This window comes from Corylus avellana, chromosome 4 (genome assembly GCF_965113065.1).
Source record: "Corylus avellana chromosome 4, dhCorAvel1.hap1.2, whole genome shotgun sequence".
Lineage (NCBI taxonomy): Eukaryota > Viridiplantae > Streptophyta > Magnoliopsida > Fagales > Betulaceae > Corylus > Corylus avellana.
In genome coordinates this window covers 6,995,730-7,067,818 of record NC_142493.1, presented here as the reverse complement: position 1 = coordinate 7,067,818, position 72,089 = coordinate 6,995,730, and the positions used below count along the sequence as shown (strand labels likewise).

The 72,089-nt window shown below is 37.2% G+C and overlaps 3 protein-coding genes, 2 long non-coding RNA genes and 4 pseudogenes across 6 annotated transcripts; 2 read left to right on the top strand and 7 right to left on the bottom strand.

The window, feature by feature from the left end:
* The first annotated feature begins 1,677 nt into the window (after window positions 1-1,677).
* On the top strand, window positions 1,678-5,435 carry LOC132179763 (uncharacterized). Its single transcript, XR_009439964.2, has 3 exons — window positions 1,678-1,807; window positions 2,028-2,167; window positions 4,655-5,435. It is a non-coding gene; the product is annotated as an uncharacterized LOC132179763 (long non-coding RNA).
* A 3,400-nt stretch (window positions 5,436-8,835) lies between these two features.
* LOC132179793 (uncharacterized) lies at window positions 8,836-10,613 on the bottom strand. The gene is made up of 4 exons (XR_009439972.2): window positions 10,502-10,613; window positions 9,863-10,071; window positions 9,279-9,383; window positions 8,836-9,182 (listed from the first exon to the last, which is right to left on the bottom strand). It is a non-coding gene; the product is annotated as an uncharacterized LOC132179793 (long non-coding RNA).
* A 2,117-nt stretch (window positions 10,614-12,730) lies between these two features.
* LOC132179485 (protein FLOURY 1-like) lies at window positions 12,731-14,079 on the bottom strand. The gene has a single exon (XM_059592218.2). It carries the CDS (start codon window positions 13,782-13,784, stop codon window positions 12,843-12,845), a length of 942 nt encoding a protein of 313 aa, XP_059448201.2. The 5' UTR covers window positions 13,785-14,079; the 3' UTR covers window positions 12,731-12,842.
* Window positions 14,080-23,597: 9,518 nt separating this feature from the next.
* LOC132176967 (L-type lectin-domain containing receptor kinase IX.1 pseudogene) lies at window positions 23,598-26,117 on the bottom strand (annotated as a pseudogene).
* A 2,571-nt stretch (window positions 26,118-28,688) lies between these two features.
* On the top strand, window positions 28,689-34,543 carry LOC132178231 (uncharacterized). Its single transcript, XM_088515508.1, has 2 exons — window positions 28,689-29,389; window positions 30,433-34,543. The coding sequence occupies exons 1-2, from the start codon at window positions 28,689-28,691 to the stop codon at window positions 34,541-34,543; spliced, it is 4,812 nt and encodes a 1,603-aa protein (XP_088371634.1).
* Window positions 34,544-40,307: 5,764 nt separating this feature from the next.
* LOC148586223 (phosphomannomutase-like) lies at window positions 40,308-45,576 on the bottom strand (annotated as a pseudogene). The gene is made up of 11 exons (XR_015911860.1): window positions 45,361-45,576; window positions 44,394-44,480; window positions 44,158-44,202; window positions 43,990-44,056; window positions 43,572-43,648; window positions 43,059-43,094; window positions 42,648-42,703; window positions 42,469-42,568; window positions 42,222-42,317; window positions 42,007-42,096; window positions 40,308-40,725 (listed from the first exon to the last, which is right to left on the bottom strand). The product of XR_015911860.1 is annotated as a phosphomannomutase-like (transcript).
* A 2,808-nt stretch (window positions 45,577-48,384) lies between these two features.
* Window positions 48,385-48,879, bottom strand: LOC148586222 (L-type lectin-domain containing receptor kinase IX.1 pseudogene; annotated as a pseudogene).
* A 3-nt stretch (window positions 48,880-48,882) lies between these two features.
* LOC148586221 (2-acetamido-2-deoxy-D-galactose-binding seed lectin 2-like) lies at window positions 48,883-50,067 on the bottom strand. Its single transcript, XM_088515507.1, has one exon. The coding sequence runs from the start codon at window positions 50,065-50,067 to the stop codon at window positions 48,883-48,885; it is 1,185 nt and encodes a 394-aa protein (XP_088371633.1).
* A 3,051-nt stretch (window positions 50,068-53,118) lies between these two features.
* On the bottom strand, window positions 53,119-64,516 carry LOC148586220 (L-type lectin-domain containing receptor kinase IX.1 pseudogene; annotated as a pseudogene).
* Between the last annotated feature and the right edge of the window lie 7,573 nt (window positions 64,517-72,089).

Here is a 72,089-nt window from a genome sequence, read left to right as displayed (position 1 = left end):
AACTTTTTATCGCCTTAGTGGCAAGTTTTTTGGCATCGTTAGAGCGAATCACCGAGGATTCGGTTTGCCGATGAGGTCACTATATGCTTCTGACGGAGGCAAGACTTATACTGCCTTCAGGTGTTGTAGGTGCCTAACCGACAAGGTGTTAAGATACTTCCAAGGGAGAGGATTTTCACTGCCTCAGCGGCAATGATTATGACTGCTGTTGAGGTTTTAAGATTCCTCCGAGGGAGGTGTAGCTAATAATGCCTCGAGGGAAATAGGTGCCTATTTGACAAGGTCTTACAATGCCTTTGTGCTTGAGGATCTGAACTATCAATGAGTTATGAAGGATTTAGACAACTGATAAGGTCTTAAGATGCCTTCAAGGGAGGGTGTGCATATACCGCTTATAGGGGCAGTAGTTGCCTAACTTGCGATATGTTACCTTTTCTCTGAGGGAGAGGACTTACATCGCCTCGACGGCTAGATTCCTTCGCAAGAGATGACTTACTCCCCCCAGCAATAAGGTCTTGGGCATCGTCAAAGTGAACCACTGATGATTTGGTCTCCTAATGAGCTCACAAGATGCCTCCAAGGAAGGGAGGGCTTATACTGCCTCGAGAAGTAGTAGGGGCCTAACCGATGAGGTTTTAGGATGCCTTTGAAGGAGAGTACTTACACTGACTTGGCGCAAGGTCTTTGGGGTCTTATGGAAGGCTTATACCATCTTGAGGGGTAGTGGGTGCCTAACTGAATAGGTCTTACGATGCCTTCAAGGGACGAGCAAAGACCGTATTGGTTGGCACGATCAGGGCTCGAGACAGAAGGACTTCAATCGCCTTGGGGGCGATGTCTTCAGGACTTTTGAGCTAATTTTAGAGTGAAACAGATAGACGATGGGGGTCTTAAGGTGCCTTTGAGGGTGGGAAGGCATATACTGCTTAGAGGGGCAGTAGGTGCCTATTCGATGAGGTGTTAAGATGCCTTCAAGAGAAAGGACTTACACTGCCTTGGTGGCAAGGTCTTCGGGACCTTTGCACCGAATTACAGAGAATCCCGACTACTGATGGCGTCTTAAGATGTCTTTGAGGGATGGAGGGCTTATATTGCCTCGAGGGGCAATGGGTTAACTAACGAGTTCTTAAGATGCCTCCGCGAGAGAGGACTTACACTGCCTCAGTGGCAAGGTCTTTGGGAATGTTGGGGTGAATTACTGATGATCCAAACTGCCGAAGAGGTCTTTAGATGCCTTTGAGGGTGGGAGGGCTTATTCCATGTAGATGGGGTATGGTTGCATGTCCGAAGAAGGTTACATTTTACTTATATAGGAATCCAATATGTTATGCTAACCTTCATTGTACGAAGGTTAAAGTGTAGGTATGATGGCATCGTCAGTATGTTATGGTGCTTTGTGTACCGGTATGTTATGGTCCATTGTGCACTAGTACATTACATATCACTTGTAAAAAGGGCTTTTGTTATGGTAAGATAACCTCCACCGTATCATATCATATCATATGTTCATATGTATATATAAAAGCCGAATTCTGCATTAGAGAGAGCTTAAAATTTTGACACGTGGAATAAACCCATGTTTTATAAGAAGTGAGCCGGTTACTAAACCGGTTAGACCGTGATTTTGGTTTTTAACGCAACTGTCCTGTTTTTCTTTTAGCTGGCCATGAGTTTAGGTTCTTGTAACGTGCGTTTAATCCCTGTCCAAAGCAAACGTCCGTTTGGTTTTTTAAGGGAGACTAAACGCGCTCTCACTTTCAATAGGTTTTCTTCCTCCACCAAAGCAAAACCACCATTTAGACTTTCAGTGAGTTTTCATAGAAATCGTTGATTTTGTTAGATTCTTTTCGTTTTGATTGTAATTTAAACTTTCCAAAACGATTTCTCTGCTTATGATTTTGTTCAATTCTTTTTATTTTTGCTAAGAAATGTTTAAACTTTCCGATAATTGCAGCTTCTTGAAGGTGCTTCTCTGTCCTTCTCTCTTATCTAATTCTCTCTTTGTGATTTTGTTCGATTCTATGCAGAAATCCTTATGAGCCCTCTCTCTGACAAGGAATATATGGAGTTTATTCGGTCTGTGGTTTCTGTTTAATCAAGAAGGTTATGTTATACGCAGTTGCTGCAATCCACAAGACCCAGTCCAACGTCGCCTTCATCAACAAAGGTTTCAACTTTCGCTCTTCCTTTATATTATAATCTTAACTATTATTATCCATGTTCTACTTAATACATGTTTCCTAGTTGTCAATTGAATGTGTCAAAACGTTTTTTATTCTTTTATTTGGTTCGTCTGATCTATAATTTTTTTGGTGGGTTTTCTTTATTTTTTATTGTATTTGGTTTTAGGAATTGTACTGTAGTTTTGTTTAATGTGTGAATCTCCTACAGATTGAGAATGTTGTATTGTATATGGACTTCGTTATTGGTGGGCTGTGATGGCTTGGTATAATGGTTGTGGTTGCTGTTAATTCATCACAAAATAAAAAAGAAATCATTTTTTGATGAGTAAGAGTGTTTGATTTATGCGGTTCTGGGTAGTGTTTATTTCTGTGCTTTATTGTTTTTGATTAAATTTTAATGGTTTGGGGGGAGATATGGAATAATGGTCTGTTTTGTTATGTGGTCTTAAGTACATATCACAAAAAAGTTATATGTTCCCATGTCTTTTATGGGTTCTGTTTTGTTTTGATAGGTTCTGGTTTGTTTCTATCGTTGATAATGCATGTAAAACCTTCGTCTCCATCTTCTTCCTCATGAGATTGATGATTGATAATGAATTTTTATTTTTGGGCCTATGGTATTTGTTGATTATTTGATTATTAGTTCCCTCCCCCCCACCCCCCCACCCCCCCCCCCCCCCCCCCCCCCCCCTTTTTCTTTTCAAGATAACCATCCTAAGAAAAGTTTTTTTTTCTTTTTTTTGGTTAAGCTTCTAAGATCAGTTTCCATGTTTTTTATAATGAATTTTTATTTTTGGGCCTACGGTGTTGAATATTTGATTCTTGGTTTCCTTTTTTTTTTTTTTTTTTTTTTTAGGAATATTTTTTTACCCATGTGGTTTAATAACTTATTATTTGATCTCTCGGTTTAATTTTGTGTCACAGATAGTACCTCGATAATAGCTAAAAACGAAGATAGTACCTTCATCTAACTTTTGTCTAAAATTTGACGGAAATCCACGTCAACAACTCTGAAAAATCGACATCTGTCCATATACCTAATTAAAATTAGAAAAATAAAAATTTTAAAACTATAATAACTAAAAAAATTAAAAAATTATTATTATTATTTTTTTAAAAAAATGGTGTTTGAACAGATATAAATGAATGGTACATTAGGCATTGTCTACTTTTGGGACTACGAGTGTTTTGGTACATTAGGGTGTGTCTTCTTGAAGCTTCGGACAGGAAATGATGTTCTGTTTTTGTTGAGTCTATTTATAGGCATGTTTGTAAATAGGAATTATTGTATGCAGAATCAATTGATCTGTTACACTTTCAAGAAACTAAAGCGTCATAACACGTTAGTCAACAACTTTTTTTTTTTTCTTGGCAGCCAAACAAGGGCTTTTGTTTTGCTTTATCTCATGGTGTTTTAATTCCTTTTCTGATAAGCGAATGCTAGAAACGAGAAAAGAGGTGTATGTTAGCAGATTCTTTGGCATTTGGGGGCTTTTTTTTTTTTTTTCTTTGGTTTGTATCGGTGATCCAATGGTTTTTTTTTAAAAAAAAAAAAATTAATTCAATGTTTGATTGCTCAGAATATTTGATTTTTAGGAAGCAAAAGTGTCATGACACGTCAATCTACAACATTTTCTTTTCTTGGCAGCCAATCAAGGGTTTGTGTTTTGCTCAATCCCTACATTTGATAATGAAAAGTTTCTTTTTTCTTTTTATAAGTAATAATCAGTCTTATTAAAAGTATAAAGGCGCCCCAAAGTACACTGAGAGTATACAAAATGATCACCTAACTAGAAAGGGAAAAGCGATTTGATAATGCAAAGTTTCTATCTATATTTTGAATACTATACATGGAAAAAAAATTATGTTATTAAATATTCTGAAATTCCAATAACAAAATTGGTTGAACAACTTTAAATTGAAAAGATTTGATTGTTTCTCTTTGGTTTGGCCTTATATATTTAAAAAGTAATTCAACATTCAGATTAAGTTTTTTTTTATTTTTTTGGTAAGTTCGATTATGATTTTTTGGAATGTGAAATCATTGGTGAGAATATTTTGAACTTTTATTTTGCAATCAAATTATTAAAAAAAGGCCCACGAGAGCGTGGGTTATAAGCTAATGAGGGTTAATATATGAGTATGATGGTATCATAGAATGAGAATATGATGTAATGAGATGTGGTTATGGTTGAATAGAGTATGCAAAGACATTATGATTTGTATTTAAATGTTTTTTTGCCTCAAAAAGAAATTATCATGAGTTATTTTTACAAAATTGCCACTTGGCATTCATAATCAAACATTGTTAAAATATTTGTGAAAACCCTCTAAAGGGCATGGAATAATGAAATGTCATGTTGAGTATTTTTTAGGGCTTATCTCATAGTTTACTTCTAGGTGATGTTTACTTATTAAGTTGTGTACGTAGATGCTATCCTTTGCACTATAAATGTTTCACAATTTAGCAGGTAATAGATCGAGTTGGAGCTTAGAGTTTTTCAACAAGCTTGAGATTTGAAGTGAGAATCGTATGCTGTTTTATTGTATTTTAGTATTTATGAAATTTCAGTGATGTATTTTGAGATGGTTGTTACCTTTTATGAATTTTGGGTTGTAATTTATTTAAGAGATGTTTTCGGGCTTTAATTATAGCTTAGATAATATTTTTCCGCATTTCACTATTTATTTCACTTTAATAGGTATTATAGGGTGGTTTTTTGAGTTAATTACGAGATAATTAATTTTAGAAGCACTGCCAATAACTTTGAAGGTTAATTATCCTTGTTAATTAAATATATGGACGTTACATGGTGTCCCCTTGACATCAACACAGTTAGCCTAGTGTGTCACCCATGGTGTCAATACAGTCAAATTAGTTTTAAAAGTTTTAAGAAGGAAAAGAAGGTTTTAAATCGGTTTTAAGGGTAAGTTCAAGTATTGTCTGAGCATGATTTATCTGTGGTATTGATCCAAAAGTTTTGAATATATGTTTGTGATATGAAACTTTATTGACATGATGTGATTTACATGTTTTTAAAGGCAAGGAGTTTGAAATAAAATGGTTTATGAAAAACTCTTTAAAAAATGTTGTTAAATTGGGTACCTGGTAGTTAAGTGAGGTTATACACTTAACAATCCAAAGTTAGGACGGGAAAATAAAAGCCCCAATCAACCTAGTGGTTATGTGGGCTTATACGCTTAGCATATTGAAGTTGGTAGAAAGATAAAACACCACCAACCGTGCGATTAAGTAGCGGTATACACTTAGTACACTCTAGCAGTTAAGTGGAAGTATACACTTAGCTTATGCAAGAATGTGAAAATGTCATGAATAAACATGTTAGTATATGTATTTATGTGATGTATGCGAGAGCTAGATATGATATTTACTGATTGGCGTTTAAAATGATGCTTCATATCATGGGATGTGGAGTTATATACCTAGTAAAATAAATGCAAAGAAAAATAAGTTTAATTTTATAATTATGTACATGTCTCTCTCTATTTCATGTGCCTTGCAGAAGCGTTACGTGACAAATAATATATTTTCCACTATATGGCTTATTTTTAAAGTCGGAGCATTACATGGCACTTAAGAGTTGAAATTGATTAGCCCTCCAGAAGGTCATTTATAAAGTTGTTCGCAATAGGTCATGGTGACTCACATAAAAGAGGAGATTGGGAAACCTAGCTCGCTATCTTGTTCGATAGGGGTCCAAACGAGCCATATTACTAGTGGTTTTGATGATCAAGTTTTTCTGAAGCTACTAAAAACATTCATATTGAGCTCTTCAAATAAAAGTTAAATTTGAAGAGAAGAACCCACTTTTTTAAATTTGAATAATCACTTTTAAAATGAACTAAATATCAAACTCATCATATCTTCCTCTACTTTGGTTAAATATTATTATTTTCTTATTTTTAATTCCTTTTTTTTTTGGTTCTCAGTAGATAAGAGAGAAGAAAAATGAATATATATGATTAAAAATGCGTTCCGATGTGACCAGGTTATATGTTACAAAATCCTAGCTTGGTTCGGACAAGCCTACCTATCCATTCGGGTGCCGTCATTGGAGTTACGCAATTCAAATATTTAATGAGGTTTGATAAAGGCACAACACAAATCCAACTTAAGACCAACTTCTCTCCTACATGGCATTATTTTTTAAAAAAATAAAAGTTTGAATTTTAAACCATTCAGATCGTCTTTTCCCCTTTCAGATCCAAAAATTCCCTCTCAGTCTCTCGCTCCCCCTCCTACGCTCATCCTCTTTCTCCTCCGGCAAGTTGTTCGGCCACCGGCGAAGCTGTCCGTACGTCGCTACTGTCTTTCTCCTCCGGAAAGAAGCACGTCGAGGCCCCCAAAGCAGTCGCCGCATCCTCCTCCGACGACCTCAAGGCCTGGGACGCCGAGTTCGTCAAGGTCGACCAGGCCACCCTCTTCGATCTCATTCTGGTGTGTCTTCTTCCTTATAAACTCAAATCCCCCTGTTAGATCTTTTTATTATTGATTTTTTTTCTTCTGATTAGGGTTTTGGTTTTGTTTTCTCGGCTTCCCTGTCTTTGATGTGTTTTTGTTTGGTTGGTGAGAAATATTCAGGGGGAATAGTAAATAGATTTGAGTGCTTCCGTTGTTTATTGACCAAACAACCTTTAAATATGTTATGGCGTTGAAGTGGCATGAGAAGAAGTAATTAATCAAATAAGAACAAAGAGAAAGCATGAGAAGAAGTAATCAAACAAGAACAGAGATTGCTGAAGATGTCAAATGAGACGGTTTTGTTTATGATCGAAATCTTATTTCTCTTTGATTTATTCATCATACTATTATAATATATGATGACCCAAGAAGGCATGCACATGTATGTATCGGTTGTCCAAGTTTGTTCTTTTTTAATAATTTTTTTTTTCTTTCAATTTTCTCGTTTATTTGGTCTCTAACAAAGTGAGATTTTCCCGAAAGTACTTATATTTGCAAAGACTATGTATAGAACTTGGTTTGAATTGGTGAGCGGAGAAAATGATAATGAAATATTCCAGATAATGACCTCTTCATATCTCAATCTTTTAGCATTGTTGGGTTAATATATATATATATATATATATATATATGTTAGATTGGTGGCTGAAGCAAGGCATGAAGTAATTGCCAATGGCTTCATAAAAGTGTTTGAAGTGTACGGTATAAGTGTGCTTGCAAAAGTGAAGCATCCAATATCAAGGAATTGTCTCGGAATAGTTGCTAGTGTTTAAAGTGTTTGGAAATGGCTACAATGCACTGGCAAGTGGCAAGTGCTATTATTAAGTAATGGATCGGAACATGGACTTATGGGTCTTTGAAGTTTTAGGGTCATCATCTAGGTGAATTTTTGGCTAAGTGAATATTGCTTTTATCAGGCTTGTTACTTTTTTCCAGTCTTTTATATAAGGAATTCGTTTGGTAGCTCTATCTGTTTTCTGTTGTGAAGTATTGCTTCTGTAAGCGTAGGCTCTCGTTTGTTTTTTACTTTTTTTTCAATTTTGAATGCTCTTTCCTTCTTCTCCATAAGTGGGTGTGTATCTCATTTACTCTATTTCTATTTAGGTTGTGCCCCTCTACGCCTTACCTTCTATGTCTGAATAAGATTGAACTACTTGTATGCTTTTTATAGTTCACACTGCTTATACAATAATATTTTGAATTATACATTAGGTAAGTGGAAAAGTTACTCATTATAGCTGCCTAAATGGACAAGGAGGGTGAAGCTGAATCTTTGTATACACGTATTCCAAATGATGAAGATTTTTTGGAGCAAGATTGCCCTCAATAGGTTTGACTTTTCATCTTTTGTTTGAGTTATAATTTTGCTTTGACACACCAAGATGGCTTTTAACTTTGTATCCCTTTTTGATAGATGTGGATGAAGTTGAAGAACCAAATGTCTTAAGGATCACTTGTTCGGATGAAGAGTTGGATGGGGATGAAAGTTCGAATGGAGAGTTGGATGGAGATGAAAAATTTGAAGAAACAGAAATGATCGGTGGGAATGAAAAAGTTGAAGCTAGATTTAGTTATTCAAGTATTGGTTTTTGGTCCGATTGATCTTTTGTCACTATACGTTTGTGATGTATGGTTCTTTGAGGATTTGTTTCTTTATATTTGGAAACTGAATGTAGCTTTAAGAAAAATAGTGAATTTGGGGCAGTGAGTTTTAGTAGGGTTATTGTTGTTTTAGTGTCTATATTTTTTTCCTCTTAACAATTATTGTGTATCTTAATGTGGCATCTAATGTATCTATTATTTCTAGTTCTCCTTTTATGTTTGTTTTGCATATGCAGGAAAGGTTAGAGTTGTCTCAAGTATTAAGTTAAAATTTTATCTTGCTGAAAAACAGCGTGTATGTCCTTGAGAATTAGGTTGTAACAAAATAGCGTATTTTATAAGAAAATGTAGATGGACGCATTTGCAACCTAAGAAAATGGTGTATTTTATAAGATGTAGATGGACGCATTTGCAGGTCCTAGGCGATTGCCTCTATATGCTTTTCCAAAAATTCACCAAGTTGATGCTACTTATAGTCTTCGGTACCACAAATCATCAAATGATTACTTTGTCGTGAAACGGAAGGAGGGGTAAAGCTGTTTTCTTGATTGGTACAAGGGAAAAAAATTGAGTATAGAAAGAGAAGATACAAACACGCATTCAATTTCCACGAATGTGATTAATTCCCACGAATTCAATAGAACAAATAAGCACCATGAAAACATCATGTGCAACAAAATATCAAGTCATGTTTCCTACAACAACAGTTTCTTTATGTTATTTGCACCAGCAACAGTTCATGGATGAGTGCTCTTAGAGTAATCATCAAACTTCTGTTTACCATGAAGATGTTGATCTCTCACTTCCCCATTAACTTTGAACAAGGTTGTTCTCTTCAGCAGTTTCCTTCCTAAAAGCTTGTAGTCTTTCCTTCAATTTCTTACTCTGCTCAAAGTTTGCTTTCCGCTTCAGAGCTTTTTGTCAAAAAAAAGTTGAAGATCTTGTTATGGGAATAATAAAATAAAGATCCCAACCAGAGAAAAACCAAGACCCATATAATGAAAACTAACCTCCTCCCTGAAACAACGATCAAGCTTTATTTTGAGATCTGTTCGTTCACCAAAGAATTTCCCAATGGGATGGTCTATATGACACTTCTGAAACTCCTCAATAATCTGCACAAAATCAGATAGAATAATCATACCAACATCTATCCACTTATTCGCCATCTTCCAACATTTGATTTGAAGAAAAAAAAAAGAATGAAATGCTTCCACTGAACTGGACATAAGAATCAAAATTATGACATGGACATTTATAGTTTGTGAAGCAAAACACAGTTCACTTTACATTGATTGCCATAAAACTATTCCAACTTCTCTTGCTCATAGATGATCGGAGGGTTACCATGCCAAAATCACCTTTCCTCTTACTTATTGCTACTCTATCTAGACATATCCCAACTACTCGGATTTGGCTCAAAACCCTAGGACCATGTATCTCATAATAAGAACAAAGAAAATTAATAAATATATCCGGTCAAAGCTATCCATTTAAAGTCAGCCTCCACAAAATAAAAAGAAGATATTTATAAGCCTAAAGAAATTGTGGATAGTAAATCATGAATAAAGCTAGAAGATGAAGATGGACTCACTTCGGCGCACATCGGGTGCTTGTGTAGTGTTAAAGGAGGATGCATTTTCCTTTCTTTCTTATTTCTTTTCTATTTTTTCTAACAAAATCGCTTCAAGCTGTAGCAATCTGCAACAACCACCACCAGTAAAGTTTTATCCTAAAAATGCAATTTTCCCCAAATGAAAGACAAAGCATGAATCTGACTGAGATTGTGCCTCCAATTGGTTCCTAAGCAAATTAAAGCAAAAGGGACCAAAAAATTAAAAACTAAAGATCTTTAATTTTTTCACATAACAATATTTGACAATAGAAAGAACCAATTTTACCCCTAAAAGCAACAATCAAAAATCTGGAAGTACACGAATCAAGAAACGGAAATCTCCATCACTGATCAAAACCCAGCAAGAACACACAAATATATGCAAATTAACAATACAAAGAAACAAATATACGCATTAGCAACAATAGAAAATCTAGAAATACATGAATCAAGAAATGTAAAGCTCCATCATTCATCAAAACCCAATAAGAACAAACACGCACAAATATAAGCAAAACCCAAATTTAAAAAAAAAAAAATGAAAGCAAAAAATCAAATTGACAAAAAAATGGAGGAAAGCAAAATCAAATAACAAAAAAATGGAGACAAAGACGGAACCTTGCGCCGGAGTGAGAGAGACAGGAGCGACGTACGGACAGCTTCGCCGGTGGCCGAAGAACTCGCCGGCAGAGAAAGAGGATGAGCGCGGGAATGGGAGCGAGAGACTGAGAGGATTTTTTTGGATCTGAAAGGGAAAAAGACGGTCTGAATGGTTTAAAAATTCAAATTTTTATTTTTTAAAAAAAATAATGCCACGTAAGAAAGAAGTTGGTCCTAAGTTGGGTTTGTGTTGTGCCTTTAACATTTTCCATATTTAATAGGACTAAAGCATTGTATAATTGGCTTGGGGTATTTAAGGATCATTATACACGACTTTCAAGGCTACTAAAGCTGTTTGTGTGAGCTAAGAGAGAACACAATGTTCTAAGCCTCTTCTTCCAAAGCTCTCCTAGAGTATTGTTTAAACCACATGCCAAAACTATTAACCTTTAGCACCGGAGGTCCGAAGCGTAAGAGGAGGTTATATAGAAGATTGGTTAGAGTTTTGGAGCTACTGCGAGGGACAAATGGCTTGTTTCTTTCATATAAGTAAGGTGTTATTTGCAAAGGTTTCGTAAATTGTATTGCCTGTAAACTTAATTTTTTTTAGTGTATTGGTTTCTTTGAGTTTGGCTATCCTCATGTATTTTATCTTTAAAGAATTCTTCAAAGAGTTTCACTTTGACACCAAAATCTCGTTCGTTGGTTTGTGATTTATTTGATTTTGATAATTATATATGTGATTGCCTAATTGGCTGTGTTTAATTTTCAAATTTGGTATGCAATTGGTTGAGGAACCATTGGTTTATTTGTCCAGAAGTACACTTTGAACCTGAACTCTTTGGATAAAGAAAGATGGTCAATCCAAATGATGTAATATTCCACAATGAGGTAACTCAATCGGCTGGGATCACGCTTAAATAAAGCGGAAGTCACTAGTTCGAATCCCCCTTCTCCCTCTTGTACGGACATGTAAAAAAAAAAAAAAAAATTCCATAATGAGGTAGACATAAGTAAACTTGGTATAGTATTCCTCTAAGATTACATACGTACAGTTTTCAGAGAATGGGGTGAAGGAAAATGATATATATATATATATATTTTTTTGTCAGACATTATTATATATTTGAATATACACGTGTAAAGAATAATTAACTACTCCCACATTGAAAAGATATTACCAGTGTAAATGTCTAATATAACATAATTGGAGTTAAACTCATTAACTTAAATTTTTGGGTTAACTAGTGTTTTAATATATTATATTATGGTCTCGCTACAAAAACTCTCGAGGATTAAATCTCCCAAATAGTGGTACATATATGATAGTTCGACAAGACAAGTGTTGAGTACATCGTTTATACACAAGTATGAGTGGTTAATATAAAATAATGGGATAGAGTTTTTTTCCAAACTTAATTGAAAAAATTTCTTTTAATCTAGTCTATAAAAGTGACATGTGTCTATTTTTTTAATAACATGTGGGGTGCACATGAGTTGTAATAAAATTTATTTCAACTTTGTCTTTACTATTAAAAAAACATGTGATTTTCACATGTTCAAAGGACATATGTCACTTTTATAGACTAAGTTGAAGGAAATTTTTTCAATCCGGTTTAGAGGAAAACTCTGTCCAAATAATTGGGTCCACACTCATTTGCTTACTTTTAGGTTGATTAGTATCTTAATATATTATATTAGAGACTCACTATAGTACTCTCCAAGGAGTAAATCTCCACAATAGAAAGATAAATTACCCACATGAAGTGAGTGAATTATAAGGGATTAAGTTACTTACTAGGTAAAACTAGACTCTATAAGAGATTTAAGTTACTTCATTGTAAATTGATTAGTCCTTTTGATGTAATAGTGAAATGTGACTAGCGTTTTTTCTAGATTATTACTTTATTCAGTCTACAACAATAAGAGCTTCTTTAAGGTAAATAAGAACTATGGCTAAAAAGGAAAAAAATTATAGAAAAAGAGCAAGGTGCCTAACACAAGAAGGGCAACGTACCAATGGAATGGGAAGGATCAGGTAAGGAGTTTAGGGGAGGTAGAATTTACATTTTGGAGAAGCTATAAATAGCCCAATTTCATACGTTGAAAGAGACACCTTTGTAGAAAATCAGTCCTATCTTAAAAGAATTAAGATGAAGAAGAAAGAAAGCATTCTGATTGCTATTTTAAATATAAATCAAATACTCTAGATTTTATATTCTTATCGAGCAACTTCATGCAGAAAACTATGAAAGATAGAACCCTAAACAAAGTGGAGCCAACATTAGAAAACCTTCCTATATAAATTGGAATTAAAGGATTGTTACATCAATGTATTGTTCAAGATATGCTCGGTAAATTACAACATCAAGGAATCCATATCAAGAGAGCTAATAAACACATCATCAAGACAATCTTTTGTAGAGGAATTTAGAAGATTCATACTTGCATCAATCCCTTCACGTTCATCCACTTCATCTCCCTTCATATATAGCTTCAACTTTTGCCTACAAAGCCTCAATTGATCTTCCAACAAACTCCTATTGGACTCGTGTTTCATGACAATCCATTGCAGAGATCGTATCACTTCTTGGTCATATTGCTGCTTCTGCTCGGCCATCCTGCGGTATTGATTGGCTTGCATATCTGTTGAGCTTTTCTCACTTTGAAGGCGCAAAATCATGGCCATCGCCTCCTCAGCTGCCGATGCGGATGCCATCCTTTCCTTCTCAAGCTCTGCATTGGCAGCATTTGCTCTCTGTCTTTCTATCTTCACCAGTTTTCTCAGTGCCATTACATCAAACTCTTCATCTTCATCATAACATTCTTCTTCTTCGTCTTCTTCATTATCCTCTTCCAAAACCTCCTCTGCTTTAACATCACCATTTGAATTCGCAACCTCTTTGCTTACCAGTAAATCGTCTTTAGTTGATGAATTTGAACTCATCAAGAATGTCAAAGAGCCAAACTCACCATTTTTCAGACAAAACCTTTTTCTTAGAATACTTGATTTGCCTCTAAAGTCACACAAAAATTGCATCAAACCCTTACCGTACCAACCAAGTTGCAAAGCTTTTATCCCCAAACCAAACATCAAAAACAACTCCAAAAAACCAAAAACCTGTGAGGAACACCCAAACACCAAGAACCCACATCCAAACCCACTGCTCTGACTCAGAAACTTTAAACATGAAGCACAATCCATGGCCAAAAACCCAAGAAAGCTCTTGAAAAACATCTTGTACAACTCAAGAACTGCGCAAATAAAAACCAACAAACAAAAACGACCCGGAATCTGCATGTGGGTCTAGTAGATTTACAAAGCAAGAAACTTCAATCCGATCTTGGGATGCTCAAACTTGTTGTATAAGCAAGAAAGGAAGGAACTTTCCGACAAAAAAACAAAACAATCGATTTGTGAACAAGGAATGACAGAGGACAAAAGTATATACTTCCTTCGGAACTGTAAAGAAGGAAATCACATAGAGGCGTAAAAGTTTAGGTTTTTACAATAGTATTCACAGAAAGAACACTGTACAATGGAGCAATCACTTGAGAAACAAAGACAGAGAGAGAAAGACAATATCCTTCAGCGTTTATGTTAGAAGGGGAGCGTGGGAGAGGAGATATTATGGAGGGTTAGAGGCGAATAAATCGAGATGCTGAGTCGGTTATTCAGACTGGCTAATTTAAGATGAGTATGGCAGTCTCGTTATTTAGAGGAAGATCGAGGGTACTTTTACTGGATGTTTGATGCACTTAAGGCTATGGGGTGCTGACAAGTGTCGCTTATTGGCAGCCAACAACGCCGACGTTGCCTTTCGTTTGAGAAACTAAAATGTTACGGCGCTGTCTTTGACTCAGAGTCACAGGCACGATCTCAACCCTTAATTGGAGTAAAACCTTGATTTAAAATCTAGATCGCGAGCAGAAGACAGTTTCCAGTGTAACGGCATTCGTAATTTTAGTATTCCTTTTTGTTCGTCTTAATTGTTTCCTGTGACCGTTAGATTTCCGTTATGTTCAACGGGATAAAAAGTAATAATATCAGATGATTGTGTGGATTATGCCGATTGATAGCATTATGCATTAATTAAAATTGTCTTTTCAATTTATTTTGGTAATAGAATTTTTTAGATTATCGTCATTATTGTTTTTTTTTTTTTAATTAAACCTTTTATATCTGTATGTATGTTTAAATGTTTTAGCACCTGCATTATATTGGATTGAGGTCTTTACATTATATATATTTAATTAAAATAAATGAATTAGATTGAACCATGTGCGAATTAAAAATGAAAATTAAGGAATAGTCAAACAAAGTCAAAACAAGAATCGAAAAATAGGAAAGAGGTCTCAAAGAAATCCCCATGAAGTTGAGCATGTATTAAGGTGTGAGTTCAACTCTCCACAGTAGAAAGTTACTCATACAAGCATGATTAGTATTATCAGTTTTGGATTTATGAAGTTGGGTCAGACTATAATTCAATTAGTCTTGAAGGAGTGTGCATGCGGTTTTCATCGTTTAAGCATTTCCTAATTAATTCCCGGTAGGTAAATGCTACCATGATCACACTCAAGTAGAGTAGTCAAAGTTAATCACCCTCTCCTACTTTTTTTTTTGAATAAAAAAAAAAGAAAAAAGAAAAAAGAAAAAAAAAGTAGAGGAAGTCTATATCATTTTTCATCTATACTCTTGTGATTAAGTTACCTCAATATCATTTTTCACCAAAATTCTTCATAACTTTGTGCAATAATAAAATAAAGAGAAAACTACAGATACTCCTTCAAACTATCAATTCTGTGAATGTTTCTCCTAAACTACCAAAAAAAAAAAAAAAATGTTAATGTCCATTTCAAGGTCAGCAAAAAGACAAAAATGACCATAAAATCTTTTAATACGACAAAAATATCATTATAAATTTGAAAAAAATAAAATAAAATAAAAATAATAAAAAACAAAAAAATTTAAAACCAAGGGGTGGCTGGTTTTTATTTTTTTATTTTTTCCCTTTTTAAGAAATCCTAACAAATAATGAAGGAGTTCTTCGGTTGTTTCGTAGATGAGTTGGTAAACGGGTTAGATGGCAAGAAATTCAGTGCCAAATAAAGCACGAGAAAAGGAATTCTTTTTAGGGTGAATCCTAAACACCACACCAAAGAGGAAAAGGTTCCCTTATTTATTGCAAGTAGAATCCTCATTTTGTGTTGGAAATTGCTGCTGCCATCAATATAAATGACAAGCTCAACTTTACCTGGAAAAGATTGTGCTTCTTTTTAACTTAAACATCATCTCTTGCTCTGCTCAAGAGGATTGTCTCTCCCACAATGTCAAGTCACTTAATTCATTCTACCAGCTATGCTCTAAATTAATATGTTTGCGACACAAGTATCACCATCATAATTAACATTTTGCTTTTGTTACTGCTATAAAATAGGAGAGAGAAATAGGATTCTCTCCTGTTCATTATGGACTGAAAAATATCTAATTCATGGTTAGGATTTCTTCTCATAAATTATATGGCTATAAATGGGACACATATCCCACTAATAGAAATAATAATAAAATATCATTTTAAATTAAAAAAATAAATTAATAAAAAAAAAAAAAAAAAAAAGGAAGGAGGTGGCTGGCCACCCCCTATGGTGGCCGGCCACCCCCATTTTGGTAGGGAGCCACCCCCTGGCCGGCCATTGGGGGTGGCTTGAGCCCCCCTCTACCAAAATGGGGGTGGCCGGCCACCATAGGGGGTGGCCAGCCACCCTTTCTTTTTTTCTTATTTTTTTATTAATTTGTTTTTTAATTTGTTTTTAATTTAAAAATAATATTTTATTATTATTTTTATTAGTGGAATATGTGTCTCATTTATAGCCATAGGATTTTTAAGAAGAAATCTTAGCCATGAACTGGATATTCTTCAGTCCATAATAGACTGGAGAGGATTTTGTTCTGCACCGCTATATGCAGCTCTATTGAGAGGATCGAAACACTTATTTGTCTAATTTTTTAGAGTTTGTTTGTAATTTCGCGTTATTCGGTTTGAATCTATTGTTGGAGAGTCCACCCCTTTTTCTTTTTGTTGTTGTTTAGAATATCCTCCTCTCTCTTCCTTTCGAATTAAGAATGGTAAGAATCCTCTCTTGTAACTCTTTCACATATTCAATTTTTTTTTTTTAATTTTTAATTTTTTTTTTTTTTTTTTTAAGTATCTCGATCATAATTGCCGTGATATCCTTCAAGATCAGCTTTCGTTATCATAACATTGTAGATGGTTGGTGCCAGGGACGGAAACACGTGGTGGCTTGAGGGGCTAATGTCCCTACTTTTTTTTTTTTTTGAAATCTGTTTAAAATTATAATTTTACCGCCTCAATTTTTTATTTTTTTAATTTTTTAGTTTTGCCTCCCAAACTCTTATTGCTAGTTTCGTCCTTGATCGGCGCTTGCTGTACTCTTGAATTTGCCTACTTAATATAATCATTGTAATTCCGGCAAAAAGCAAAAATGGTATGCGAGATATTGCACTGTCAAGCACAAGCTTTGGCTTTGTACCATGTGAGAGAGAGAAGTTGAACAACTAGAGAGAGTATCCTAGAGAGAAATTTTGACATTAGTTTATGGTGACTGTTTCTGTTAGTACGTAATAAAAGAACATGTACAAAGCATGTGTACAAGAACACATGGAGGCCGAGTTCTATCATTTCATAACACTAAAGGAAAGCAAATGCATAATTTAAAAAAATCCTCACTATTTTATTTGAATGAATAGTATCTATTTTACGGTCAAGATTTAAAGTTGGTGTGTTTAATTGTGATCCAATTAAGAGATCATGGTATAATCTCCCACCATCGATGCCGGAATTCAATTCAAGTGCGCCACCATATCCTCCTCACCGTTGGATCAGCATAAAATTTTTTTTATGGTGATGATCTTAACAGGCACTAGCCATCCAGCTTTCTTGTTCCACAGGCTAACGAGAGGAGTGGGAGGAGGAGACCATTCGCATGAATGGATCAAAATAGCTGCACCTTTTTTGACCCGCAACCTTCAAACGAATCACAACAGCAGTATATGCGATTTACAAATGCCATCGGGTTTAGAGGAAAGTTCTATGCTTTGAGTTTGCAGGAAACTCTTGCTGTGATAGAAGACATTGACTCTGTTCTGCAAACTCTGTTCTGAGAATCCCTTCTGTTTCATCAAAGCATATTAACACGTGTATAAATTAAATAAACTAACTTTTTTCTGTCAGTAAGTTAGTTAGTTTAATTAGCTTTAAGTTCAAGTTGTTAAACTATTTTTACAGTTTCAGTTGCTTCATTGGAAGCTTGTATATAAGCTTTCTTGCTTCTGCTTGTAATCTACATGAGTTTATTATGCTAATGAAGAACTTCCCTTCTTCTCTTCTTCATCTACTTGCTCCTTCTTTCTTGTTCTGTTCCTCTTCCATATAGCATATACTCTGTTTTTCTTTGATTCTATTCATTTTTGAATAGCTTGACATGGTATCGGAGCCATAATCACAAACTGTGATTTCTTTGCGTATTCTGGTCCATCTTCAATGGCAAATTATTCACCATCTTCCGCTCATGCAAACATTCCACCTGAATTTTCACCAAACATTTCCCCTGTTTTCCCTACTTCAATGGCAGAAAACAACCACACAATCATAATATTTCTAACAATCCCTTTTTTGATCCTTTTGAAAACACTCGTCCCACTGATCCATCTAGCCCACTCTTTCTTCAAAGTGGTGATAATCCTGGACTTTTGTTGGTTCCTCAGCCACTCACAGGAGAAAATTATAGCACTTGGAGTCGTGCTATGCTTGTTGCTTTGAGTGCAAAGAACAAGTTGTGCTTCATTGATGGTTCACTGCCAAAACCATCCATCTTTGAGAGTTATTACAATGCATGGGTTCATTGTAATGATCTTGTAGTTTCATGGATCTTAAACTCAGTTTCCAAAGAAATCTATCCTACTGTGATTTACATCACTTCTTCTGAAGATATGTGGCTGGACCTCAAAGATAGATATTCTCAAAGGAATGGTCCTCGGATTTTTCAGTTGCAGAAAGCTATTTCAGTGGTTGCTCAGGAGAATTACACTGTAAGTCAGTATTATACTCGCATCAAAACTCTTTGGGAAGAATTAAATAATTACAAGCCTCTCTTTATATGCAATTGCTGCCATTGTCGTCGTATGCAATCCATTCTTGAATTCTTTAGTCAAGAACGTGTCTTACAGTTTTTGATGGGCTTGAATGACTCTTTTTTCTGCTGTTGGAGCTCAGAATCTATTAACATCTCCTCTTCCCTCGATTAATAAGGTTTTTTCTCTTATCATTCAAGAAGAAAAACAGTGGGAAATATGTGTGAGTTCTATTAGTCATGATACCTCTTCTGCCGTAATGACTAAATTAGCCTTGTCCAAACCTTCTCCTTCAATTCATCCTGAACCTATTGCATATATGACCAAAAAGTCACCAGGGCTAGGTTTTTTTAAGCAAAACTATAAGAAAGATCGTCCCATGTGTTCACATTGTGGAGTAGCTGGTCATACTGTTGAAAAATGCTACAAAGTTCATGGTTATCGACCTGGTTTTAAGTTCACTCGAACCAGACCAGTGCCACATTCAGCCAATCAAGTGCAACAGCAAGGAACTGACCTTAGTGGTCCTCTTTCTCATGCTCCTCAGTTGAGTAATTCCATTCAGTTGAATGATTCTTCTCAGTTAAGCAGTCCTCAGTTGAGTGGTTCTCAATTGTCCATGATTTCTGCTCCATCTCAGCAATTGATGAATTTACTGAATCAGCATCAATACCCTTAATCATGTGCCAACTCTGTTGTTGGTACTTCAGGTATACTCAATCCTAAGCATTCTATTTTTTCTGCATACGTTAATATAGCTTCTCATTCAAATCAGAAAAATCATTCTTGGATTATAGATATTGGAGCAACTGATCACATGATTAGTTGTTCATCTATGTTTACCACCATCACTGCTACTGTATCCACTCATGTTAAACAACCTAATGGTTCAATAGCTACTGTCACACACATTGGGACTGTTACAATCTCAAAAACTCTTACACTAACTTGAGTTTTATGTGTTCCTTCTTTCACTTTCAATTTGATTTCAGCCAGTAAACTCATAATGTCTTTACATTGTTGCCTTATATTTCTTGCTGGATATTGTTTTATACAAATTTTACACAATTGGAGAGCGATTGGGGTGGGTGAAGAAGTGGCTGGTTTATTCTATTTGATGCAAGCAAACAAGGTTTCAGTCAATGCATTTGTTTCAGTTCCTTGTGTTCCTTCTTTTTTCAAACATTTGTCTTTTAGTTCAGCAAAGGACTCCTCATGTGATTTGTGGCATTACAGATTGGGGCATCCTTCTCAGTCTAGAATAAGGTTGATACAGTCCATTGTTCCTTCTATTTCTTGTAAACAAGATTCTGTTTGTCCAATTTGCCACTGGCTAAACAACACAAATTGCCATTTCCTGTTAGTAGTTCTTTTTCAAAGTCTGCTTTTGATTTACGTAATTGTGATGTATAGGGTCCGAAGGCCATCAATTCTCTTAATGGATCTAGATTTTTTCTCACTATTGTAGATGATTACACACGGTTCACTTGGGTCCATTTGATGCAACATACGTCTCAAACTTTTTCAATCATTCAATCCTTTTCTAATATGGTTCAAACTCAGTTTCAAACTAAAATCAAATGCTCAAATTAGATAATGGTATTGAATTTCACATGAGAGATTTCCTTTCTACCCAAGGCATTATTCATCAACTAAGTTGTGTAGAAACCCCACAACAAAATTCTGTGGTTGAAAGAAAACATCAACACCTTTTGAATGTAGCTAGATCTTTAAGATTTCAGTCCAACCTTCCTTGACCTTTTTGGGCAGATTGTGTTTTAACTGCTGCTCATATTATCAATAGGATTCCAGCACCTCTTCTATCCAATAAATCTTCACATGAACTCTTATTTTATGTTGTACCATCTTATTCACACCTCAAAGTGTTTGGATGTTTAGCTTATATTTCAACTTTGTCTAGAAATAGAACAAAGTTTGATCCAAGAGCTACACCTTGCATTTTCATAGGTTATCCATATGGCATGAAAGGACATAAGTTTTTTAATCTTCATACTCATTCTGTTTTCATTTCTCGAAATGCCATATTTCATGAAACCATATTTTCTTATGCTTCTTCTTTAGGTCATTCCTCACCTTCAATGCATATGCATGATACTGTTTCCTCCTCTATTCCTTTTCCAATGCCTCCTGACACAGAATTTTCTGATTCTATACCATCAAACATCCAACCACCTCCTATTGTTCCATCACCAAACCACACTTCTGCAGAAATTTCTATTCTTCCTTCTGCAGACATCATTTCGCCTATTCATTCTAAATCTGTAGAAATTTTACCTTCTCATTCTGCAGACACAACTTCACATTCCGATTTTGCAAAACATTCATTTTCTCCTTTTGCAGATACCACTTTCCAGGTTCCTAATTTAGCATCTTCTCCTATTCTTAGAAGGTTAGATAGGATCAAACACAAACCTAGTTACTTGCAAGATTATTATTGTAAACTGGTTTCTGCTTGTTCACCTCAATTGGCTTCAAATGTTGACAACTCAGGTAAACCTTATCCATTGTCCAATTTCATTTCTTATGATAACCTGTCTTCTTTTCATAAGCATTTCTGTCTTTCTATCTCATCCCAACCTGAGCCTAAATTTTATCATCAAGCTGTTAAGAATCCACTTTGGTGTAAGGCTATGAAAGCTGAGATTAAAGCTTTGGAGGAAAATAAAACTTGGGTAGTAACTGATTTGCCTTCTAATAAACATCCCATTGGCTGCAAATGGGTCTATAAGGTGAAGTACAAATCTGATGGAAGCATTGAAAGGTACAAGGCTAGTTTGGTAGCTAGCTAAAGGGTACACTCAGTGTGAAGGGTTGCATTTCCATGAGACTTTTTCACCTGTTGCTAAGATGACTACTGTTAGATGTTTCCTGGCACTTGCAGTAGCAAAGGATTGGGTTTTGCATCAATTAGATGTGAATAATGCATTTTTGCATGGGGATTTAGATGAAGAAGTGTACATGTCTATGCCTCCTAGTTTTGGCACTAAGGGGAAGACAAAGGTTTGTAGGTTAACTAAATCTTTGTATGGATTGAAGTAGGCATCTAGGCAATGGTTTTCAAAATTTTCCACTGCATTGATTGAGCTTGGTTTTACACAGTCCAAGGCAGATTACTTCTTGTTCACTTGACTCAAAGGAGCTTCTTTCATTGCTTTGTTGGTTTATGTTGATGATGTAGCTATTGCGAGCAATGATCCACAGGTAGTGTCGTCTTTCATTAATCTTTTGAATGACAGATTTAAGTTGAAGGGTTTAGGGCCTTTGAAGTACTTTCTTGGTCTTGAGATTGCTAGGTCTATAGAAGGACTTTTTGTTTGCCAAAGAAAGTATGCTCTTGAAATCCGAGAGGATTCAGGTTTATTGGCTTCTAAACCTGTTAAATTTCCTATGGAACAAAATTTGAAACTCTCAAAGGATGAAGGTGATCTCCTTTCAGATTCCACAAGTTACAGAAGATTAGTTGGCAGGCTGCTTTATTTGACAATTACAAGACCAGACTTAGCTTTCTCGGTTCAAATATTGAGTCAGTTTATGGACAAGCCATGGCAACTCATTGAGTCCTGAGATACTTGGAAAATTCTCCTGCTCAAGGCCTTATTTTCTCTGCCAAGTCAGATTTTCATCTCAAGGCTTTTTCAGACTTAGATTGGGCAGGTTGTTTAGATACACGAAGGTCTATCACTGGTTTTTGTGTGTTTATTGGTGATTCACTTGTGTCTTGGAAATCAAAGAAACAACACAGTGTCAAGATCATCTGCTGTGGCAGAATACAGAGCTCTAGCTACCACACGTTGTGAGTTGATGTGGCTAACTTCTCTTCTCAAAGATTTCAGAATACCTCATCCACACGCTGCTCTTCTGTTTTGTGACAGTCAATCAGCCATTCATATTGCTGCAAATCCAGTTTATCATGGAAGGACCAAGCACATTGAAATTGACTGCCATCTAGTTCGTGAGCAGATACAACTTAGACTCATTCGCACTCTTCATGTTACTTCCCAAAATCAATTAGCAGATATCTTCACTAAAAGTCTTGGTTTCAAGGATTTTCACAGATTGCTGTCCAAGATGTTTGTAAAGGATATTTATCATCCTTTACATCGATCTTGAGGAGGAGTATTAACACGTGTATAAACTAAATAAACTAACTTTTTTTCTGTTAGTAAGTTAATTAGTTTAGTTAGCTTTAAGTTCAAGTTGTTAAACTGTTTTTACAGTTTCAGTTGCTTCATTGGATGCTTGTATATAAGCTTTCTTGCTTCTGCTTGTAATCTACATGAGTTTATTATGCTAATGAAGAACTTCTCTTCTTCTCTTCTTCATCTACTTGCTTCTTCTTTCTTCTTGTTCTGTTCTTCTTCCATATAGCATATACTCTGTTTTTATTTGATTTTATTCATTTTTGAATAGCTTGACAAAGCATTTCAGATGGGGAGATTTTACTGATTTTTCTCATCTCTAAAATGTCTGTTCATGTTGTTGATGATGCAGAGGTTTTTCGGCTTGATCTTGTCTGACTCTCATGGATTAAGGTGGAGAGCCTTCAAGATCGAACAATATTGCTGGGAAATAATTGTTGTGTCAGTCTCTGCTAGCAAAGTGGGATGCAGGAGGAGTTGTCTATATTTTAACTTCACCCACAATGCAATTGATGCTTGGTGGTTGTATGACATGGGAAGCTGCAGCATCTTGCCAGGGTGGAGTGACAGCAATTATGAGACAAAATCTCCAGTTTGGTTTGAAGCAGAAATGCATGACTAATTTTCTGAAGAGAAAAGTATTTTGCTATAAGTTTTCAGATTTTGATGCTTTTTATGTTCTTCAATTGCTTCTCCTCTAAAAAGGTAGCAGTTAATTTGAATAAAGAACTAAATTGTTCTGAGGGTTTCTTTACAACTCGGCAAAAGCCAAAAGCATTTCAAAACTACAAACAAATACAAAGAAACATCTATCTATGCAATTTGTTATTTCTGCCTATACAACTTACAATGAGAAACATCACCAAAACTAAAACAGATGAACAAACATATCTGAGTTATCAACACAATTTAACCAAAATTTCAAAATACAAGCTCTGCTGCAGCTCCATTGAAACAACAAGAAGTTACAGCCAAACCAGTAGCATTACATCAGGACAGAAACAAGAATACCCCATTTGGCACAGAGAATTTGATTTTTCTCTACTATCAAAATTTTCTTTCCAGATCAAAGATCCTCTGAAGCAATTTCTCCTCTGAACCCAACTGATTCCAGAAACCAACAAGAATTTTACTAATGTTGCTGAGATTAAGGAAAGAAACCACCTTCTAAGACAAGTCTTGGCTCGTCCCCCTGACTAGTAAAAGAATCCAAGAAATTGTTTTTAAATTAAAGCAAGCTACAATATGAATCATCATCACTTGTTTGTAACATCGCCTGTAAAAATGAAGGAGCCTTGCGTGGAAGTCGTTTCTCCAGGGGCATAATACATGGGTACAGGCATATGGGATGGAAGGCTTGGAAATGGGGCTTCAAAATTAAGAACCTGAATTGCCTGCCTTATAGAAGGCCTTGATGTGTGATCTGGATGTGCGCACCATAGCCCAACACTCATCAAACACTTCATCTCCTCCTTGTCATACTCCCCATTTAGCGTGTCATCGGCTGCGTCCAGAAGCCTTCCCTTTCCATAAAGCTCCCACACCCAATTGACCAAACTAATTTTTGACTCTTCTTCCTTATGCTCCACTACTCTTCTCCCACAAGCGATCTCCAACATCACCACCCCAAAGCTGAAAACATCTGATTCTTTGCTAGCCTTGCTTGTGATAAAACACTCCGGAGCCATGTAGCCCATCGTCCCGGCCAAGGCCGTCGTCTGTGAGCCAAGGCCGTGGTCGACAAGCCTCGCTAGACCGAAGTCGCCAAGTTTTGCTTGGAAGTTTGAATCTAACATCACGTTGCTCGATTTAATATCTCTATGCACCACGCATTGCTCCCATTCCTCATGGAGATAGAGCAATCCGGAGGCTAACCCCTGAACAATTTTGTATCTCACCGGCCATGAGAGATGACTTTTCTTGCGAAATAAATGATAATCTAGGCTTCCATTGGGCATGAACTCGTATACAAGTAGGAAGCTATTCCGCTTTTGACTCCAACCGACAAGTTGAACCAAATTCCGGTGCCTCAGACGACTAATGGCATTCACCTCTGAAACATACTCCTTTTTTCCCTGGTTAGAGCTGCTAGATACCTTCTTGACTGCAATTTCCATGTTTTGTTCCGCCAAGAAACCTCTGTAGACGCCTCCAAAACCTCCTTGACCAAGCTTCCCTTCATCCGAAAAGTTGTCAGTTGCCACCACCAATTCCTTGTAGGCAAACCTTTTTGGTCCGGTTCCTTGTATTAACACTTCATCCATGGGTTCTAGAATGCCTGCTTCTTCATCTTCATCTTCATCTTCGTCTTCTTCTGCCGCCTCCTTTCTTCTTCTATTTCTCAGTAAAACGCAAAAGATAAAACTTATCCCTGCAACCAAAAGCACCAGTACTCCTATTATTAATCCTATCACCAACCCTACCTTAGAATTCCCTGCAGTTGGAGTTGCAGTTGGAGTTGGAGTTACAGTTGGAGTCTCAGCCAGATCCAAAGTAGAACTAAAGTTCCAACTTCGGAGAACTTGAAATGGGACTGCTTCTCCAGTCGATGCTGAGAAGCCCACAATCACTTTTTCCGAGAGAAAAGAACTCAAATTTACATTATAAGTGAGATAAAAGAAATAGTTTGCTAGCCTAGGAACATCTGGGTCTTGTAACAATACATTGAGATCCTTGGTGGTTCCATCATATGAGACAGTTGCAACATAAATGTCCCCAGAGGTCAAAGGAAGATCCCAAGTACGGTTAGTCATGGAGACAATGGAGTTAACGTTAATACCAACATGGTTATCATCAGGATCCCACTCATCTTGGTACGTATCAAACTCCACGGCTACCATCCGATTCGATGAATTCCCGTTGGTGCTCTCATTGAAGAGACCCAACCAACCTCCAAAAGAATTTTCAGGAACATCCAAAGAATCTTCTGAAGCTATAAAGAATGCAATGCCACCAGATCTTACGTTGGAACTAACATTTCTGATTACGAACTCAAAAGAAGTAGTGAAACTTGTTGTAACTTTTGTGATGGGATCCCAGAGAGGGATGGGTTGGTTATAGTAAACTCGGCCTGTGGCATTAAATACGTTGGCATCAACCTGATTATCGGTGAGTAGAATTGACAAGAGCCCATCTACTTCGGCTTTTTTAGCGGTGGGAACAAGTGTGATATTGGTACTGTTGTCATTGGTTGGGAAGTTGGGGAAGGAGAAGTTTATGGTGGGGGAGGTGAAACTGAAACAGAAGCAAGAGAAGAAGATAAGAAGATAGAGGAAAGAATTATACAAAGATTGTTGATAATCCATAACCGAGAGGAGAAACTGATGGTTACAATAGGAGTTATGAGAGATAGATTGTATAATTTACTTGGCTTCATATATTCTACTGGTATGTACGTGCTTATGTTTTTGTTCCCAGCTTGCGCGTTTGACCATGGCTGAAAATTATACGCGGTTGGACTGGCTGTAAAGTTTGGACTTTGAACCCTTCATATATATATATATATATATATGCATGCTAATTTAATTAGACCGTTGAAGCAATTAATAATTTAATAGTGTTTTGACGTTTAATAGCATTTATATATATAAACATTGACTAATTCTATACGCTAAATTCATGTACATGTACAATTGCCCTACAATTAGATGATGTCATAATAAAAATCAACTCTTTAATCAACATTTGATATATATATATATATTTTTTTTGGTACGTAACTTCACTGAAGACCCTTGAACTTTCACCCGATTTAACAAACCCTCCCTGAACTTCAAAATCTCTCAATTTAGTTCCCTGAACTTTCAATTGCTCTCAATTTGGATCATTCCGTCAGATTTTAAACATTACATGATGTTTATGCCGCTGACTTTTGTATAAAATTCCAACTTCCAAAATGTTTTTTTTTTTTTTTTTTTTTTTTAATTTTTTATTATTTAAAAAAAAAAAACGAAAATTAGGGATGTTTTGGTCTTTTTTGTATTTTTAACAGCTAAAATTGACAGAGGGGTTCACATTTAGAGCAATTGAAAGTTCAAGAGTCCAAAGTGAGAGTTTTAAAGTTCGGGGAGGGGGAGTTTGTTAAATCGGGTGAAAGTTTAGGAGTCTTCAGTGAAATTACCCATTTTTTTAAAATTTTTTTTTAAAATTTTTTTATTAGTTATTTATTTTTTACAAGTGTTGATTTTATTGCTTCTATGTGTTGTACAAGCCCTGCCATATATACACATACGTGTTGCCCAATATCTCATTAGACAACCACTACTGATCATGATACATGTACATATATATGGTTCAGGAGCAATTGCATGCGCGCTTGGAGTCCAAACAAGCAATCATCTACTACATTGTTATATGCTGAAGCAAAGAATATTCTTGTAACTTCAATAGTTTGTCAAGTTGTTTGGCTAAGAAAAATTTTAGAAGACATGCAGAGGAAGATACAAATCATGAGCAGCTTGCAGATATATTCACAAAACCCATTCTTTCAAATAAATTCATTCAATTTAGAGATTTGTTAGAAGTTGTAAACATTATGCATTAATAAACAGATTAAGTGGGTCATTGTTTTTAGGAGTGAATGTTTGAGGTGTAGTCTATTTAAATGTTTTACTCTATGAATTATTCAGATCAGATTTATCCACAATATCTCTGATTTCACACGTGATATCTTAGTTTCTATTTTATTCACTTTGTTTTACCTCTCTCAACCTAACCGTTGTAGATTGAAGACTCATGCTTGTGCATCTATCATCTTTTTAATTTTTAACATCCTGCAAAATAATTTTGAGGAGTACCCGAAGAATCTATATATATTCTGAAGTTATAAAGAATGCGATGCCACCAGCTGGTGAAATTTGATTACGAACTCAAAAGAGGTAGTGAAATAATCCATAACCGTAAGGAAAAGCTGATGGTTACAATACCAGTTGTACTTGGCTTCATTTCATTTATGTTTTTTTTCCCAGCCTGCGTGTTTGACGATGGATAAAAATTCCGGCGGATGGACTATATATGTACATATGTCTAAGGGTGGATCGATGGCCGTATAGTTTGGACTTTGAAACCTTCTATACAATTCCATTTGCTTCTTTCAAACTTAGCGTACGTGTTGATGCAATATTTTGTTTACTTTACCTTAGGTGCAAGATTGACCATCTTTGTAACGTTATAGGGAGAAACACTAGATATCTTATCTGAGCGTGATCGTACTAGCACCTACCGGCTGGGAGCCACACAGGAGCGGTCTAGACGGTGAAAATTGCTGACGTTTTTTCAAGTTTGATTAAGCCATAACCTGACCCAGCCGCATGCACCAAACAATCAATAAAAATTCAAGACAGCTAATACTAATTAGGCATATGTGGGGATTCTTCATTGCAGAGATTCGAACCCACGCTCTAGTACATGCCCTAACCACTTCGAAAATTTTCTTAAGTCATTGAACCACCACCCTTGATGGTGTCTTAAGGCCACTTAACCACCACCTACCCTAAAATATAATGGTGTCTTGATTTATTTTAATTTGAGTAATACTACACATATTCTCCCTTCCTTACGCGATATGAAAACTGAATATAAAAAAGTGTGTGTAGCATTACTTATGAGATTAGTCTTTGACGTTTAATAACATTAATTTATATAAATTAATCAAAAAATAATTGGACTTTTCTTCTGTGGTCATTGGTGCAATTCAATAACTAGACGGAGTTTCCTTTCCGGTTGGGAATAGCACAACTAGTACTGATGTTCACACAAAAGTATTTATTCCAACTAATGGTTTCGATAATGGACTCCAGAACCTCGCTCTCTCCCTGAGCTCCTCTAGAACCTGAGTTCTTTCCTCTCTACTTCTTTCCTTTTCCTTCTCTAATCTCTACTCCTTTCCTTTGTTATGGATTTCTCATCTCAAAACATAGACTCCCTTATAGCACAAACAGCTGCTCTAACATGGGAGGACCCTTCCTCTCAGCTAGAAACTCTCCCCTCTGAACTTGTTAATGATGAACTTCTACCTTTGGTAGGACAAGTCATTTCCCAAAAAACTCAAAACAATCAATCTGTTAATGCAGCCCTGACCAAAGCCTGGTTCTTTGCCATTCCTTTCTCGTTTGCTGTCCTTGGCCCAAACACATATCTGTTCAAATTTTCTGAGAAGGACCACATTTCCAGAATCCGCAATCAAGTCTGGAATGTTAATGGGTTCTTGTTAGCTTTACAAACTTGGTCCCCCACAGCTACTCTAGGTGAACTCTCCTTAAAAGAAGTTCCTTTCTGGATCCAAGTTCATGGTCTCCCTCTACACAACTTGTCTATCAAAAATGCCATTGCTATTGGGAAAGGACTGGGTCACCTTGTGAAAGTTGAAGATGCTAGTGGAGTTGATACCCCTTTTCGCAGCTATCTAAGGCTTCTTGTTGATGTGGATATAAGTAAGCCTCTAAATCCAGGGTTTCTCTACACCAGGAATGATGGAACTTCCACCTGGATCAGTCTGAAATACGAAAGATTGGATGTCTATTGCACCGAATGTGGAAAAATTGGCCATAAACATTTCTCATGCCTATCCCCTCAAGCTGCCAGAGTTCCTTCCAGGTACCAAATCTCTCTCAAAGTTAACATTTTTTCTAACCTGCCTTCTTTAAATACGACTCATCATGAAGAAAAACACCATACTTCGTCTTCCCCTCTCAGAATTGATCCCACTCAGCCATGCATGCCAAGCACTCAACCCCATGCAAACCAGCTAGATATCCGCTTGACACCTCAACAACCCTCTCTCATATCCCATACCCCTAGATCTGTTACTTCCCTTACACAAGACACTCCCTCTCAAAATATCCCTAGTCTAATCCCTCCTACTGCCACAAGATTGGACAACCCTCTTGAGAAAACATTAAATGCCTTATCCTTGTCTCAGAAACCTACTCAACTATTTTCTTCTAAACTTTCTCATCACTCAACTAACAAGTTAGTCTCCAACCACTCTTTGGACTCTAACTTGATGGATATCTCCCAATATAGGCCCACCAATATCCTCTCACATGACCCAGCTCTAACTGCCCAACTCAAGCCCATTTCTTCTGAATATTTAAACACAATCCACTCACCAGACCCAGCTAAAACTTCTCAACACAAGCCCATTTCTCCTGACAATTTAAACACAACGGCTTCTATCAATATCCCTTCTTCCTCTTCTGTTCCCACCAAATCCAGCCACACTTCAACCCAATACATTAGGAAATCTCCCTACAATATTCGTCCCCCCAAAAAACCCACCTTACCATCTCTAGAGAATTCTCATACTCCCCCTCACTCTCCCCCATCAAGCCCTCCTTCTCCCACTCATCAGATCAATAAGAAAAGAACTAGACTGTCAGATTTAGCCTTTCCCTAAAAAAAACGTCCTGGTGCTTCCACTACTAATGTTGAACATCCTAACCAACCCCATTCTCAATCCCCTGTTTTCACCCCAGGTTCTTCTGAAAAGCTCCCAGCTCGATCTATTTTTAGAGCTGCTAGAAAAGGGAAAAACAAACTTGTTTCAGTAGTTGTGGCTGCTGAAGTTGACTCTGTGAAAAAGGGGGGCTTTGTTAAGCCTCCCCAGCACCAATGAAAATTATATCCTGGAACTGCAGGGGCCTCTCTCGGCCTGCTGCAGTTCGAAGTTTGAGGATGCTGATCCGGGATCAGTCTCCTGATGTTCTTTTCCTCTCTGAAACTAAATCTCCTCCTCCCCAAGTCTCTGCTACTTTGAACAGGCTTGGTTTTTTTCACATGACTCAAGTTGCTCCCTCTGGTTCTAGTGGTGGTTTGGTTCTCTCTTGGCGTCCTGGAGTGGACCTTGAATGTTTTGTTTCAAACAAGAACAACATTTCAGCTTGGTGCTTTTCTGATCCTCCTAATTCTCCTTGGATTCTCTCTTGTGTGTATGGTCCTCCTGATAGAAGGGACAGATTGGCTTTTTGGGACTCTTTTGCCTCTGTTGGTGATCTTTTTGAAGCCTCTTGGCTTTGTATAGGAGACTTAAACTCAATTTTGGATCAATCTGAGAAGCTTGGTGGGAGACCTGTGGCAAGCTCTTCCCACTGCCCTTTTAGAAGCTTCATTGATCGTTTTGGAATGATTGATTTAGGATTTGCTGGAAATCCTTTTACTTGGTGCAATAATAGACAAGGCTTGGATACTATTAAAGAAAGGTTGGATAGAGGTTTGGCTTCTCCAAATTGGGTTCATCTTCACCCTGAATACTTCTTACTACATCTCCCTGCTCTAAACTCTGACCATAACCCCATTTCTCTTAATACCAACTACTCTTCCTGCTTCTTGCCTAGGCCTTTTAGGTTTGAGGAATTTTGGACCAAAGACAGTTCTTGTGGTCAAATTATAGAAGCTGCTTGGCAGAAAATTGTTCCTGGAATCCCTGCCACTTGCCTTCCTAAGAAACTCAAAAACACCAAATCTGCCTTGCTAAAATGGAACTCTCAACATTTTGGTAATATTCATAAGAAGATTAAGGCCACTCTTCTTCTCTTAGACACAGTCCAACAATCCCCTCCCTCTCCCTCCTCTTTTGATAAGGAAATAAGTTTGAAGTTGGATTTGGAGAATCTCCTAAGCAAGGAAGAGATCCTATGGCGCTCAAAATCCAGAGAAAGTTGGTTGACTTGTAAGGACCTTAACACCAAGTATTTCCACACTTCCACTCTCATCAGAAGAAGATCTAATGCAGTGAACTTTCTCAAGTTGGGTCCAGGAAATTGGGTTTCTTCTAGAGCTGAAATTGGTGGACATTTCACAGCTCACTTCTCCAGTCTGTTCACTTCTTCAAACTCTCCCATTGAGGCTGAAATGCTGGACTTATTCTCTCCTATTATCACTGAGGAGGAGAATGTTACCTTATGCTCCATTCCTTCTGAGGAAGAGGTTTTCGAAGCTTTAGCAAGTCTTGGCTCTACCAAAGCCCCTGGACCAGATGGTTTTACTGCTCTATTCTACAAGAAATACTGGTGTCATGTCAAAGTGGATGTTCTGAATTGCATTTGGAATTTCTTTAAGAACAATTTTTTGATGAGGGATCAGAATCATACTTTTCTAGCTTTGGTTCCTAAACTTAGTGGCTCTCACACTGCTCACCAATTCAGACCTATAAGCCTTTGCAACATTGTCTACAAAATCATTTCTAAAATCCTGGCTAACAGATTGAAAATCTTTCTTCCTAGAATAATATCTCCTCTTCAGTCAGCTTTTGTTCCAAAGAGGAATATTCAAGACAACACGATCCTGGCCCATGAGCTTCTTCATTCTTTCAAATCCAAGAGAGGCAAAGGTGGTTACATGTTCCTCAAGATGGACATGGAGAAGGCTTTTGATAGAATGGAATGGACTTTTCTCTTGTCTATAATGGAAAAACTGGGGTTCAGCCCCATTTGGATCTCCTGGGTCAGAATCTGCATCTCCTCTTCCTCCTTCTCTATTTTGCTGAATGGTAGTCCTTTTGGTTTATTCTCCCCTGAGAGAGGGTTGAGACAAGGAGACCCCCTCTCTCATTTTCTTTTTATTCTGGGTTCTGAAGTCTTCTCCAGACTTATGTTCAAAGAGGAAAAGAATGGTTTTCTTAAAGGCCTTCGGATAGCAAGGAACTGCACTGCTATTCATCATCTTTTATTTGCTGATGACTTACTCATTTTTGGGAAAGCTACTGTGTCTGAAGCTACTTGCATCAAATCTTGTCTGGATAAGTATTGTAGATGGTCTGATCAGTCCATCAATGCTGCAAAATCCTCCACTCGTTTCAGTAAAAACACCAATCCCTGCACTTCAGAAGCTATCTCCAATATTATTCCTTACCCCTCCAACCCTTCCAGCTCTCTTTATCTTGGTTTACCAATTCTGATGGGGAACTCAAAGAAAAGAGCCTTTCAAGGTTTTATTGACAAGGTTCTTGGAAGAGTTGAAGGTTGGAGAGCCAAAACTTTATCTCAAGCTGGTAGATTAGTTCTCATTAAGTCAGTTGCTGCTGCACTTCCCTCTTATGCCATGAGCACTTTCTTGCTTCCTAAAAGCTTTTGCTCTGATCTTGATGAGATTTTCAAAAAATTTTGGTGGGGATTCCCAGCAAAAAAGTCTAAAAACCTGACTTTGAAGGCTTGGGACTCTATTTGCCTTCCAAAGGTTTTAGGTGGTTTAGGCATCAGGAAAATGAGAGAAGTTAACTTGACTCTTATCTCCAAGTTAGGCTGGAAACTTCACTCTAATGCAGATTCTTTATGGGTTTCTCACATGCGAGGTAAGTATCTTCACTCTAGCTCTTTTCTCTCCCCCTCATCCATTTCTTCCTCATCATGGTTATGGAAAGGCATCCTGAAAACTCGTTCTTTTATCTCCAAAGGTGCCTGTAACAGAATCCATAGCTCCTCCTCTCTCCCTATTTGGAGCTCCTCTTGGATTCCAACCATTCCATCTTTCATTCCTTCCCCCTCTCCTCTTTTGCTTAGGCCCCTTCCCAATCTTCTAGTTTCTGATCTTTTCTGTCATGATCCCTCTTCCACTGCTTATTCTTGGAACTATCCTCTTCTCCACTCTCTTTTTGATTCTGTTAGTATTAAGGAAATTGTTAAAATCAACTTTTCCTCTCCCTCTTCTGATAAGCTTCTCTGGACCCCCTCTACTAATGGCTGTTTTTCAACTAAATCTGCATATAATCTCATCAGTAGCCAGAGATTTTCTACTGAAAACTCCCCTCTTTCTCCAGCTCAATGGAAGCTTCTCTGGAATCTCAATCTTAATGATAGATTGAAACTTTTCCTTTGGAAAATTGCTTGGGATATTGTCCCCTCCAAGATTAGGTTAAACTCTGTTTTCCCCATTCCCCCTGCTACCTTAGTTTGCCCCTTATGCAATGTGGAAGAGGACTCCCTCTCTCACCTCTTCTTCAGTTGCTTTTTTGCTAGAATATCTTGGAGATCCTCTCATTGGCCTCTAGACTCGTTGAAATGGTCCTCTCTCAGCCTCTCTGAATGGATCAAAGGTATTTTAACTCCTCATACATCTTTTGGCATTCCTCTTGCAGACTCACATTTGTTCCAGATTTATGCTGCTGTTTTTTGTGATCTGCTTTGGATTTCCAGAAACCAAGCTGTTCATAATGGTGTTTTCCCTGAAGCCTCCAAGCTGGCTGCAAACATCAACCGTGTCTCCTTGGAACATTTAGCAGCCTGGACTTCAAAGTCACATCCAATCAAAGAGCTATGGTCTCCTCCTACAAATTACTTCAAGATAAATTTTGATATAGCCATCAGAGATAACTTCTCTACTCAAGCAACTGTTTGCAGAGACTCCAAAGGCCAGATCATCAAAATCCTCTCCCAAGTTAGGCCCACTTGTAGTCCTTCGTATGGAGAAGCTCAAGCAGCCCTCTTGGCTGGTTCCCTGGCAGCTTCCATGCACCTTGATAAGTTCATTCTAGAAGGGGACTCCTCTATTGTTATTTTATCTTTACAGAATCCATCTAATGTATTGGATTGGCATCTTGAACATGTAATCTCTGAAACTTTATCTATTTTTCCAACCTCCTGTATTTGGAAGGCCAGAAAAGTTAACAGAAGTGCGAACTTCTGCGCCCATCATGTGGCATATAGGGCCGCAGCAAGAGTTTTCTCGGGCTGCATTCCCTCCTTATTCTCCCCTCCCCTCTCTATTCCCTTATGTAGTGGAAAAGATCCACCCCCTTCTTGTCCCTCTTTGTGAGGGTTTGTGTTCTGTTGGCTCTTTTCTATAAAGTGGTTTGTTACAAAAAAAACTAATGGTTTCGATACTTTATTATTCTAAAGTACTTAAATTGAGGAACAACTATCCCTTCATTATCTGTTGGGAATAGCACAACAATTGACATTCCAACAAAAGCCCTACAAGTACTCCCTCTTCCAAGTCTATTTCCCTCATGGGATTATGTCGAATATGACTCTAATTTAATTCGGTTATTCGAAATTAATTTAGTTGTTTGAGAATAAAAAGTTCAAACTCGAAAAATAGTTTATAGTTAAAAAAATAAAATTGAAAATTAAAGAAGCTTTTTCGGCCAAATCAAAAATGTTTTTTTATTGATTATTATTTTCTATCACACCAAATATCGAAAAATACAAAAATCATTTTATCCCAAAACAAACGGATCTTAAATGAAAGCAGTCACAATAGAGTTGAAAAGCTTATTAAAAGGACTATAACTTTGTATTTCACGAACAATTTTTAATTTCAATGTTTATTAGGTTAAAATAGATTGTCAATAAAAATATGAAAATCTAGTTCGAAAATCTCACTTGAGTCTTACTTGAGTGAACTTACAAATAATCGAGGGACATTAACTTCACTCAACTCTTGCGCAACTTTCGCTCAAGCAAATTTGCAAATAAAGCCTAGTTTTATTTTTTCTTTTAGAATTGTGTCCCTAACTTTTATTTAAGCACCATAAGGCTAGCAGGTCAACTAGTTGTAAAGTCAGAGAATTTGAATATTTTTCACCTTGCTTTAATCTAGCATAGGCTAATGATATTTATAATCTGGAATGTTACAATTCAAATATATAAACTCTCTTTGAGATAAGAGCTAATCTCTTTGAAATAAGAGATAATGTAATCTATCTATAGAGTTTCAACTATGTAATTTATCATAATCTAAAATACAGCTTGTTATCTTGAGTCTGTTGGGATAAGACTGAAAATTATCTTATGAGAGTATTTATCCTTCACACTCCCCCTCAAGCTCAGTAGGGGTGTAACAACTCTGACCTTGTCTCGTAAATTTGAAAACCGGATTGAGGATAAAGGCTTGGTGAAGATGTCTGCAACTTGGTCTTTGGATGAGATAAACCTTTGGTGAAGATGTCTCCACATGTTTGGTTCAAGCATGAAAAACCGGATTGGATGAGAGATACTTGGCGCCTATGTTGTCACACGACAAGACTGGAGGATGGGAGACAGGGATCCCCAGTTCACATAAAAGAGATTTTAACCATGATAATTCTGCTGCTGTGTTTGCTAGTGCGTTGTATTCAGCTTCCGTACTTAATCGAGCCACCGTTGCTTGCTTTTTAGAACTCCATGAAACAAGATTTTTTTCTAGGAAAACGCAGTACCCCTTGTAGACCGACGATCATCTTGACACCCAACCCAGCCAGCATCAGTGAATGCTTGCAGTTTATTGGATGTAGATTGCTGCATTTTTAAACCAAGGTGAATTGTTTCCTTTAAATATCCCAGTAACCTTTTTGTAGCCTGCCAGTGAGGTAATAAAGGTTTGTGCATGAACCGTGACAATCTATTCACTGTAAAAGTTATGTCGGGTCGAGTGATAGACAGATATTATAGGGCACTAATCGTACTTCGGTAGAGGGTGGGATCCGAAAATACCTCACCATCAAATGCAGATAAAATAATTGAAGCAGACATCGGAGTGCAAACAGGTTTTGTATCAGCCATTTTTGTTCTCTGTAAAATGTCTAGCATATAACGATGCTGAGAGATGAACACCATCTGGTAGCCATGAGACCTCAATGCCAAAAAAAAAATTTAACTCACCCAAATCTTTTACTGCAAACTCAGATGCCATGCTACAGAGTAAATTATCAATTGCTGATGCAACTGAGCTTGTGATAATTATGTCGTCAACATATATAAGAACATATATGGTACAAGCAAAAGATTTATATATGAACAGAGAGGTATCTGATTTTGAAGCCCTAAAACCAAACTCTAGTAATTTATTGCTCAATCTGGAGAACCAGGCCCGTGGTGCCTGTTTTAGACCATAAAGGGCTTTCTTAAGACGACAAACATGGTTGGGAAACTGAGGGTGGGCATAACCAGGGGGTTGTGACATGTAAACTTCCTCAGATAAATTACCATGTAGAAAGGCATTTTGAATATCAATTTGCCTAAGTAACCAACCAGATGAAATTGCAATAGACAGTACCAAACGTACCGTTGTTGGTTTAATTACTGGACTGTTGGTCTCTGAGTAGTCGATTCCAGCTTGTTGGTGAAATCTTTTTGCCACTAATCGTGCCTTGTAGCGATCAACTGAACCATCCGCCTTCCTTTTTATACGAAATACCCATTTGCATCCAACTAAATTCTTGGCTGTAAAAATAGGAACTAAACACCAAGTATTATTTTGTAAGAGTACATCAAACTCAGAATTCATAGTCGTTCTCCAGTGAGGATCCATGGAGGCTTATGTATAACATATGGGTTCTATAACATTGAGAGCACTGTCAGCTATAAGAGCATGTGGGGATGAGTATTTTGTGGAACCGTCAGAGAAGGGCTTTGGTTTGGTAATATTATTTTTTGCTCGTGTGAGCATTGGATGGTTGTTTACTGGTACAACTGGTATAGGGATATCTGGGTTAGTTTCGGCAATTGGAGAAGAAGATGAAGATATGTGATGGAGGGCCGTTGAGTAGGGGACAAGGGCACATGAGGCATGCGATTTGTTGAGGAAAGAATATTGGGCACATGACTTGGTGTAGTTTGTGGCATGGGTTGTACAGAAGGATAAGTCACGGGTTGGGTGGAGAGAGGAATGGATGGCACACGGTTTGGACTCTAGTTGAGGGGTTATTGTCGTGTATAGGTGGGAGTGGGACTCTAGTTGGAGGATTATTACCTTGTACGGGTGAGATTCTAACTGCAGGGGTATTGCCGTGTATGGGTGGGATTCTAGATTGGAGGGGTATTGCATGAGGGTAGGTGTCAGACGTAGGAGATAGAAGTTGTTGGATAATAATAGGATTTGTTGGGTAGAGATGGGTATTATCTGGAGGATTTTGTGTTTCAATGGATAAAGGAGTTTGGAGGGAAAATATATTTTCTTCAAAAATGTCTCTAGATATGTAAAGACGACCAGTTTTGAGATTGAGACATTGATAACCTTTATGACGTATACTATAACCCAAAAAAATATACCGCACAGATCGAGGTTGCAGTTTATGAGAATTATATGGACGAAGATTTGGCCAACAAGCACACCCAAAAATACGTAAAAGTGTGTAATCCGGAGAATCTTTGAATAAAATTTCATAAGGAGATGAATTTTTCAAAAGAGGTGTGGGCATGTGATTTATGAGATAACATGCAGTTTGAAAAACTTGTTCCCAATATTCAAATGGAACATGAGCATGAGAGAGTAAAGCTAATCCAGTTTCGACTATGTGATAGTATTTGCGCTCTACAGCACCATTTTGTTGGTGTGTGTGTGGACAAGATAGACGATGAGAAATACCCAAATTTGTGAGAATTTTGTTAAGGGGGCGATATTCGCCTCCCCAATCAGATTGAATGGTTTTTATTTTTGAGTTAAAATACCGTTCAACATATTTTTGGCTTTTTAGAAAAATAGAGCAAACATCACTTTTGTGAGATATTGGAAATAACCCCGTATAACGACTATAGACATCTAAAAATAAAACATAAAATTTATTGCCATTTGTGGAAAACATAGGAGCTAGTCCCCAAATATCAGTGTATATCAATTCAAGAGGATGATTAACACGTGTTGAGGACAAAGAAAAAGGAAGTTGTTTGCTTTTTGACATGTGACAAGCAGAGCATGTCAAAGGCTGTTTATTTGAAGAAATGGGTACATTAAATCTAGACAAAACATTTAAACAAAGGCAAAAAGCTTGATGCCCAAGCAGTGCATGCCAATTTTGAGGAGACGTGCATTCCCCAACATGAGCAGATGCAGTTTTGGGCGACACAGAGGATAAATGAGATTGGATTGCGGACGGAGAGACATATGAAGGTGGACGACTAGGAGAGACCTTGACTGGGAGCTTATATAGCCCACGATCATTTAGGCCTTGAAGAAGAATTTTCCCCGACCCCTGTTCCTTTACAAAAAAAAAAGACCAAGGATGAAACTTAAAAAAAGTATTGTTTTCAAGAGTGAATTTATGAATAGATAGTAACTTTTTTGTGATGGATGGAACATGTAAAATATTTTGCAACAAAGAAGATGCATTAGGAGAGGATAGAAGGGTGTCACCCGTGTTTTGAATGGTTAAACCCGTACCATTACCCATATGGACCAGGTCAGATCCGATGTAGTTGATGGATCGGTGGTTGAGATTATTGAAATTGGATGTGAGGTGATGGGTGGCGCCGGAATCGGGGTACCAATTTTGGTCTAGGCCACCTGATGGAGCGGAGAAGTTGGCTTGCATGTTGGGATGAGGCTCTCAGGTGGTGATATGCTCTTTATAGCGTTGGTAGCAATCAATTGCAACATGACCCAGACGATTACAAATCTAGCAAAGAGGACGTGTGGATGAGGAGCCACGATTGTTGGAGCCACGACCATTTAGAAAGGAGCAACGGTAGCATCCACGGTGGAGGGAGGAGCCACGGCCAGAGTTGTTGAAGTAGCCTCCACGGTTGCCACTGCCACCACGGTGAGGTGGGTTTCGGGAGGCAAAATGCACGGCTACCATTAATGAAGGGCAGTAGGTATTGACGTGAGGGGAAAAAAAAATACGTAGGATAAAAATTATAAAAATTTGCGGAAGGAGAGAAAAATTGACGTTAGTCTTTTGGTAGTTCTGATACCATGTAAAGTCAGGGAATTTGAATATTTTCCACCTTACTTTAATCTAGCATAGGCTAATGATATTTATAATTTGGAGCGTTATAATTCAAATATATAGACTCTCTTTGAGATAAGAAATAATCTCTTTGAAATAAGAGATACTGTAATTTATCTATAGAGTTTTAAATATGTAATTTATCCTAATCTAAAATATAGCTTGTTATCTTGAGTCTGTTGGAATAAGACTGAAAATTATCTTATGAGAATATTTATCATTTACACTAGTTACCTCTTATTATCAGTTTTGTTGATAAGAATTCTCCAAAGAAAGTGTTTTTTTCTTTAGTTTTCAAATAATTTGAAGTATTATCTAGGATTTATATATGGTTTGTCCGTTTTGTATTCGTGGATTTTGCTTCTCATTATGCAACACTCCAATAGTCAAATTGCCCAACAAAAGTAATGATGTGGACCAAATTACATACAAATGGCTTCATGAAGGAGTTTTGAATTAATTATAGCAAGAAAAAGTGATGGAAGTCAAGTTTTATTAAAAGGAAATGTTGAACTTTTTGGGTTAAGACTTCAGATATGTTTTGTTGATCTCCAAATTTGTTAGGTAGATTAGGTAAGATGATCACACATCTCCGCCACCAAGGCAGAGGACATAATGTAATGGCATGACATTACTGTTTTTAGTTTTTCATTTTTCATTTTTTATTTTATTTTTGTTAAGATTTGAACCAAAGACTCACCTGGTACGTATTCATTCATGCATAAAAGGTGACAACATAAGATATTAGGAAATTAATAAGCAGAACAAATAAAATTTTAGCATTAGTTAGTATACAAAGAATTACATAATTAAATTATTTATGGTACGAGAAACCAATTTTGCAATTCTTTTCCCTTTAATTAACCAGCTGTGAGTATAGAAGTGAGGAAGCGGAAGAAGATGCTGTAGAAGATATAGTAGTTGAAGATGTAGATGCCCTGCCTGAAGGGGAAACATACGTTGGCACAGGCATCTTTGGTGCGAGATCAATGGGTAATGGAGCTTCAAAATCAAGCACAAGGAGGGCTTTTCTTATCGAAGGCCGGAGACTGTAATCTGGGTGACCACACCATAGCCCCACGATCATCAACCGGCTCATCAAACTCTCCACACAATTTGGTGTCGGCTGCATCAAGAAGCTTTCCCCTTCCATAAAGCTTCCAAACCCACTCTAGTAAAATTATTTCCTCTTCTTTAGCCTTGGTTTCGATGGCTTTTCTTCCACAAGCAATCTCCAAAGCAACAATTCCGAAACTGTATATATCTGACTCCTTCCTAGCTCTGCCAGACACTACAAAAATTTAGGTTTTTAGGGGCGACTTTGGGTGGACGCTAAAAGTCCTAAGTGGACGTTGTTGACAACAACGTCGACTTTTGGACACTAAAGGGGTCGATACTAATCGTCCGACCCTAATGATCAAATGTGTTATTATTAGCGTCCACTTATAGTCGACGCTAATGATCACTTTTAGCGTCTACTTTGTCGATGCTAAAAGTCATAATTTTTGACCCTAAAGCTGATGTCAACGGAAGGCAGAGTTGACGCTGATAGTCAACCATTAGCATCCACTTTGAGTGGACGCTGTCCTAAAATTTTTTTTTAAAAAAAAATTAACTATCAGCGTCCAAACTGGAGTGGACGCTAATAGTTAACCATTAGCGTCCACAAAGTGGGCGCTAATGGTCCTAAAAAATTTAACTATCAGCGTTCAAGTTAGAGTGGACGCTAATGGTCCTAAAAAAATTTTAAAAAAATAACTATCAGCGTCCAAACTGAGTGGACGCTGATGATGAACTATTAGCGTCCATTATGGTGGACGCTAATGATCCAAATTTTTTTTTTTAAAAAATTACTATCAGCGTCCACTTGAGTCTGACATTCTAAATAACCTACTGGTACTGCGATCGATCGCAGTACCAGTAGGTTTTTGACCTTTTGTGATCGATCGCACTCTACTTGCGCTCGATCGTAAAACCAGAGAACACTGAGCATGATATCGGCTAACAAGAGATAACCACAATATTTCTAACATATATCAGTAACAGTCCCACCAATACATGTTATGAGCAAAAGGAGAGGAGCAACATAGCCAGTTGTGTATGTCAAAAGCAGGCTGCCATTAGTATGAACCAAAAACCAGAACTCTTCCATTAGTATGAACAAAGGAAGAATAAAGTGAAGCACAGTAAATAATATAGGTATGAAAACACTACTGGTTGATTTCGAGGCTAAAATTGTAGGTGGCCAAGTACTTGCAGCAAAATATATATATCTAAATGCCAAAAAGAGTTGATCGACCAAAATTTAAAGGCTGAAGTATGAAAATACCACCAAGTTTCATAATAAGATTATCAACATTTTGAATTACAGGATTTCTGTATATGCAAAAATAAGAAATAAAATGCGTGAACCCCTATGTCATGCAGGATGTATATCTACATCTCTCTTATGAGAGACTAAGGAGTAATTTGTCCAATATAACAGGATCGAACCATAACTCCATATTGAAAAGCAACAAAATCACTTATCAGAATAATCAAAAGAGATAAATGATGAGACTAAATGGCTAACCTTGTAAGTTTTGTCACCAAAGAAATGGATATCATGAAAATCATCCAAGTATCTCAAGCAGTATGCCTTGTCCCAACCTTGAGAGAAAACCTGTTACAAGAATTATGCACCTAAATTAGATTCAATGGCACTTCCACTTGCCTTCTGATTTACTGCCAAATCAAGACTCATCACAACATAATGAAGGTAAAGTATAATCTTTAAGTACAACTCACATCAAAACTTATTTGTCCTCCTATTGAAAATGTCAGGTTAAGGTGAGCAAACTTCTCACGAAGCACAGAAACCATTTTCGGGTGAATGTTGAGAACCTAAAACATCATTTTCATGTGTTTTTCCACATTGCATACCCAAACGCATAAAAGTTATTCTATGATAACAGAATAATTTAGAATTTGATATTTTGGGGGGGGGGGGGGGGGGGGTGGTGGTGGGAAACAAAAAGAACCAAAGATTCTTTACCTTGTCATACTTTTCAAATTCATCCCTTTCTTCTTGGCTGCAGTTTCTCCCAATTGGTGATACATTGATCATGCCACTTCGGAACTCTATAAATGTTCCCCTAAAAACATATATAAAAAGGAAATCTTACCAAGCTTAAAATACATACACGAACATATTTAGGCTTTCATAACACTAACCTTTTTATAGGGATATCCAAGTCAGCAATATAATGGAGTGTAAAATTGATAAATTCCTGCACATTTTCAATCCATCAGGACAAGGAATTGATAAATATAATATGCTAGAAAATGTTTTGTACAGAGTTTTAGTCCACCATACAACTCTATAACCTACACCCATAGCCATTCTCACTATCCATTATTACTATAGGCTCGCAGAAGAACAACTAATAAGATGCTTCTAGTCATTGTTGAAGAGTTCTTTGCATGCAAGCAAGCATGTATGGGAGAAATTAACTGTTCTAGTCCCTGAAAATGTAAGGACAAGTGCAAGAGACCCATCCTAGGTATCCTAAGAGTATAAAACATTGGGCATTTTCCAAATAAGAAACTGAACAGTTCGTTTATTTAACACAGGAAGGTCATTACCTTGAGTTTCTCTTCTCCAAGAAATGTCTATAAGCTCTGGACAAATGAAGAAACAAAACCCATCAAGGTAGTATATATCAAACTAAGAAACAAGGATGCAAAAGATAATAAAGTTTTGTTACAACTCCCAAGGAAACAATTTATAGTTGGCAAGCACCTTAAAGGCCAAAACCAACCCAAAGGCATTTTCAAACTTAGGTAATGTGTAATAACAAAATGACCAGGAGGTGATACATAATTGTCCAGAATAACAAACACTTCCATGGGGGATGTACACAGTGGGTCAGCAAAGGACTCTTTTTCTGAGCAAATTACAAGTCAAAGGGAAGGGTTAAAGGTCAGCAAAGGACTAGTATACAAGCATCAATTTCTTTTTGAAGTTTAGCATACCAAGTTAAATAAAACCATCTTGACACTTCTAGCTCAAGTCTCTTGTGGATATCTAAATTTATAAACATCAGTTACAAATGTTACTGCTTTCTTTGTATTCTGGGTTTATGCTGTAAATAGTACCTGGGTGTCAATAAGCTTCCCATCTTTATGAGCCACAAGACCATTCTCAGAAAATACATAATCGTAGTCATCAATAACTGCAAAGAGAAAAGAGACACTTAATAGTATAGTCATGTACATATGAAAAATTGTGAAGTAGACAACTGCATTTGGCCCTGATTTTGAGAACTACTGAAAACCAATCAGATAATGCTTATAAAGGTTAGACTTGAAACTCATTTATAATCCATAGAAAAGATAATGCTTGATTGTCAAGGTTCATGACGAATATTCTCATGAAAAATACATTTGAAAGCTAAGAACCAAAGTATATTTTTAGATCATGTTGAAACAAATGGAATAATCAAACAGATTTTGGGCTCCTAGCTCATTTCACTTTCTCTTATTAGCCAATGACTAAGAGCTAGATAGAGCAAACCTGTCTTCCCAAGCTGCTCTGATATTTTAATAAGGTGAGATCCTCCCACGACTCCGACTGTCACAACCTGCAGCTAGAAATATCTCTCATCAAATGCCTTCTGAGTGTTGGTAAAAGAGAATACAAGAAAGAGTCCCATAAAATCCCCTCTTATAGCTAAGCAATTACCTTTCGAAGTTCCTGCATGAATTCTAACAGCTTTGGAGTGACCACCTAGCATTTGAGTGGAAAAAGTTGCATCAAAGACAATTTCAAGCGGATACATGGAAATGTTACTTCCATGCAATAAATCTAAGAAATAACAACTTGCTTACATATATCCTATGTTGCTGTGACCATAATAATATAAACAATACAATGGAACAAAATTAGCAAGCAAAATGAATCAGAGAAGAAAATCGTACCTTTCTTGGAGCAGTAAGGGTCCCATCCACATCAAATAAAGCAATTAAACCAGGTTTCCTAATGGCCATTTCGCTCAAGATATTTTTCTGCAACACCAAATCCACAATATCACAACATCAAAATTATGTAAGACACCACCATTATACCACTAAAACTTTAATAACTAGACAACTAACCATATCCACAATAGACGACCAAAACACATAAGACCCAACTTATTCTAAAGCCAGCGCACCATCCCACATAAAAAAAAAAAAAAAAAAAAAAAAAAGGCGTTAGAAATGCATCTTCTCCACTGTCACACCACCAAAACAAACTTCAGCCAAAAAGCTAAAAAAATTCAACACAATCACTCAAAAAACCAATTGAATTTTAAACCCAAACTCACAAATTCAATCAAAACAAACAAAAAAGATTGACCAAAACCCAGGAATTCAGGCTAAACTTCTAAAATCCAGTTGCATTCTCTCCTCTATAACACCAGCACAAACCACCAAAACTTAAACTTCAAGGAAAAAAAAACACCGAACCAGAAACTCAAATTTTCATCACAGCCACTCAAAACACAAAACCCAATTGAATTCTAAACACAAATACACAATCCCAGTGCACAAAACCCACAAATTCAATGCAAAACTACCCAAAAATTCAACTAAAGCCCAAGAATTCTGAACATCCCATATTACCTAAACGAAAACCCAAACCCCAAACCTTGTAAATGTTTCAAAGCTTATATATCTTCTTTCAAACCCCAAACCCCAAACGAAAACCCAAACCCCAGCTGGAAAAAAGAAGAAGAAGGATTTATATGACCTAAATAATCGATATTGAGCAATCAACAAATAATTGTTGTCTTAAAATTTATTTATATGACCTAAATAACAATGTTTGTCTATCCTTTTCATAGAGTGGCCCAGAATGAACAAGTGAGGGAGATTGGAGAGTGGAGAGAGATCGAGTACGTACCAGAGAGAGGTGTGCCGAAGAGAGAGCTGTTGGAGAGAGCTTAGTGCGCCGGAGAGAGAGAGAGACGAGCGCTGGAGTGAGGGAGAGAGAGAGAGATGGAGAGTGAGAGTGATGAGGGAGGTGAGTGAGAGGGAGAGAGGCAGAAATTTGAGGGATTTTGGTGTTTTTGAGGGTTTGGGGAAAAAAACCCGGTGTCTGAAATTTTTGGTTCGAAAATTTCAGACACCACGCGCCACTTGTTGGCGCAAAAATTGAGCATAATCAACGGCAACAAAATTGGTCGCCGCTATTTAGGATTTTTTTTTTTAAAAAAAAAAAAAATTATACTTACAATATTTTTAGAATAATTAAGCACCTATATATATATATATATATATAGGTGCTTTTAGAATATATATAATTTGAATTGATAGTTTTGTATGAATTTTTTTCTTTAAAAAAAAAAAAAAAACTTTTTATAACAACTTTCTGGAAGCAAACACACCAGTACTTTGGTGCAATTTTTAAACAAATTTTAAAAAAATTGATTGAATATTTGATCATATTACGATCAATCGAACTAATCTATTAAGATCGATTGGATGTTTGATTGATCATTTGATCTATCACGATCAATCGAACTAATTCATTAGGATCGATCAGATGTTTGATCGATCATTTGATCTTATCACGATCAATCGAATTAATTCAGTAGGATCCATCGGATGTTCGATCGATCATTTGATCCTATCACGATCAATCAAACTAATTCACCATGATCGATCAGATGTTTGATCTATCATGATCAATTGAACTAATTCATTAGAATCGATTGGATGTTTGATCCTATCACGTTCAATCGAACTAATTAATTAGGATTGATCGAATGTTTGATCAAACATTTGATCCTATGACGATCAATTGAACTAATTCACTCGGATCGATCGGATGTTTGATTGGACATTTGATCCTATCATCATCAATCAAACATTTAAATAAGAATAAGAAATAAAAAATTTCAATAATAATATTAAAAAATTAATTAATTAATTTTTCTAAGCATTTTAATTTAATAGGAAAATTTGTTATATTTAAAAGAAAAAAATAAATATTTATTTTTTTCACGATCAATCATTTGATCTTATTATGATCGATCGAACGAATGCACTAGTTAGGACCAATCGGATGTTTGATCAAACATTCAATTTCAATTGTTTCAATCATTTGATCTTATCATGATCAATCGAACTAAGTCATTATGATTGATCAGATATTCGATCAAACCTTCAATTTCAATTGTTTCAAGTTTGATCGATCATTTGATCATATCATGATCGATCGAACAAATGCACTAGGACCAAACAGATGTTTGAATGAACCTTTAATTTCTTTGAAGTTTGATCGATCATTTGATCCTATCACGATCGATCGAATATCCGATAATTTATATAAAATAAATAATGACATATTATATCGGAGGTAAATTTTTGGGAAATAACATTATAACACCAAATCCTAATGGAATGAGATATTGCATCAAATTATATGTTTGATGAGTCAAACATTAAATATGTTTTTATTATTAAAATATTAACTACAAATTTAAAGTTAATAAATTTTTAGTATAAAAGATCATTAATGTGATATTTATCTTATAATTAATTATTACCTTAAATTTTTAAGATATATAGTAATTTAACATTTTAACGCCAAACCCGAATGGAGGAGGATATTGCATCAAATTCGATGTTCGAAGGGTGAAATTTTCTTGAACTTATCACTATTGATCTAACTAATATATAAACATAATACAAAATCCAAAGAGTTTAATAGATGATTTGATTGCATTACGATCAATCAGACTAATGTACTAGTATTGATCAAAGTTGATCTTATTAGATGTTCGATTGAACTTTCAATCATGTCAAATTCTATTAATTGTATAACGATCAATATAACTAATACACTAATATAATATAAAATGCTTAGAGTTGAATTGAATGTTCAATCGAACTAATTTTTCATTTTTTATTAGACTTGAATTGAATGCTTAGAGTTTAATTTTTCATTTTCTAAAATGAAAAATGAATTTTAATTTTATAAAAGTTTTAATTTCAAATTAAGAGAAAATTTATAATTTTATAAAAGTTTTGAGGGTATAAAGGACATTTTATCATTTTTAGATGTTTAATTGAACCTATAATCTTTTAGTTTTATTTGTTTTTTATTTTTTTTATTTTTGTACAAGCTCTTTAGCGTCCACTATAGTGGACGCTAATGCTCAATTTTCAGCGTCCACTATTGAGCTTTTATTTTAATTTTTAATTTTTTTATTATTGTACAAGCTCTTTAGCGTCCACTAGAGTGGATGCTAATACTCAATTTTTAGCTAATAATATACTTTCAGCGTCCACTTTGAGTGGACACTATTGAGCTTTAATTTTATTTATTTTTTATTTTTGTACAAGTTCTTTAGTGGATGCTAATACTCAATTTGCAGCCTGTGGAATACTCAATTTTTTTATTTTATTTTTATTTTTTTTATCTTATCTTTAGCGTCCACTTTAATGGGTCTTCATCGTCTACTTTTAGTGGACACTATTGGGCCTCAATTTTAATTTTTTTAATTTTTTTATTTGATCTTTAGCGTCCACTTTGAAGTGGACACTAATAATTGGTCTTCAGAAGTGGACGCTATTGGACCTCAATTTTAATTTTTTTATCTGATCTTTAGGTGGACGCTAATACTTGATTATTAGCGTCCACTTTCTATTGAGCTTTTATTTGATTTTTTTTTTTTTTCCATCTTACATGGACGCTATTGGTCCACCAATTGTCAATGCTAAAAGTTATTTTTTGCCGCTAATATTTTTCTTGCCTATGAAATAATTGCCGAGTGTATATTAGTATCGAGTTATTAGCGTCCACTATAAAGTGGACGCTAATATTCATCTTTTGGGTCGACTATTAGCGTCCACTTAGATGCAGACGCTAATACTTAACTATTAGAAAGTCGCTCATAATAGTTGAGTATTAGGGTCGACTTTATAGTCGCCCCTGATGAGTAAATTTCTTGTAATGAGAGATGACACATTCAGGTGCCATATAGCCCATCGTCCCGACCAAAGACGTGGTTTGTGATCCCTTTGCATGTTCAACCATTCTCGCTAAACCGAAATCCCCAAGCTTTGCGTTGAAGCTTGAATCCAACATGATGTTGCTTGACTTTATATCCCTATGTAGAACGCATTGCTCCCATTCTTCATGCAAGTACAACAACGCCGATGCCAAACCTTGAGCAATGTTGTACCTCGTCGCCCATGTTAACAAGCTCTTACCTTTGAAAAGATGCAAATCCAAGCTTCCATTCGACATGAACTCGTAAATGAGTAAGAGATCTTTGTTTTTGTGACACCAACCAGTGAGTTGCACCAAATTCTTATGCCTCAGTCGGCTAATACTCTTCACCTCAGATGCATACTCCTTTATCCCCTGTCTAGACCCCCTTGACACCCTCTTGACAGCAACATACAAATTCATTTCTCATAAAAATCCTTTGTAAACCCCACTGAACCCACCTTGTCCAAGCTTGTTTTCCTCTGCGAAGTTATTCGTCGCGCAAACCAATTCTTTGTAGGAGAATTTCTTTGGTCCTGTACCGCGTTCAAATTCATTGTCCATGGAAAGATCAAAAGCTAAATCCTGATCTCCTTCCCCTCTATCCCGATTCTTCTTCCTCTTCATAAGCCTAAACAAACCCAAACCGATAATTAAAAGGCATGCTGATGCACTCACGCTAAACCCCACAATCAAACCTCCCTTGCTTTCATTCTCAGTCTTGTTTGACTGTGGTTGTGGAGATTCCTCCGTCTTGTTTGGCTGTGATTGTGGAGATTTCTGAATGATCATAAGTGGAGCCGTCGATTCAAAAGACCACGAGCAAATAATATGCAGCTCGGAAACCAATCCTGTTCCGGCCGAGAAGCCAAATTCAACCCTTTCTGGTAAATATTCTCTCAAATCAACTATAGAAGAAAGGTGTTGCTCTATTGGGATGTGATCATTACTACTGAATCCAGTGAAGCTGACACTTAAATTTTGTGCGCTGGGATCGTAACTAATACTACAACTGTATGTTCTATTCTCCTTAATAACGCTATACCATGTTGTGGATTTCTGAGATGTCAGGTTGTTGATATTGATGCCAACGTGCTCACGAACTGGCACCGGCGGATCCCATCTAACATTTGGGTAAGTATCAAATTCCACGAAAACGAATTTATTTGCAGCTAAGAAACTTGAGTCTCTCATTTGTTCACGGCTCACAAGACCAAGGCCAGAGCCATCTGTTGGATGAGGTGATGGGAAATTTGGGCTTGCGAGGAAGAACGTTAGCCCATCTGAATACCTGTCAGCACCTTCCGAAGTGATGATAAAGGAGAAGCTGGTAGTGAAGTTGGTGACTTTTCCTGTACTTTTTTCCCAGAGATGCATGGTTTCTGAATACGTGGTACGACCCCAGTTGTCCACTGCATTTGGCGTGAGTTGGATGAGTGAATCTGAGATTGTAGCGTTTCCTGCCATTGTTATAGTTCCGTTGTTGATTTGAGAGAAATCGGTGAAGTTGAATGATAACTGAGATGCGCAGGGGATTATGAGAAACAGGAAAATAGTTGTAATCATCAGGTGAGGAAGATGAAGAAGCAGCTTTTCTGGGTGGAAAGCCATGGCTGGGATCATAGGGGTTATCGAATTGTCGTCAAATATATGACTTGGCGTCACAGCTGCATGAGTTGATAGTCTTGCACATTATTGACCAGAAAGTGTTTAATGCTTTGACAAAATGATTCTGTGCGCTGAATTTCTTCATTGAAAAGATTTAAAGTTTGATTAAATGTTTGTTTCTGCTGAAATTTTCTTCTTTCTATATAACGTGCGTGACACTTAATTTCAACACCTTTGTGCGGTTAGTTTAGACTTTAACGCGTTTCGTTTCATGGTCTAATGAATGATTGCCTGCTAATCCACATCGCCATGGCTTTATTTATTTTGGAAAAGATAAAAATTAGCCTACTTGGTTACATCAATTTGCATTAAGTTTTATGTGGTTTAAAAATATTTTGATAACTACTCCTTATGATATGCAAAAATAATCAATAGGTTCTTTGATCTAACTTTCTTCTAATTTTTTGACGGAAATCATCCAATATCACATCAATACCAATAAGATTATGACAGCTGTCATCCATAAGACGTATTTTGCATCACACCTTCATGATGATTAGAATACTAGGTGTAGAGAGAGAGAGAAAAAAAAAAATTCATCGATCTATTTCATCAAGAACATGTAATTTAGATAAAGTCATGCAATCATTCACAATTTCATCTGCGAACTATCTCTTTAAAAAATTCACCGTTAGGAATATAATCATCATGTAATCATTCACAAATTCGAGGACCACACCTAGTTGGGAGGTAATCTGAAAAAACAACACATGCCATAAAAATTTCAAAATACCCCTCATTATTTTGAAAAAAGAAAAAAGGAAAACATTGCAGGGATAATTGGTAAGGATTTAACAGAACCTGAAAAAATACACATGCCTGCATCTTTAAAAAAAAAAAAAAAGGTTATTTTGACAAGATTTAGCAAAAAATCTTAACAAATGGGTAAAATTAAAAGAAAAAAAAATGAAAGATGAATATACTAATTATTGAAGATTTTTGAAGTTTAATTAGGGAGGTAATTGCGAAAGCAGAGACAATTCAAAAGAGTTGAGTGAAGTTTAACCAAATTACAATAATTGTTGCTATTATGTTATGGTTGTCACTACTCTTGCAACTAAACATAATGCCCATTGATCACATGGATTGTCTTATAAGATTTTGGACTTGAGTCTTTTGTAGGTTTATAGCGCCTTAGTAGTCACCTGCTCCCTAGTTGGTGTGAATTCCAGGCTTGACTTCCTCTCTAACTAACTTGGGCGCAAAAGGGACTTGTCTATGTACCTAATTTTTGACAATTGGCCATCAATTGAAAAAAGTAGTCCAACAGTGTTTTGTGCTTAAATTGTTTGTTAATTTTTTTGTGTTAAAAAGTACAAGATTTTAACGAATGGAGCCATACTTTTATTTTGGTGTGTATTGCTTGTAATGTACTTATTTACTAGAGAGGAAGGAATTGTAGATCTTCCTAAAATGTGATATGCATAATATATATGATTCCTCATAGGCTAATAGTTCAAAACTAGCATAGGGGTCGAGATGGGAGAGCTTCAAACAAAATAGCAACACACACCAAAATAAATTTTATAGACTGATCTATAGATAAACTTGTGAGAGACGTAACCTAACAATTTTGACCTCTAATGATTCCTGTTCCAATCGAAATTATGAATATAGAGAGTTATAGTCCAAACTCTAAAGTCAAAGAGTGCAAGAGCATAGTTAATTAATTAAGAGGCCTATTGGTTTTAATGCTAATGATTTTGTTGTTTCCCCATTCATTTAGGATTGAAATCTCTTAGAATTTTCTTTAAATTTATGGATATCAAATATTTTTTTATTATTTGTAAGAAAGATCAAAAGTCAAAAATAAATGTTTTGTGGTACGATGAGAATTGGGTAAAATAATAATAATAATAATAATAATTAATTAATTAACCCTCTTTAGTTTATAATATTGAAAATGAGAGAAGTTGTGATGCGTGTGTGACACAAGCATGCCGTACTGATAATTAAAAAATTGATCATTTTTGTTTTGTTTTGTTTTTTTTTTTTTTTTAAAAAAAGAAATTAAAAATTTAATGTTATAAAAAATAAAGAAATATTTTTAAAATTTTTTGAGAATCATTTTAAGATTCGAGACAAAAAGCAAATTCCTTAGTAGATTTGACTTTTGAGTATGTGTAATATTACTTTTTCTTCACAAATATTCATTAGCAAAATAAATTCAAAACGCATTATATCACAGAAAAATATTTTTCTCAGCCATACAAAAAAAAATAAAAAACCACTCTTAAAATGGATTATGTTTTTTTTTTTTTTTTTTTTTTAGTTCTTAAAATGGATTATCAAACACCACGAATTAGGATGATGTGTGAAAGCTTATAATGAAAGCGTGGCTTGACAACATGGCCGGCCTCATAGGTAACATTTAGTAGTCCATTAGGACGGCTTGGGATGGGACCATTTCAATTTCGTATTTTTAAATGCCTCATCTTAATTCTGCCAATTAAGTCAATTAATTAGGTCATTTATAACATTGAAAAGTAAAAAAAAAAAAAAAAAAAAACTTAATTCCATAGAACTATAGATGAATTGATATAAAAGAGAAAAGTTCTTTACAAAAATATTTCAGTGGGCTTTGTTCCTTACCCATACTCTCTTCATAAGAGATTTCTCAAAATCGTCCATTGAAACCACCCCTCAAATTACTCTCTTCCACAAGATACACTTCAGAATCATATACAAGGAATTGAAATGGGCGTTAGTTAGGACTGATTTGTTAACTAATTGCCTTTGAGGCGCAAGGAAATTACAAGGAAAGCATTAAATAACACAAAATAATTTTCTAAATAATAAATAGTACTCAAACATTAATCGGTCAACATAAACATTAATAGTCAAAACATGATAATAAAACGTCTTAAATGAGTTCATATTTAAGATAGAAACACATCCACATGTATATCATCTACGCCCTAAAACATTTTGAGCAATTTGGGTAAATTAAAATGTAAAATGAGACAAAGAAGTGATAGTGTACCTCTGACCAATTTAGCGCGTATGCAAAAGCGATGCAGATGGAGGAGCCGCAGAAGATGAGGTGGACAAAGAGGAATTGGTGTAATTATTGCTTGAATGTTGGTTCCTTCCTCTAGATCTCATAATCGGTAGGAACACTCGACATTGAAAGTGATAATGTATTTCAATTCCCTGTTGAAGTAGCATGTCCTAGCCTTGGCATATTTGAAGGGAGAACAGGAAAATGGAGCCTCAAAATTGAGAACATGAATTGTTTGCCTAATTGAAGGCCTAAGGTTTCGATCAGGGTGAACGCACCAAAGCCCAACATTCATCAAGCGCTCCATTTGCTGCTCATCAAAATCTCCACCCAACCTTGGATCAACTGCTTCAAGTAACCTTTCTATTCCATAGAGCTCCCGAGCCCACTCCACCATGACTACTTGACCTTTAGGGGCATTGAGCTTGATTGGTTTTCTTCCACAAGCAATCTCTAAAGCAACAATACCGAAACTATAAACATCTGACTCTTTGCTAGCATTTCCAGTTGTAACACATTCAGGAGAAATATAGCCCATGGTTCCTACTAAAATAGTGGTCTGCAACCCTTTCACATGGTCCACAAGCCTTGCTAGTCCAAAATCCCCGAGTTTAGCATTAAAGTTTGAGTCATGCATAATGTTTCTCGATTTTATACCCTTATGCACCACGCATTGCTCCCATTCCTCATGCAAGTAAAGTAAGGCCGATGCCAATCCTTGAGCAACTTTGTACCTCATTTGCCAAATCAATAAACATTCTTGTGTAAAAAGATGTGAATTTAAGCTTCCATCAATGCTTGCCTCACTCCTCATGATGGAGAGCCTCTTCGTGATTTAACCATATATCGGCATTGAGTTGGCAGTCTTGTATACCTTACAGTCACTTGGCCTGATATCTCATATGCTGTTCATCAGGTGTGTCATTTTATGGTTGCTCCTCACTCCACTCACTTCTCAGCCGTCCTTTGCATCCTTCGCTACCTGAAGGGGACATTATTTCATGGGCTCTATTTCTCCTCTCAATCTCCTCTCCAGCTGATTGCTTATACTGATGTGGATTGGGCAGGTGATCCTACAGATCGTTGCTCTACCATTGGTTATTGTTTCCTATTTGTCGCCTCTCTTATCTCTTGGAAAAGTAAGAAACAAACTGTTGTTGCTCGATCTAGCACCGAGGTGGAATATCATGCTCTAGCTGACACCACCTCAGAGCTTCTTTGGTTGCAATAGCTGTTACATGATATGGGTGTCTTTCTTTCTTCTGTTACTCTTGTATACTGTGACAATATGAGTGCTATTCAGATTGCTCATAATGCCGCGTTTCATAAACGGATCAAACATATTGAGATTGATTGCCACTTTCTCCACCATCATCTTCTTCAGGGCTCACTACAACTTCATTTTGTCATGTCTCATGATCAGCTCGCGGACATCTTTACAAAGTCACATCCTTCATGGCGTTTTTGTGATCTTGTTTCCAAACTCAAGTTGGTCTCTCGTACTCTACCTTGAATTTGAGGGGGGTTGTTAGATTATATGTAATGTAGTCCCACATGGGTTATGCATACTTATTGTTTGTCTTATTAGCCTATATATATCTTCTATACATTATTTAGTGTGATTCAATATACAACCTTATTCTCAAAAGCCCTCATTATTCACCTTTGGCCCACGAAGGAATATTGCAGGTCAAATACGGGGCTCCAACTTGTGATTCATCCTTTTCCTTGAATAAATCAAAACTACCAGTGTAGGTGCAAGCACAACAATATACAAAGATTCATGTGAGTTGCATAGAAATAAAGATTTCTTGAAAAAATCCATGCAATTGCCCATAAACCATAAACCATAAACCATAAACCAACGATTTCGTAGGCCTTGACAAGTCATTCTCTAAGATATTTTCATGCAGATTCAAATTCTAAATCTCTTTTCGAGCAATTTGATTATAGCACCATTGAAAATGAGAGCACTTGGGGACATTTTATTCCTACTTGAAATGTGAAAAAGTTGTGGTGTGCGTGTGATACTGGCCGACTTACTGCTTTTGCATTTACACCTTCAAACTCTAAAAAATAACATTTTGACCTATTATACTATCTCCACATGTCAAATTAGATTTTTTTGAATTTTTCTCCCCAAAATATTCTTAAATTTATTAAAAAAATAACCATTTGAATAAATCAAAATTATATATATATATATATATATATATATATATCAAACAGCACCTTACTTTCCTAATTAATGGATTTATGAAACTTTTTTTCATGACAGCATGGCATGAAATGACAATGAAATAGCTTAGAATGATAGCGTGGCTTGACCACATGACCTCACACTAAAAACAAGGGGCCAATTAGTGACATTTGAAAAAAAACAAAAGAAACAAAAGTCACTAAGATGTGTCATTTTACTGTTCAAATGGCAATATTCAAGCGTAAGAAGGTGACATTTGAACAATAACATCGTTCAAATGACACTTCACGTGCCAGAATGTGTCGTTTGAACAGTAACAGTGAAGATTTGACATGGGACCATTGCAATTACAATTATTTATTTTTTGTTAAATTACTAGTTATCTCAAAAGCTTAAGCTTATAGGAAGAGATAAATTTAATCACTTAACCATTACTTTAACATTCACTCTCACGTGTGGACTCAATCTCTCTTTTAATAAGTGAGGCCCAACATGTGAAATATTTTATTTATGAAACCTTTTTTCATGAGTGCATGGCATGAAAGAATGATATGATAGCTTAGAATGATAGCGTGGCTTGACAACATGGCCTCACAGTAAAAAACAAAAAAAAAAGGGGGGGGGGGGGTGTCAATTAGTGACGTTTGGAAAAAAGAAAAAAAAAGAGTCACTAATATGCATCATTTTACTGTTCAAACGGCAGTATTCAAGCGTCAGAAGGTGACATTTGAACAACAACATCGTTCAAATGACACTTCATAGGAAGACGTAAATTTAATCACTTAACCATTACTTTAGCACTCCCCCTCACGTGTGGACTCAATCTCCCTTTTAATAAGTGAGGCCGAACACGTGGAATCTTTTATTTAAATGGGGGGTGAGTGAATTGATGAACTCAAGGTTCGATCCCAGGACCTTTGGCTTTGATACAATGTTAAATTACCAGTTATCCCAAAAGCTTAAGCTTATAGAAAGAGGTAAATTTAATCACTTAACCATTACTTTAACATTCCTCCTAACGTGTGGGCTCAATCTCTCTTTTAATAAGTGAGGCCTAACACATGAAATATTTTATTTATGAAACTTTTTTTCATGAGTGCATGGCATGAAAGAATGATATGATAGGTTAGAATGATAGCGTGGCTTGACAACATGGCCTCTCACTAAAAAGAGAAAAGGCGCGGGGGGGGGGGGGGGGGTCAATTAGTGATGTTTGGAAAAAAAAAAGAAAAAAAAGAAAAAAGAAAAGAAGTCACTAATATGCATCATTTTACTGTTCAAACGGCAGTATTCAAGCGTCAGAAGGTGACGTTTGAACAACAACATCGTTCAAATGATACTTCATAGGAAGACGTAAATTTAATCACTTAACCATTACTTTAACACTCCCCCTCACGTGTAGACTCAATCTCCCTTTTAATGAGTGAGACCCAACACGTGGAATATTTTATTTAAATGGGAGGTGAGTGAATTGATGAACTCAAGGTTCGATCTTAGGACCTTTGGCTCTGATACTATGTTAAATTAATAGTTATCCCAAAAGTTTAAGCTTATAGAAAGAGGTAAATTTAATCACTTAACCATTACTTTAACATTTGTAAATGTCTGATCTTCAGCCAAATAAGTTAATTAGGTCATTTATAACATTGAAAAGTTTTTTTTTTTTAAAAAAAAAACAAAACTTAATTCCATATTTTCCATAGAACTATGAATTTATATAAAAGAGAAAAGTTCTTTACAAAAATAGTTCAATGCGACCGTGGGCTTTGTTCCTTACCTTACCCTTATTCTCTTCTTTAGGTTGTGTTTGGCAAAGGAGTGGGCCGGATCAGATCTAAAAATCCGAAAAATTTCTCTCAAAATCAATCTTAGTATTGTTACTTTTTACATCACACAATCAAGTTTTATTACTATTCAAATAAAAAAAATCACTACAAAACAAATTTTTTTTTTCACTTTTTTATATAAAATATTTTTACTTTTTTCTCTCACATCAATCAAATCTGCTACAGTTCCGGTCCACTTCCTTTTTTAAGCCCTTTGCCAAACACACCCTTAGATATTTCTGAAATCGTCCATCGAAACCACCCCAAAAATTACTCTCCCACAAGATACACACTCCCATATGTTTTCAACTTAAACAAAATGTTGAAAATGTTTTTGCTCTAACAAATTTTAAGACAATTTTTTAATTGGTATTTTAAAGATTTAAAACGACAACACAATATATTTGCATTAAGCAAATGAAATAAAAGAAGAATAAGGCAGCATAAAATTTAGGATCTTTTGACTATGAAAAGTGGAGTGTTTTTTCAAAGAGACGTGCCCTACATCTTCCTATGGTTTTTCTTTCATTCTCTTACTTTTTAAAATTACCATTAGATCTGTAGGGTCCATGTGTGTAATCCATATGGTCCCACTGATCCAATGGTAATTTTGAAAAGTGGGAGGATGAGAGAAGAAACAGGAGAGAAAATGTAGCATTTTCCTTCTTCAAAATATTTCTATAAAAAGATGTGAAAGGTTTTCTAAACGGAGAATGCTAGGTATTCTTCTAGTGGATTGGGTGAGAGAAATAAGGGACCGGTAAAACTAATTTCTCTTTTTTTTTTTAACAAATAATATCCACCTAGGACGAGGTGCCATTTCTCTTTCTAAAAAGTGGTTTGTGTTTTGAAAAGTATTTTATGTAACACTCCGGCTAGTTAGAAATAGGTTCATTGACTAAAGGAGAATGATATATAGGTGTTCTCCTTGTGTTCGATCTCTTAGTCCTAGGTGGATATTATTTTCTAAAAATCGGGTGAGAGAAATAAGGGACGGGTGGGGTCTGCTTCTTTTTAGCTTTTTTAGAAAATAATATTCATCTAAGACCAGAGAATACTAGGAGAACACCTAACATTTTTTAGAATTCGTTAACTAAAGATGAATATTAGGTGTTCTCTTGGTGGTTTGCTTGTGTTCGATTTCCTAGTCCTATGTGGATATTGTTTTCTAAAAACTAGGTGAGAGAAATAAGGGATTAATTGGTGGGGGCAATTTCTTTTTTGCTTTTTTTTTTTTAATAAAATAATATGTATCTAGGACTAGAAGAACACTAGGAAACACCTAGCATTTTCCTTAACTAAATGCGTTTGTGGTGCAAAGAAATTACAAGGAAATTGAGAGCATTAAATAACATGGAATGATCTTCTAAATAATAAATATCGAACCATTTTGTCAACCTAAACATTAATAGGCATGTTAACAATATTATGTTATTGTTATTTATTTTCTTTGGTATTCTAAGTTTACTAAGTTTACATTTCCTTGTTTTAATAGGTCTGTATTATTAGCCTATATATATGCCGCTTCTGTACATTATACAGGATGATTCAATATACAACCTTCTTCTCAACATGGTATCAGAGAACAGGTTTTGAATCACTTCAAATTTTTTCCACATCTAATTTTTTTTTTTTTTTTTTTTTTTTTTTTCGGTGCCGCTAGTGTTATCCAGCGCATCCTTCTCTCTGGCCCTCACAGTTCTCTATCTTTTCCTCGAAGTTTTCAACGGATCACTATACCGCTTGAAAGCTCGGAAGCCAACCGTCACAGAGCCGCTGCACATAGTCCCATCGGAGACTTCACGAGTCCTCATGTGCCGCCCAAAGTTTTGACAATTCCGCAACTATCATTTTGCCACCGGCCGCCACAGTGGTCTGATTGCTTCTCTCAGCCCACCGATCGATAGATCTGTTCTCGGTGACTCTAGAACTGTAACCAGAATCCTGATCCAATCCTCCACGCGCCACTCAGAGTTTTGTGCGTGAGATCCATGCGCCGTCTACTCAGTCGCACGTGCTCCACACGCGCCAGTCGCTCCAACCTACCACATCAGCCCTCGGTGCCATGTCATCCCTTGAGTATGCACTCTTTGAACTTGTCCATGTCATCACTTTGGACACTGCCATCTTCGAACTTGTCCGTGCCGGGACTAGATCGTAGATATGCACTCTCAGCCTAGTCATACAGTATTGGCTGCACCATCCTCTGGCTGCTCGTCATTCCAACAAGAGTATTATGATAGGTTAGGTACTCCTCGACTCCCTCCTAAGTCTCGCGATAACAATTATTGTCGCTATTGTCAACGTTGAGGGTACACAATTGACAAGTGTTGGCGTAAGGGAGGATCTAATGCACCCACAGCAGCAATTGCTCATACTGAGAGTGGTTCATCTCCAGCTGCTCCCTCTTCAGTTGCTCCCTCTAGCCACGCATCAGGATCCAGTGTCACCTTATCTGCAGCTAACTTCAAGACAATAGTCAACCTGGTCGTCCTATCTCATTCTGGTAATGCATCTTCCTCTGTCCTCTTAGTTTTGTCAGGTACCTCTTCCCCTTGGCTCTTTGATTTTGCTTGTTGCAATCACATGACACCTCACCCTACTTCCTCTACCACATCTATACCTTCACATCATTCCTCATTGATTCGCACAACTAATGGCTTCATTATGACTGTTAAAAATATAGGCACTATCAATACACCTTCCTTTTTTGTTCCAAAAGTTTTTCATGTGCCTAAATTGTCCTTCAATCTTCTTTCTGTTGGACAACTGTGTGAACTTGGATATAAACATTTTTTTGACTTTTCTGGTGTGCATGTACAGGATCCTTGTATGAGTCAGACCATTGGGACCGGGCATAGAATTGGGTGTATGTTCGAACTCTCATCCTTACATCTCCCCGCCACAGGTGTCTCTACTGCTGCCTCTTCGTCATCACCATCTCTTGCACTTTGGCATTCATGTCTTGGTCATGCATCTGCCTTTCGTGTTCAATTTATAGCTTCAAAGGGTTTCTTAGGTTCAGTTTCCAATAATTATTTTGATTGTAGTTCATGTCAACTTGGTAAACAACCGGCTTTGCCATTTAATAATAGTGAGTTTTATGCTACTACTTCTTTTGATTTAATTCATTCTGATGTTTGGAGACCTTCTCTTGTTGCTGGTATGAGTGGCACACGTTATTTTGTTATTTTTGTTGATGATTTCTCTCGTTACACTTGGGTGTTTTTAATGAAATCCCGTTCTAAATTATTGGAAATTTATCATACTTTTGCCAAAATGGTTGAAACCCAATTTTCGAAACCCATCAAAGCTTTTCGTTTTGATAATAGTTTAGAATATACTTAACATGATTTTCAAGCTATTCTTAAACATTATGGCACTATTCCTCACTTGTCGTGTCTAGGCACCTCACAACAAAATGGTCGAGCTGAATGTAAACTCAGACACATTTTATACACTGTCCATGCTCTTCTCATTTCCACATCTGTTCCTACCCCGTTTTGGGGTGAAGCCATTCTCATGGCTGTCTACACGATCAATAGGTTGCCTACCCCTATCCTTGATAATTGCACTCCTCACGAGTGGTTGTTTGGCTCTATCCCTTCAGATCACCATCTCCGTGTCTTTGGTTCTGCCTGTTTTGTTTAACTCCAACCTCATGAACACACCAAACTCGAGCCTCATTCTCGGTTGTGTTGTTTTCTTGGATATAGAGTGGAACAAAAGGGCTACCGGTGTTATGATCCTGTGTCTCGTTGTCTTCGCATCTCCCGTCATGTAGTTTTTTGAGAGCATCGACTATTCCACGAAGTCGAAAAATTCAACATGCAATCACTCCCTCCCTTTACTACCCTTCTTGAGTTTCCTCTTTCTCCTACTCCCACCACCAATGACTTGCTAGAGTCTTTCTCACTCGAACTGTAGTCATCTGATGCCCTCGACGCCGCTTCGCCTACGTCCCCAAGTTCTTCGCCTGCCTCCTCAGGTTCTGTTCCATTCGAGGATCCAGCCTACACTCCACCACCTGACCTTCGTCGATCCGCCCGAGTAAGATCTCTCCCATCCCATTTACAGGATTTTCATTGCTTTTATGCCTTAGCTACCTTGCATGAGCCTCACTCCTTTCATGAGGCCTCCACTAACCCTGTTTGGCAGGCTGCGATGAAAAGGGAACTTGATGCTTTACACAAGAACAATACATGGGATCTGGTTGACTTACCTCTTGGAAAATCTGTGGTTGGGTGTAAGTGGGTTTACAAAATCAAGACTTGTTCTGATGGTACTGTTGACAGGTACAAGGCTCAACTTGCGGCCAGTGGTTTTACTTAGGAATATGGTATGGATTATGAGGAGACTTTTGCTCCAGTTGCTTGCCTCTCTTCTGTGTGTGCTCTGTTGGCTGTTGCAGCCTCTCGACATTGGTCACTTTGTCAAATGGATGTCAAAAATGCCTTCCTTAATGGTGATTCAAGTGAATAAGTCTATATGCAGCCACCTCATACATTATTTCATTCTACAAACAAGGTTTGTCGTCTTTGTCGAGCTCTATATGGACTTAAGCAAGCACCTCGAGCATGGTTTGCTAAGTTTAGTGCCACTATCTCTCACGTTGGCTACTTCATCAGTTCTTATGATTCAGCCTTGTTTATTTGCCACATAGACCAGGGTACCATACTTCTTCTACTATATGTTATTGACATGATTATCACTGAAGATGATATCACTGGTATTCAGGAACTTAAAGCAGTTTCTCAGTCAGAACTTTGAGATGAAAGATCTTGGTCCTCTTAGCTATTTTCTTGGTCTTGAGATCTCCTATTCTTCTGATGGTTATTATTTAACACAGGCCAAGTATATATTTGATCTACTTTTCTCGGGCCAATCTCACAGACAGTAAGATTGTCGACACACCAACTGAGCTTAATACTCGTCTCACTCCTCATGATGGCGAGCCTTCTCTCGATTTTACCTTATATCGGCATTTAGTTGGAAGTCTTGTCTACCTTACTGTCACTCGACTTGATATCTCGTATGCTGTCCATTAGGTGAGTCAATTTATGGCTGCTCCTCGCTTCACTCATTTCTCAACTATCCTCCACATTCTTTGGTACCTGAAGGGGACATTATTTCATGGGCTTTATTTCTCCTCTCAGTCTCCTCTACAGCTCCATGCTTATTCTAATGCTGATTGGGCGGGTGATTTAACAGATCGTCGCTCTACCACTGGTTACTATTTCCTACTTGGGCACCTTGCTTATCTCTTGGCGAAGTCAGAAACTGACTGTTGTTGCTCGATCTAGCACCGAGATAGAATATCGTGCTCTAGCTAACACTACCACGGAGCTTCTTTGGTTGCGATGGCTGTTACAGGATATGGGTGTCTCTCTTTCTTCTACTACTCCTGTATATTATGACAACAAGAGTGCTATTCAAATTGCTCATAATGATGTTTTTCATGAACGGACAAAACATATTGAGATTGATTGTCATTTTGTTCGTCATCATCTTCTTTAGGGCTCACTAAAGCTTCATTCTATCACATCCCGTGATCAGCTCGTAGACATCTTTACAAAGTCACATCTTCTAGGGCGTTTTTGTAATCTTGTGTCCAACCTTAAGTTGGTCTCTCGCACTCCACCTTGAGCTTGTGGGGAGCTGTTAATAATATTATGTTATTGTTATTTACTTTCTTTGGTATTTTAAGTCTACTAGGTTTACCTTTCCTTGTTTTACTAGGTCTGTATTATTAGCCTATATATAGGCCCCTTCTGTACATTATATAGGGTGATTCAATATACAACCTTATTCTTAACAAGGCAAAACATGATAATAAAACGTCTTAAATGAGTTAATATTTAAGGTAGAAACACATACACATGTATATCATTTACACCCTAAAACATTTCGAGCATTGGTAAACTAAAATGTAAAATGAGACACAAATAGGTGATAGTGCACCTCTGACTAATTTAGTGTGTGTGCAGAAGTGATACGGATGAAGGAGCTGCAGAGGATGTTGTGGATAGAGAGGAATTGGTGTACCAATTGTTTGAGTATTGATTCCATCCTCTCCTATAATTGGTAGGAACACTAAACATTGAGAGTGACAATGTATGTCTATTCCATACTGATGTAAGATGTTCTAGCCCCATCATATTTGAAGGGAGAATTGGCAAGGGACCCTCAAAATTAAGAACATGAATTATTTGCCTTATTCAAGGCCTAACGTTTCAATCAAGGAGAACGCTCCAAGGCCCAACAATCATAGCCCATGGTGGCTGATAAAATAGTGGTTTGTGACCCTTTCACATGGTCAACAAGCCTTACTAGCCCAAAATCCCCAAGTTTAGCATTAAAGTTTGAATCAAGAATGATGTTGCTCAATTTTATATCCCTATGCACTAAACACTATTCCCATTCTTCATGCAAGTAAAGCAAGGCTGATGTCAATCCTTGAGCAACTTTGTACCTCATTGGCCAAATCAATAAGCTTTCTTCTGTCAAAAAAATGTGAATCTAAGCTTCCATTGGGTATGAACTCATATATGAGTAAGAGTTCTCCTCTTCCATGGCACCAGCCAATGTATTGCACCAAATTCTTATGTATCAGTTGACTAATGATTTTTAATCCTAATGGATACTCCTTCAACTTTTGTTTGGACCCTTTTGACATACCCTTAATAGCAACGAAGGAGTTTGAATCCCTTAGAAATCCTTTATATATAAACCCCACCAAATCCTCAGTCGCCTAGTTTTTCTTCATCATTGAAATTATTCATGGCAAGAGCTAATTCATTAAATGAAAAAAAAAAAAAAAAATCTTTGGCCATGTTTCCCTTTGAAATTCGGCATCCATGTATCTATCAAGGGCAAATTCCTCTTCTATGTTCCTCCTATTCCTCTTCCACAAGGCAAATAGAATTAAAGAAAAACCCAACAAGCAAAAAAGATCCACCAACACCCAACCCCACGGTTAATCCAAACCTATTGTCTTTCCTTTGGTTTGGGGCCGGATTTAGGCTTAGACTACCCCCCACTGTCAATTTAGTTACAATATCTTCCAAAGTTGAACTAAAATCCCATGTGCAAATGGCATGCATTGCAAGAGTAGCTCCTGTTGCACCAAAGAATCCAAAAGTTAGCCATTTAGGTAGGTAATCTCTCAAGTCAACATGATAAGAAAGTGATTAATTGCCATACAATAACATTGTTTCTCCAACCAGTGAAGAGAATACTCAAATTATGAAAGCTAAAATTATAACTAATCCGAGCTTCATTAATTCTCCCTTCCATAATAGAAATGCTACTCCCCCACCATGATACATTAACGGAAGAATTCAAGGAGTTTATATCAATACCTACATGTTCGTTGTGTTGTGACAAATGCAAATTCCAAGATCACCAAAGAAGTAGAAAAGTACAGAATAGAAAAATAACACAACCACAAGAGACACCAAGATTTAAGTGGTTCGACTTAACAAGCCTACATCCACTGGCAGAGACAATCCAAGAGAAATTCACTAACAAAAGAGTGGAGTACAAATAGTAGTACGAATAAAATCACTTAAACCCAAAACCCCAATATACCCTAATCTTACTCAAAAGAGCATTAAATACATAAGAGAAAATATTCTCTAAAATTCTCTAAGCTTTTCAGCATTCCAAGTGTGATATCAAACTGAAGAAAAATGGTGTATCTTCTTCTTCTCTCTGCAACACAAGTCTCTCTCTCTCTCTCGGCAACTTTAGCTTCTTTTCTTTCTCACTTTCTCAACTAAAGTTGCTGCATTCTCTTAATGACCGAATGGCTTCAACAATAAAGGCATTTTGTCAAAGCTTCTGGAAGAAGCTTAATGAATGAGTGACATATAGGCAAGTGAGAAATAAATGAAAACATAAAAGGTTGGGGTCCACGGTAAGACTTGTGAAACAAGTCACCTAATCTGACAAATCTCCACCTTGACTTGAATTTCATCATGGCTTCAACTCAGATCTTCTCAAGACGTCTCCTCCAACACCCCTAAGGGTAATTACAAACTACAAACACCAATCAAGCCCAAGCAATGCTTGAACTTGACGATCGGAAGTGGCTTAGTCAACATGTCCATTGGATTTTCCGCTGTAGCAATTTTCTTCACTATGATATCACCTTGTGTCACGACCTCCCAAAGAAAATGATATTTGACATCAATCTGTTTGGACCTCTCATGATACATTTGATTTTTGGTCAAATGTATTGCGCTCTGGCTATCACAAAATACAACAGTCTCATCCTGTTGCAAACCCAGATCATTAACCAAACCTCTGAGCCTAATTGCTTCTTTCACCGCCTCTGTTGCTGCCATATACTCTGCCTCTGTAGTGGACAAAGCAATTGTCGACTGTTGTATTTTGTGGTAGCCAGAGCGCAATACATTTGACCAAAAATCAAATGTATCATGAGAGGACAAAATAGATTGATGTCAGATATCATTTTCTTTGGGAGGTCATGACACAAGGTGATATCATAGTGAAGAAAATTGCTACGGTGGAAAATCCAGCGGACATGTTGACTAAGCCACTTCCAATAGTCAAGTTCAAGCATTGCATGGGCTTGATTGGTGTTTGTAGTTTGTAATTACCCTTAAGGGTGTTGGAGGAGACGTCTTGAGGAGATTTGAGTTGAAGACTTGATGAAATTCAAGTCAAGGTGGAAATTTGTCAGATTAGGTGACTTGTTTTCACAAGTCTTACCGTGGACCCCAACCTTTTATGTTTTCATTTATTTCTCACTTGCCTATATGTCTCTCATTCATTAAGCTTCTTCCAAAAGCTTTGATAGAATGCCTTTATTCTTGAAGCCATTCGGTCATTAAGAGAATGCAACAACTTTAGTTGAGAAAGTGAGAAAGAAAAAGAAGCTAAAGTTGCCGAGAGAGAGAGACTTGTGTTGCAGAGAGAAGAAGAAGATACACCATTTTTCTTCTTCTTCTCTCTGCAACACAAGTCTCTCTTCCTCGGCAACTTCAACTTCTGTTTCTTTCTCACTTTCTCAAGTAAAGTTGCAGCATTCTCTTAATGACCGAATGGCTTCAACAATAAAGGCATTTTGTCAAAGCTTCTGGAAGAAGCTTAATGAATGCGAGACATATAGGCAAGTTAGAAATACATGAAAACATAAAAGGTTGGGGTCCACAATAAGACTTGTGAAAACAAGTCACCTAATCTGACAGTTTGGATAGATGTCAAACTCCACCATGACAAAAGAATTGTCTGTCCAATTTAATATCTTCTTATACTGAGCCAATACAAAGCATGATGAGTTAAAAAGTCATAACATCAACAATCTCCACCTTGACTTGGAACCTATCAAGTCACAACAAAATGAATCTCCTCCTTATGCTCCCGCCCAAGCCCTTAATGGCTATTATAATCCACAAGTGCTACTCAAGTCCAATAACCTCTTGAACTTGAGCATAGGATTGGGTTTAGACAAAACATCACACTTCTATACCAGTCCTGTCAGCCACAATGCTTTATCTGCTGACTCTTTCTTCCTATAGACCCATCTACACCCTTTAGCCTTCTTCGCCTTACGCAATTCTACCAACTTCCAAGCTTTGTGTTTCTCTGGTGACTCCACCTTTTTTGGCATGCCATTATGAACAGATGATGAGTCTCTACTACTAGCTGTCAGCAAAGAAAATCATGTCCTCAAATCCATATCTCTCTAGTGCTTTTCAATCATGTTTCTCTTTGCCTCTTGCTAAAGAATAAGACTCTTCTCAATGCTTTAAATCTCTTGAAGATTCTTTGTCATCACATATGTTTGTGAGCATTCGAGCTCCAGCTCCACGAACTGTTTCCCTTTTGGGCTCTCAGTCGATGCTTTATTCTCACAATTTCTTAGCATATAGGCATCATCAAACACCACGTCTTCGCTAACAATCTTTTTTTTTGAGACTGAATCCCAGAGCCTCAGTCGATGCTTCATTCTTGCCCTTTCTTACCATATACGCCTCATCAAACACCACGTTACTCGAAGCTAATGACAATTAGAGTGGTTTATGGGCAATTAGAGTGGCTATTTACCTAAGATTGACCATCAGCTCACTCGAAACTAATGACAGGAGATGCTTAGATGATAAAAACTGAAGTTGCTTTTCAACTTTTGTTGAGTCATAGCCTAACCTAACCTCATCAGAAAATGAGTGCAGCCCATGATGGTTTAACTAATCAAGTACGAGGATTCCTATTGGGAGTGTTAAATCCATGCCATAGTGTGTACTGTTTACCTAATCACATGAAAATTGTCTTAATTAATTAAGGCCACTTAACCACCACCTAGATGTTGGTACAATAGTGTTTTAATTTGTTTTAATTCAAGTAATGTTACACATAGGAAAATTCGAGGCGTTGTCATTGTCCTAGGTGCTTGATGTGGTATTTTTGTGACCAAAAATATCAATTATAAAAATTACTATTCGCAATAGAACGAATCCCGTAGGATAGGGCTATATTGAGGGTGTCGAACCTCAAGGACTGCAGGGGTTTAATTATCAGAATTTAAAAGATTAAAATTAACTTAATTAAAAGAGAATGATTTGTTTGTGTGAATTTGAAGTGCATAAAATAATCGAAAATAAAAGAAGTAAATGTATGAGAGAGAGAGTAGGGTATTGACTTCACCACAATCCACACATCAATGGTTAACCATATTTAATTCTAGCACTTCATTCTATGCATGTTATAATTTCAACAATAAAGCATATAAAAATAATTTCATACAATCAACGGAATAGCATAACCCATCTTCGGTTGGCACGGACCGTCTACCTAAATTACACTAAACTAGGGTGTAGTACGATCTGTCTTCCCTAGGCATGGCCTATCTAACCCTATTGATTGCATGCCAATTAAGAAGCATTGTATAACCATCATTCTTATAATCACAAAAAATAAGAATGATTTGAGTTCAATAATAGTAAAATAATTTCTAAGACAAGATAAGAATTTTACTAATATTGAATTGGAATTTAAAGAACAATTGCATTTAATATGAAGAACAGAAATCAATTGTAGCAATCCTCAGAGTTATACAATCACATGCATAAATTGAAAGACTAGAAATTAAATACAATCAAACCATTGTGCTTGGAAATGGCTACATCAATACCCCACAATTGGGTTTAGCTGATCATGATCTTCTAAACTCCAAAGACAATTTTCTGATTTCTAGTTATAGGAAGCGGTGTGTCTGTTTACAATGTTTAGAGCCCTATTTATATTGAATTCGAGAACCCTAAAACCCTAGAAATTCTCATAAAATCGGAGGTCAGTCTCCCAGTCCAATTGGGAGACTAAAATCCAAGTCCATGCTGGAGAGGAATTCTTGCCATGCATTGTACGCTCATGTGCGCTCGATCCAAGATTTGGTGCGCTCGAGCGCAGTGTGCTTGAGCCTAGCTGGTGTGCACGCGAGCGCAAGCATGCGCTCGATCCTTGGCCGCAGACGCTCGAGCGCACCTGCGCAGGTGCGCTCGATCCCAGGAGTGCTGCGCTCGATCCCAGCTCCGGAATGCTCAGCTTTTTGTCTTTTTAAGCCCAATTTCCAAAGGTTTGTTAAGTGAAACCTGAAACTAAAAAACAAAGCAAAATCAAACAAATAACAATGCTAAGGAATTAACATATGTAAATTAAGGGGCTTGAATGTGCAACATTCGGCGTTTATCACACCCCCCAACTTACATATTGCTAGTCCCTTAGCAATATCAAACAGAAAATAAACTGAAAAGCAAAAAGATAAATCCAGCCTTCATGGGATGTGCGGTTGCATTTAGCATATGCAACAAGCCTTTTAAACTCCTAGGAGTTCCCTAGAGGACGAGTGAAGTCTCGTGAGGGTTTTCTAGGAATGATACCCACAAACATTTTCTAACCATGTAATTCCTAAGAATGCAATCTCATGACCATCATGGTTTTCAGTCATTAACAAGCTTAATAAAACAAACACTATCTTCACAATTTCAGGCAATCACAACTTAGCTCCAATCATGCCAATTATGAGATATCACAAGATTCAACTAGTGTATGTGAACTCAACAAATAGTCAAGGGATTTCAAAACTAATCTCAATCATGCATGGATCAATACTCAAAATTCATTGGACTCTCCATCGGACAAAACAACCAAGGCAACAATTTTTTTTTTTTTTACTCACTTAACTCCCTTAAGCTTTCTGATTGACCCATTTATCGAGTGTTAGGCCAATGACTCCCAAACCAGATGGTTTTAGGTCATTAGGTGTAAAGACACCCCTAAGGACTAACTAACTCAAGTCAAAAAGGCTACAAAGCTAAGCTACTTTTCTTTTCTTTTCTTTTTTTTTTTTTTTTTTTTTTGTCAACCAATCCAAACTTTTCACTTTTTGACACGAACACTCACTGCTTAATGAGGCAAGAGGTCTGGTTACTTGGTGGAAAGTTTAAAATCTTTTTTTTTTTTTTTTGAAATTTATGCCAAAGTCGTTTTCTCAATAAGTTGCCCAACTACATTCCGAATATTAAAACCAAACATTCTTGATTCCAGATTTTATATCCCACAGACTATATGCAAGTGTGCTTGTGAAAATCAAATTGAAACAAGTAATATTTCATGCTGCCAATGAGAGTAACCCAGTTTTAATTTCTTAATCAAGTGATCATGTGTTCGTCATATTAAGCCCATCAATGAATTTCAAACCACAACAGGAAAATCAATTGCATGCTCAGAACTATCATGTATATGCCCACCCCCCCCCCCCAACTTAAAGTGCACAATGTCCTCAGTGTGTGGAAAATAACAGGAAAGCAGTGCAAGGGGAAAAAGACACACCAAACCTGTCACTATGGCGCAGAAGAAGATGCCCCTAGAGCAAGTGGCAACCGGGCTACAATGGCGCACAACAGTTCTTGCTGGGCTTCAAATCGTTCATCTGCCTGGCGCTTGTCCTCCGCTCTCTGGTTCGCAAGCTCAGAGCGGAGGTCTTGCAATTCTTTATGGAGGGACTCATATTGGGATATGGTCATAGTAACAGTCGCCGCTGCTCCCATGTTTTCGAGCAGCTCAGCTGGAGGTGGCTCATTGTGTACAGGCCCATCAGTGTCCCTAACGACCTCAGCTGCTACAGGCACCCGGCGTCGTCTCGGCATGTGGGAATAACTCTGATTCCACTGGATCAGGCCAAACTGAGGATGTGTGGAAATAGGTCCATCAGCGGGGGTACCCTCTATGCCTCGGGTCTGAAAGATCTGGGTGAGGAGAAAAGGGAATGGAAGTCCCCATGAAGCGGAGCCCTGAGTGCACCTCACAATTGCCCCATCCCAAAACTTGTGTATTTGGTCCCAAATGAGCTGGGGAATAGAAATCCAATAGCCTTTTTGAAAGGCATAGAGTGCCGCAAGAAAAGGGCCGCACCTCTGAGTCTTGTGTCCAAAGGGGCACACATTCCGCTGCAGGATGAAATCCACGAACCACAGGCGTGAAGTTGGCAGGACTTTGCTTGTAAAGTTGCGGAGGTCATTGGTGTAGCGGCCGCGGCATATATTGTCCACAATATACTACAGTGTAAGGTCGGCCAGCAGGTCTGAGTACCTAGGTGAGCCATCCCGAGCCAAAATGTCAGACGGGCACTCATGAGAACACTGCAAGGCAGAAGCAATGTCTTCGGCGGTTAGCTCCACGTCTATGCCCGCCACTGATGAAGAGAGGATGCCCGGCCGAGTACAATCAAAAGTAAGGTTGCCGTAAAATTTTCGGACCAGCCCTTTGTAAGCAACAGGGCTGACGGGCTGGAAAAAGGCGGTGAGACCGCGTTGTCGGCATTCTTTGACCGCCCACTTGGTTGCTTGGAGACTGTGGAAGACGGTGTCAACGGCAAAAGAGGTCTCCAAGATCAGCTTCAGTTGCTTCCCACGGCGTGGTAAAGGCTGGGAGGGGGCTTCGGGGGTGGTCTCCCGAGCAGGGGAAGGGCGGGATGTGGAAGCAGTGGCCCGAATCATGATTCTGCTTGGTTGTGGCAATTCGTCGAGCACTTGGTGGGCACTCCAAAAGGGAAGAGATGGAGAACCACCTTACTGGCCTGCCCAACCCCATGCAAAACAGAAAAATCCCAACACAGAGCATTTCGTGTACCCACGGAGTGCGATTTCCACAAAAAAAATTGAAGGAAAACGGGGCACAGTGGGGATTTAGGGAAAGGTTGGATGGGGGAGAGAAGAGTGGGTGGGACGGGGGAAATACAGAATGTGGGGCGGCGTTGGGTGTTTCGGCGGTGGTAGGGGCGTGCGGCGGTGATGGGGTGGTGAGTGGTGGCGGGGGAGAAGCGGTGGTGGGGTATGGCTGGCAACGGCTGGGTGTTTGGGTGCGGGGGCTGCGGCGCTAGTAGTAGGGAAATGGGGGAATTAAGGGGGTTTCGTGACCTAAAAAGGTCACGTGAGGTCTCTGGACGAGTGCGCTCGAGCAGCATTAGTGTGCGCTCGATCGTACTCGTGCAGAGGATGGAGTGGAGTGGTGGGGGTACCCTCGAGCGCTCCTGAAGGTGCGCTCGAGCGCATTCGTGCACGTGTGTGTTGAGTGCAGAGCATCTGCGCTCGATCCCACATAGGGTGGGCTCGAGCGTAGGCCCATGTTCTGGGATCGAGCGCACCGTGTGTGCGCTCGAGCCCAAGGTGTCAGTGCCCTAATTCAAAAAATAGACGGGATCCGTCAAATGGATGGATTCCATGTTTGTACCTGGCTTGAAATGCTAGATGCAGGACTTCAATCTTTGACCGTTGACCTTGAACAGAGTGCCATTCTTTGGGTCCCGCAACTCGACAGCGCCATGGGGCGACACCGCGGTGACTATGAAGGGGCCGTCCCATCGGGAGTGAAGCTTGCCAGGGAAAAGCCAGAGTCTGAAATTGAAGAGCCATAC

Bases quoted from the DNA above. Each gene is read 5' to 3' on its own strand.
- LOC132179485 (XM_059592218.2), bottom strand. From the start codon at position 13,784: ATGCAGATTCCGGGTCGTTTTTGTTTGTTGGTTTTTATTTGCGCAGTT.
- LOC132178231 (XM_088515508.1), top strand. From the start codon at position 28,689: ATGGATTTCTCATCTCAAAACATAGACTCCCTTATAGCACAAACAGCT. The intron at 29,390-30,432 runs GTACCAAATCTC...CTGGAACTGCAG, and splicing joins GCTGCCAGAGTTCCTTCCAG to GGGCCTCTCTCGGCCTGCTG.
- LOC148586221 (XM_088515507.1), bottom strand. From the start codon at position 50,067: ATGGCTTTCCACCCAGAAAAGCTGCTTCTTCATCTTCCTCACCTGATG.